This window comes from Meles meles, chromosome 11, assembly GCF_922984935.1.
Source record: "Meles meles chromosome 11, mMelMel3.1 paternal haplotype, whole genome shotgun sequence".
Taxonomy (NCBI): Eukaryota; Metazoa; Chordata; class Mammalia; order Carnivora; family Mustelidae; genus Meles; species Meles meles.
The window spans coordinates 36,225,926-36,298,014 of record NC_060076.1 but is presented as its reverse complement, the minus strand read 5'-3'; the positions used below and the strand labels follow the sequence as shown (position 1 = coordinate 36,298,014).

Below are 72,089 nucleotides of genomic sequence, written 5' to 3'. Positions count from 1 at the left end.
ACTAGATATCAGTCTCTTCAGGTTGTCAATTTTGTCCTGGTTCAATTTTGGGAGTTTATCGTTTTCCAGGAATGCATCCATTTTATCTAAGTTGCTTATTTTATTGGCTAATAACTTTTGATAATAATTTCTGATGATTGTTTCTATTTCCTTGATGTTGGTTGTGATCTCTCCCTTTTCATTCATAATTTTATTAATTTGGGCCTTCTCTCTTTTCTTTTGGATTAGTTTGGCCAATCGTTTATCAATCTTATTGGTTCTTTCAAAAAACCAGCTTCTAGTTTCATTGATTTATTACTGTATCTCTAGTTTCTATCTCATGGATCTCTGCTCTAATCTTGATTATTTACCTTTTTGTGTGTGGAATTGGCTTAATTTGTCATTGATTCTCCAGTTCTTTAAGGTGTAAAGATAGCTGGTGTATTTTGGATTTTTCAATTTTTTTGAGGGAGGCTTGGATGGCTATGTATTTCCCCCCTAAGGACTGCCTTTGCTGTATCCTGTAGGTTTTGGACCAAAGTGTCTTCATTCTCATTGGTTTCCATGAATTGTTTAAGTTCTTCTTTGATTTCCTAGTTGATCCAGGCATTCTTAAGCAAGGTGATCTTTAGCTTCCAGGTGTTTGAATTCCTTCCAAACTTTTTCTTGTGGTTGAGCTCTAGTTTTGAAGTATTGTGATCTGAGAATACGCAGGGAAAAATCTCAGTCTTTTGGTATCAGTTGAGACCTGATATGTAACCCAGTATGTGGTCTATTCTTGAGAAGGTTCCATGTGCACTCAGGAAGAATGAATATTCTGTTGTTTCAGAGTGGAATGTTCTGTATATATCTATGAGGTCCATCTGGTCCAATGTGTCATTCAATGCTCTTGTTTCTTTATTGATTTTCTGCTTGTATGATCTGTCTATTACTGAGAGTGGCATGTTAAGATCTCCTACTATTAATGTATTCATATGAATATGACTCTTTATCTTGATTAACAGTTTTCTTATGTACTTGGCTGCTCCCATATTGGGGGCATAAGTATTTACAATTGATAGATCTTCTTGGTGGATAGTCACTTTAAGAATTTTGTAGTGTCCTTCTGTATCTCTGACTATAGTCTTTAGTTTAAAATCTAATTTATCTGATAGGAGAATCACTACCCCAGTCTTCTTTTGAGGCCCATTGGCATGAAAGATGCTTCTCCATCCCTTCACTTTCAGTCTGGATGTATCCTTAGGTTCAAAATGGGTCTCTTGTAGACAACATATGGATGGGTCCTGTCATTTTATCCAATCTGCAACCCTGTGCCATTTTATGGACACATTTAGGCCATTCACGTTGAGAGTGATTATTGAGAGATACGTTTTTATTGACATTACCTGTGAAGTCTTTGTTTCTATAGATTGTCTCCATATATTTCTGTTCAATGATATTCTTGGGTTTTTCCTCCTTTATAGAACCCCCCTTAATATTTCTTGCAGTGCCGGCTTGGTGGTCACATACTCTTTTAAACCTTGCCAGTATTGGAAGCTCTTTATCTCTCCATCCATTTTGAATGTCAGTCTTGCTGTGTAAAGTATTCTTGGCTGCACGTTCTTCTCATTTAGTGCCCTGAATACATCTTGCCAGCCCTTTCTGGCTTGCCAGGTTTCTGTGGACAGGTCTGATATTCTTCCAATGGGCTTTCCTCTGTATGTAAGGAATCTCTTCCCCCTTTCAAGAGCTCCTGTCTAAAATTATGATTCATTATTTTCATAATCAGGTGTCTCGCGGTCTTTCTAGATTCTATGATCTTGGGGGGAGACCTTTTTGTCTCCAGTACATGAACACTGGTTCCATTCGCCAGACTGGGAAAATTTTCATGGAGAATTTGCTCACCTATATCCTCTAGTCTTCTTTCTTTCTCATTCCCATCAAGGATTCCAGTATTCTGACATTGGAACATTTCATGGAGTAATTTATTTCCCTAATTCTGTTTTCATGGCTTCTAAGCTGTTTGTTTTCTAGGCTTTCTCCTGATCCTTTTTCTCTATCAGTTTGTCCTCCAGATCACTAATTCTATCTTCTGCCTCAGTTACCCTAGCTTTTAGAGAATTTAGATTAGATTGGAAATCATTGAGAGCATTGTTAACATAATTCCTGGTGGCTTTCACTTCTTCCCTAATCAATTCCATTTTGTCATCAAAGGCTTTCCCCAACCTAGCTGTTGCCTGGATAATTGTTAGCCTGAATTCCCTTTCTGACATACTGTTTATGTCCATGTCCAATAGCTCTGATGGAGAGTGCCCAGTCTCTGAATTTTTCCTCTTTCACGCATTCCTCCTTCTAGTCATTTTGGTGAGAGGTGGCCAAACAAATGTGTAGCTGAATGTATCAACCGTGGTGCAGGAAAGGTGCACTCTGGAATGCTTCTGAGCAATTGAGAGTCCCCACCAAAAAGAAAGAAAAAAGAAGAAAGGGGGGGAGAAGGAAAAAATAAAAGAGAAGGCCCAGCACAAATGGGTCCCAAAGGTAAGATTTATAAAGTATACAAACAAAAACAGACAAACAAAAAGACTGACAAAAGTAGATAACATGAAAAAGAAGGGAAGAAAGAACGAAAGAAAGAAAGAACCAGGCAAAAAGAATCCCAAGCATAAGATTTATATACTACCAGAAGAAAAACAAATATACAGAAACACTGACAGAAGAAAAAGATGGGAGGGTGGTTATAAATTCTCAGTGTGGGCAAGGAAGTCTATTTTTTTTAAGATTTTATTTATTTGACAGAGATCACAGGTAGGCAGAGAGGCAGCCAGAGAGAGAGGAAGGGAAGCAGGCTCCCTGGCTGAGCAGAGAGCCAGATGTGGGGCTCGATCCCAGGACCCGGGGATCATGACCTGAGCTGAAAGCAGAGGCTTTAACCCACTGAGCCACCCAGGTGCCCCAAGGAAGGCTATTTTGATTCTTCCTGGATGTATCTTGATATCTTTGTAAAGGACTCAACTTTCCTGAGATAAGGGAGGATTAAAACTGGTTTACATATAGGGGTAGCATTGGTTGGGGAAAGGGGATTACCTTGAAGCTTATCTCTATATCAATATTAAAAAAATAAAATAAATAGAAAAGCAAAAGAAAAACACAGGTATATGTATCAAAAAAAGTTCAGGTTAAAAGGTTATTATGGAATTTGACGTACTGAACATCTCATTGTGATGGTAAATAGGTAAAAAGTTATATTTAAAAAATGAAGTGTTAGGTCCCCCCAAAAGTGGGTCCATGATTAAAGGAGTAAGACTGATATAAAGCAAAGGTCAAGCAAAGCTTTATTCCGCACCAAGCATCAAGAATCAGACTGAACATTCAGGGATGCACCTCTTACAAGAGAGGGCGACCTTTCTCTGTTTCACAGACTAGCTTTTAAGGGCAAAGGCTATGTGGTTGGGCCTGGCCACACACAGATGGCCAATGAGATTGTAACACAGAGAGGAAATCGACAATCATGTTAGGTCACACATAAGTGACCAATTGAATTACAATTTACCCTATAGTAGACATTTGACCTAGCCTATCACTTTGATTAGAACTGGCACCCAAAAGGCTCCCAAAGGGCGGGGCCCATACTCCTTGGTAGCTAGGGAGACAGTATGCATCCCCCCACTGATCAGATGTCTCTACCCGGCCTGACCCACCCTTGTATCTGGGCTTTGTTACCTGGGGCTGGTGTCTGGGACTTGTTTTTAAGTAAGTCCCCTGGGGGAAGGGGAGGAGGGACAGTTTAAGGGTTAAACAACAAGGTTTTTGTTTAAGGGATGGATGGAAGTGCTCCGGCTAAATAGGTCCTTACAAAAAGAACCAGAATAGTGGGAACGAATTAAAAATAGAAGTTGTGGGCACCTGGGTGGCTCAGTGGGTTAAGCCGCTGCCTTCGGCTCAGGTCATGATCTCGGGGTCCTGGGATCAAGTCCCACATAGGGCTCTCTGCTCAGCAGGGAGCCTGCTTCCCTCTCTCTCTCTCTCTGTCTGCCTCTCTATCTACTTGTGATCTGTCTCTGTCAAATAAATGTTTAAAAAAAAAATAAAAATAGAAGTTGTATCTATGAAGTAGTGGTGGTTGTCCTCTTGTTTTTTGTTGTGTTTTGGGTTTTGTTTTGTTTTGTTTTGTTTTGTTTTGGCTGGTTTTCTTGGGGAGGGGTCTGCCAGGGGGTTTTTCAGGGAGTCTTGTTAGAGTTGAGTCCTCCTACCCCCATCAAGGGGCTGGGCTCTGAGGAAACCGGTTTTTCAGGCTTTTGTTCCCTGGAGGTGTTTGTTTGTTTGTTTGTTTGTTTGTTTTTATCCCCTTTGCAGGTTTTGGTAGTTCTTTGGAGATTTAGAGGAAAGCAAACTGCACCCAGACCTCCATCTCAGAGAGGAGCCTCAGTCTGTTTCTCTCTGGGTGCTCCAGAGTACATAAATTCTCTCCCTGCCACTGGCAGATCACGTCCCCAGTCATGGTCTCTGGGGTCACAGGAACTCCCGCTTGTACCCCAAACCACCAGAAATACTAGCTGTGGCTGTCTGGGCAGGTCCAGACTGCCAGAGAGGTCCCAAGCAGGGACAATGCACTGAGATTTTCATGGTGACCCCAGCTGGGAGTGTTCAGAATTTCCCAGTCCTAGAGAACACTCGCTAGCGCCTGCATGGACTTCTCTCAGGGGAGGGTGTAGAGCGCAACTCAGCCCCTGGTCACGCAGCACGTGTGCAGAGTACAAAAGACGGTGGTTCTAGAGAGTGCCGGTTGGCGTCCACACCAGACTCCCTCATGGGCACTGCCATCCAGATGCTGTCAGACACGCCTGCAGCTCAGGTACCAAGACCTGGCTTCTTCGATGCACTCTCTCGTTCCGCTCCAGCAGTGGCCGTCCTGGGTTCATGGGCTTAAGTCCCTGTCCCTAACTGCTCAATTCCACCAATTTCCCCTTAAGATCTTTTGCTCTTTTTGAGTGCTTTCAAGCAGACTCCAAGTTAATGCTGGTCCCCAATCACAGTGCACTCTCGTATTGGGTATTATTTTCCAGTGGGTTGTTTCTGGTGGCTCCCTCCCCCTTTTGTTTATCTTCTCATAACAGTCTGATGTTCCCACTCTGCCTTACCTGTCCACTGGTGTGTTCTGCCCATGTAGAGATCCAGCAATGTATAATTCTAATCTCAGGATGATTTCATGGGTGATCAGAGTTCTTTGGTAGGTAATCAGCTCACTTTAGGGGACCGGATGAAACAGCGCCTCCTACTTCTCTGCTGTCTTGTCTCCCCTCCCTAGAATTTATACTTAAATATCTAAACACACATGCTTATATTTAAATATATAAATATGTACATTTATCTTTCCTCATATGTTTTAAAATATTTCATAACCTGTTCCTGGAATGTAGAAATGCAATAGATTTTTTTTTGTACATTGATTTAGTGTTGAGGAAAACTCTTTTCAATATTTGTAATGTATCTCAAAGGTATTTAGATTTTGTATATAGTAGGCAATAATAACTCCACTGAATAATGACAACTTTCGTCTTCCTTCAAAATTAATAGGCTTGTCTCTTTTCTTGCCCTACTGCCTTGTCTGGGACCTCCAGTTCAATCTGAAAGATTTGTTTTGTTTTGTTTTGTTTTGTTTTGTTTTGTTTTGATCATGACTGGGTCTTGTTTGAAATGCTCTGATTTCACCTATTTGGGTAATTACTTTCATCATCTGTTGTCTGTGACAACAGATGGGATGTTTGATTTGGTCATGTCAGTAAACACGTTCATCGGAGGCTGTAATCTCTTGAAGATTTTAGGGGTCATCCTAACATGAGATAAATGGTTATGAGTCGTAATGAGGTGGAAAGTAATCAGCACATAAGCAGAGCTGTGACCATTTGTCAGTGGTCTGTTCTAGACTCTTTGGTTACCTCCAAAAGCATGGACTGAGTTGAAGGCTGGTTTTCTTTGGTTCTGAGACCTTTAGATCAGGGAGCGTTCATGTTTGCCTCAGGTCTTGGACCGTCCTTCCCACCTAATATTTGGGGCTGCTCTAAGGATGGGAAAGTGGGTGGAGAATGGCTCTTCCCACCTGCTGACAAGAGGGAGAAGTGCTTTGAATGAGGGCACTTGGAAGATAGTTAAATGTCCTGAGGCTTACTTTCTGGACTTTTGCTTCTTCAAAATGAAAATATCTTGTGACTTCTCCTGTTAAAATATGGTCATTGTAAATATATGATATTCACATAGGCCTCTCATATTTCTTTTCTTTTTTTTCCTTAATTTCTCTTTTTAATTAATTAATGTATTTTTTCAGCGTAACAGTATTCATTGTTTTTGCACAACACCCAGTGCTCCATGCAATATGTGCCCTCCATATTACCCACCACCTGGTTCCCCCAACCTCCCACCCCCGCCCTTTCAAAACCCTCAGGTTGTTTTTCAGAGTCCATAGTCTCTTATGGTTCGCCTCCCCTTCCAATTTCCCTCAACTTCCTTCTCCTCTCCATCTCTCAATGTCCTCCATGTCATTTGTTATGCTCCACAAATAAGTGAAACCATATGATACTTGACTCTCTCTGCTTGACTTATTTCCCTCAGCATAATCACTTCCAGTCCCGTCCATGTTGCTACAAAAGTTGGGTATTCATCCTTTCTTTTTTTTTTTTTATAAACATATAATGTATTTTATCCCCAGGGGTACAGGTCTGTGAATCACCAGGTTTACACACTTCACAGCACTCACCATAGCACATATCCTCTCCAATGTCCAGAACCCCACCAACCCCCCTCCCCCCAGCAACTCTCAGTTTGTTTTGTGAGATTGAGTCACTTATGGTTTGTCTCCCTCCCAACCCCATCTTGTTTCATTTATTCTTCTCCTACCCCCTTAACCCCCCCCCCCCATGTTGCATCTCCACTTCCTCATATCAGGGAGATCATATGATAGCTGTCTTTCTCTGATTGACTTATCTTGCTAAGCATGATACCCTCTAGTTCCATCCACGTCGTCGCAAATGGCAAGATTTCATTTCTTTTGATGGCTGCATAGTATTCCATTGTGTATATATACCACATCTTCTTTATCCATTCATCTGTTGATGGACATCTAGGTTCTTTCCATAGTTTGGCTATTGTAGACGTTGCTGCTATAAACATTCAGGTACACGTGCCCCTTCAGATCACTGCTTTTGTATCTTTAGGGTAAATACCCAGTAGTGCAATTGCTGGGTCATAGGGTAGTTCTATTTTCAACATTTTGAGGAACCTCCATGCTGTTTTCCAGAGTGGTTGCACCAGCTTGCATTCCCACCAACAGTGGAGGAGGGTTCCCCTTTCTCCGCATCCTCACCAGCATCTGTCATTTCCTGACTTGTTAATTTTAGCCATTCTGACTGGTGTGAGGTGATATCTCATTGTGGTTTTGATTTATATTTCCCTGATGCCGAGTGACGTGGAGCACTTTTTCTTGTGTCTGTTGGCCATCTGGATGTCTTCTTTGCAGAAATGTCTGTTCATGGCTTCTGCCCATTTCCTGATTGGACTATTTGTTCTTTGGGTGTTGAGTTTGATTAAGTTCTTTATAGATTTTGGACACTAGCCCTTTATCTGATATGTCGTTTGCAAATATCTTCTCCCATTCTGTCAGCTGTCTTTTGGTTTTGTTAACTGTTTCCTTTGCTGTGCAAAAGCTTTTGATCTTGATGAAATCCCAATAGTTCATTTTTGCCCTTGATTCCCTTGCCTTTGGTGATGTTCCTAGGAAGACATTGCTGTGACTGAGGTCGAAGAGGTTGCTGCCTGCGTTCTCCTCAAGGATTTTGATGGATTCCTTTCTCACATTGACGTCCTTCATCGATTTTGAGTCTATTTTCGTGTGTGGTGTAAGGAAATGGTCCAATTTCATTTTTCTGCATGTGGCTGTCCAATTTTCACAGCACCATTTGTTGAAGAGACTGTCTTTTTTCCATTGGACATTCTTTCCTGCTTTGTTGAAGATTAGTTGACCATAGAGTTGAGGGTCTCTTTCTGGGCTCTCTATTCTGTTCCATTGATCTATGTGTCTGTTTTTGTGCCAGTACCATGCTGTCTTGATGATGACAGCTTTGTAATAGAGTTTGAAGTCTGGAATTGTGATGCCACCCACTTTGGCTTTCTTTTTCAATATTCCTTTGGCTATTCGAGGTCTTTTCTGGTTCCATATAATTTTAGGATTATTTGTGCCATTTCTTTGAAAAAAAAGTGGATGTATTTTGATAGGGATTGCATTAAATGTGTCGATTGCTTTAGGTAGTATAGACATTTTCACAATATTTGTTCTTCCAACCCATGGGCATGGAATATTTTTCCATTTCTTTGTGTCTTCCTCAATTTCTTTCATGAGTACTTTATAGTTTTCTACGTATAGATTCTTAGCCCCTTTGGTTAGGTTTATTCTAGGTATCTTATAGTTTTGGGTGTAATTGTAAATGGGATTGACTCCTTAATTTTTCTTTCTTCTGTCTTGTTGTTGGTGTAGAGAAATGCAACTGATTTCTGTGCAATTGATTTTATATTCTGACACTTTACTGAATTCCTGTACAAGTTCTAGCAGTTCTGGAGTGGAGTCTTTTGGGTTTTCCACATATAGTATCATATCATCTGCTAAGAGCAGTAGTTTGACTTCTTCTTTGCCGATTTGGATGCCTTTAATTTCCTTTTTTTTTTAAGATTTTATTTATTTATTTGACAGAGAGAGATCACAAGTAGATAGAGAGGCAGGCAGAGAGAGAAAGAGAGAGAGAGGGAAGCAGGCTCCCTGCTGAGCAGAGAGCCCGACGCGGGACTCGATCCCAGGACCCTGAGATCATGACCTGAGCCGAAGACAGCGGCTTAACCCACTGAGCCACCCAGGCGCCCCTTTAATTTCCTTTTGTTGTCTGATTTCGGAGGCTAGGACTTCTAGTACTATGTTGAATAGCAGTGGTGATAATGCTGTGTTCCTGACCTTAGCGGAAAAGCTTTCCGTTTTTCTCCATTGAGAGTGATATTTGCAGATATTTTCATAGATGGCTTTGATAATATTGAGGCATGTGCCCTCTATCCCTACACTTTGAAGAGTTTTGATCAGGAAGGGATGCTGTACTTTGTCAAATGCTTTTTCAGCATCTATGGAGAGTATCATATGGTTCTTGTTCTTTCTTTTATTAATGTGTTCTATCACATTGATTGATTTGTGGATGTTGAACCAACCCTACAGCCCTGGAATAAATCCCACTTGATTGTGGTGAGTAATCCTTTTAATGTACTGTTGAATCCTATTGGCTAGTATTTTGGTGAGAATTTTTGCCTCTGTGTTCATCAAGGATATTGGTCTGTAGTTCTCTTTTTTGGTGGGATCCTTGTCTGGTTTTGGGATCAAGGTGATGCTGGTCTCATAAAATGAGTTTGGAAGTTTTCCTTCCATTTCTATTTTTTGGAACAGTTTCAGGAAAATAGGAATTAGTTCTTCCTTAAATGTTTGGTAGAATTCCCCAGGGAAGCCGTCTGGCCCTGGGCTTTTGTTTGTTTGGAGATTTTTTAAAAATTATTTGTTTATTTTCAGCATAACAGTGTTCATTATTATTGCACCACACCCGGTGCTCCATGCAGTACGTGCCCTCCCTATTACCCACCACCTGGTTCCTCAACCTCCCACCCCCCCCCCCCACCCCTTCAAAACCCTCTGGTTGTTTTTCAGAGTCCATAGTCTCTCATGGTTCATCTCCCCTTCCAGTTTCCCTCAAGTCCCTCTCCTCTCCATCTCCCCATGTCCTCCGTGTTCTTTGTTATGCTCCACAAATAAGTGAGACCATATGATACTTGACTCTCTCTGCTTGACTTATTTCACTCAGCACAATCTCTTCCAATCCCGTCCATGTTGCTACAAAAGTTGGGTATTCATCCTTTCTGATCGAGGCATATTACTCCATTGTGTATATGGACCACATCTTCCTTATCCATTCATCTGTTGAAGGGCATCTTGGTTCTTTCCACAGTTTGGCGACCATGGCTATTGCTGCAATAAACAGTGGGGTACAGATGGCCCTTCTTTTCACTACATCTGTATCTTTGGGGTAAATACCCAGCAGTGCAATTGCAGGGTCATAGGGAAGCTCTATTCTTAATTTCTTGAGGAATCTCCACACTCTTCTCCAAAGTGGCTGCACTAACTTGCATTCCCACCAACAGTGTAAGAGGGTTCCCCTTTCTCCACAGTCTCTCCAACACACGTTGTTTCCTGTCTTGCTAATTTTGGCCATTCTAACTGGTGTCAGGTGGTATCTCAATGTGGTTTTAATTTGAAACTCCTTCATGGCTAGTGATGATGAACATTTTTTCATGTGTCTGATAGCCATTTGTATGTCTTCATTGGAGAAGTGTCTGTTCATATCTTCTGCCCATTTTTGATATGATTATCTGTTTTGTGGCTGTTGAGTTTGAGGAGTTCTTTATAGATCCTGGATATCAACCTTTTGTCTGTACTGTCATTTGCAAATATCTTCTCCCACTCCGTGGGTTGCTTTTTTGGTTTTGTTTTGTTTTGTTGACTGTTTTGTTTTGTTGACTGTTTCCTTTGCTGTGCAGAAGCTTTTGATCTTTTTTTTTTTAAATTCGTTTATTTGTTTATTTACAGCATAACAGTGTTCATTGTTTTGGCATCACACCCAGTGCTCCATGCAGTATGTGCCCTCCCTATTACCCACCACCTGGTTCCTCAACCTCCCACTCCCCCCCCCCCACCCCTTCAAAACCCTCTGGTTGTTTTTCAGAGTCCATAGTCTCTCATGGTTCATCTCCCTTTCCAGTTTCCCTCAACTACCTCTCCTCTCTATCTCCCCATGTCCTGCATGTTTTGTTATGCTCCACAAATAAGTGAGACCATATGATACTTGACTCTCTCTGCTTGACTTATTTCGCTCAGCATAATCTCTTCCAGTCCCGTCCATGTTGCTACAAAAGTTGGGTATTCATCCTTTCTGATGGAGGCATAATACTCCATTGTGTATATGGACCACATCTTCCTTATCCATTCATCCGTTCAAGGGCATCTTGGTTCTTTCCACAGTTTGGCGACCATAGCCATTGCTGCAATAAACATTGGGGTACAGATGGCCCTTCTTTTCACTACATCTGTATCTTTGGGGTAAATACCCAGCAGTGCAATTGCAGGGTCATAGGGAAGCTCTATTCTTAATTTCTTGAGGAATCTCCACACTCTTCTCCAAAGTGGCTGCACTAACTTGCATTCCCACCAACAGTGTAAGAGGGTTCCCCTTTCTCCACAGTCTCTCCAACACACGTTGTTTCCTGTCTTGCTAATTTTGGCCATTCTAACTGGTGTCAGGTGGTATCTCAATGTGGTTTTAATTTGAAACTCCCTGATGGCTAGTGATGATGAACATTTTTTCATGTGTCTGATAGCCATTTGTATGTCTTCATTGGAGAAGTGTCTGTTCGTATCTTCTGCCCATTTTTTGATATGATTATCTGTTTTGTGGGTGTTGAGTTTGAGGAGTTCTTTATAGATCCTGGATATCAACCTTTTGTCTGTACTGTCATTTGCAAATATCTTCTCCCACTCCGTGGGTTGCTTTTTTTTTGTTTTGTTTTGTCTTGTTGACTGTTTTGTTTTGTTGACTGTTTCCTTTGATGTGCAGAAGCTTTGATCTTGATGACTGTCTGTCTCCTTACTGGTTATGGGCCTGTTCAGGTTTCTATTTCTTCCTGGTTCAGTTGTGGTAGTTTATATGTCTCTAGGAATGCATACATTTCTTCCAGATTGTCAAATTTGTTGGCGTAGAGTTGCTCATAGTATGTTCTTATAATTGTCTGTATTTCTTTGGTGTTAGTTGTGATCTCTCCTCTTTCATTCATGATTTTATTTATTTGGGTGCTTTCTCTTTTCTTTTTGATAAGTCTGGCCAGGGGTTTATCAATCTTATTGATTCTTTCAAAGAACCAGCTCCTAGTTTCATTGATTTTTTCTATTGTTTTTTTGGTTTCTATTTCATTGATTTCTGCTCTGATCTTTATGATTTCTCTTCTCCTGCTGGGTTCAGGGTTTCTTTCTTGTTCTTTCTCCAGCTCCTTTAGGTGTAGGGGTAGGTTGTGTACCTGAGACCTTTCTTGTTTCTTGAGAAAGGCTTGTACTGCTATATATTTTCCTCTCAGGACTGCCTTTGCTGTGTCCCACCGATTTTCAACTGTTGTGTTTTCATTATCATTTGTTTCCATGAATTTTTTCAATTCTTCTTTAATTTCCTGGTTGACCCATTCATTCTTTAGAAGGATGCTGTTTAGTCTCCATGTATTTGGGTTCTTTCCAGCTTTCCTCTTGTGATTGAATTCTAGCTTCAGAGCATTGTGGTCTGAAAATATGCAGGGAATTATCCTAATCTTTTGATACCGGTTGAGACCTGATTTGTGACCCAGGATGTGATCTATTCTGGAGAAGGTTCCATGTGCACTGGAGAAGAATGTGTATTCTGTTGCTTTGGGATGAAATGTTCTGAATATATCTGTGATGTCCGTCTGGTCCAGTGTGTCATTTAAGGCCTTTATTTCCCTGTTGATCTTTTGCTTGGATGATCTGTCCATTTCAGTGAGGGGGTGTTAAAGTCCCCTACTATTATTGTACTATTATTGATGTGTTTCTTTGATTTTGTTATTAATTGGTTTATATATTTGGCTGCTCCCACGTTAGGGGCATAGATATTTAAAATTGTTAGATCTTCTTGTTGGACAGACCCTTTGAGCATGATATAGTGTCCTTCCTCATCTCTTATTATAGTCTTTGGCTTAAAATCTAATTGATCTGATATAAGGATTGCCACCCCAGCTTTCTTCTGATGCCCATTAGCATAGTAAATTGTTTTCCACCCCCTCACTTTAAATCTGGAGGTGTCTTCATGTCTAAAATGAGTTTCTTGTAGGCAACATATTGATGTGTTTTGTTTATTTTTTTATCCATTCTGATACCCTGTGTCTTTTGATAGGGGCATTTAGCCCATTAACATTCAGGGTAACTATTGAGCAATATGAATTTAGTGCCATTATTAGCCTGTAAGGTGACTGTTACTGTATATTGTCTCTTTCTGATCTACTACTTTTAGGCTCTCTCTTTGCTTTCAAATTTCCTTTCAATATTTCCTGTAGAGCTGGTTTGGTGTTTGCAAATTGGCCTCGCATATTTCTTATATATTTTCCATAGGTATTGTAAAATTTTTCTAACTGCAGTGAATTATATACAGCCCCTCTCCTGTACTGTCTTGTTATTTCTTGTAGTTTTGGCATTTGAGTAAATTTTTTTCAGTTAAACAGCATTTGTGGTTCTTCCTTCTTTTCAACATTTATGTTCCTTGTTTTACTCATCTCATATAATTATCTAGACTGCAAAATGATGTAGACATTGAAAGCTGGTGACCTCATCCAAGTCATAGACATGCTGCTTGCTGATGTTCTGATACTTTATTTCATGTCAGGGGGAGTTTCCTCTATTGAAGTGTTGGGAGGAAAATGGAAAAAAAAAAAAGAAAAAAAAAGTTAGAAATCAATGTTAAATTTTATCAAGTGACTCCTCAACATCTGTTGATAAGATTATTTTTCCTCTTAAATCTATTAATAAAATGGTTGCAAGAGATCTCTTAATCTATCCTAATGTTAGAAGCCTTGAAGCTCCTTACAAAACTGGGTACTATGTATCATGAATTTAATATGCCATGATTTAAATCTATTCAGGTTCAGTGTATGACTTTTTCATTTGATCAAGTTTCTTTGCTCATTCATCATCCTCTTATTCTTTCAAACGTCTTCATGCTAATACTTGTCTACTGGTATTTCTCTTAAGACTTCCATGATCATATTTTTTTTCAAGATTTCATTTATCTGAGAGAGAGAGGACATGCATAGGTGGGGAAGAAGGAGGAGAGAAGCAAACTCTAAGTTGAGCTGTTGAGCAAGGAGCCTGAAACTTGGCTCCATCTCAGGACCATGGGGTCATGACCTGAGCCAAAGGCATCAGCTAACTGACTGAACCCCCAGATGCCCCTCAACAAGTACATTAATACTTTTGTTATTTTAGTTTAGTTATTTTATTTTATTTATGTTATTTAGTTTATTTTAGTATCAATGCATTATACTCATATAAGATTCCCTTTCCCACAACATCCTTCATAAGATGAGACCTTCAATGGGATATAACTATACATCTTTTTCTAAAATTCTCAGCTTAATAAAGTCATCTAGAATTATAACTAGAGTTATACCATTGCTTTGTTGTCACTGTTTACCTTGATGCATTTCCTGATTTCTTCATATATTTTCTTTGCACATTTGGTATCAAGTGTTTGTTAGACTTTTTTAAAATTTAATTTAATTTTTTCAGTGTTCCAATATCCACTGTTTATGCACCACAACCAGTGCTCCATGAAATATGTGCCCTCCTTAATACCCCCCATCAGACTCACCCAACACCCCACCACCCACCCCTCCAAGACTTTGTCAATTTTCAGACATTTAACCATCGTCTACTGTGTCTTACATACTGTATAGGTCCCTGTCCTTCCATTATTTATTTTTAACTATTTGTTGGGAGAACTTTATAAACAAAATCTTTTTGAGTAAGGCATTATAGGGGTGTGTGTTGTCTGGGTTTGCACATGCCAATAATGTCTTTTCAAGTGTCTTATAGGTGCAATGGTCAGAGTGTATAGAATTTGGATTCTCAGCCCCTATTCCTCAGTACTCTGTCAGCCTTGTTCCACTGGCATCTACATTTAGGGCAGCAGGGAAGCAGGCCAGGGGCAGCCAGGTTGTTGGTTCTTGTTGGGAAGTATAGTTTTATGCTGTGGAAAACTCTATAGAATCTTTTGGCATATATGAGAATCACAACTTACCTTTGCATTGACTGTTCATAGGCAGGTCTTTTGGTACAATTCTTACCTGGTGGTTGATTTTTGAATCAACATGCAGAATTTCTGTTCAGTGAAAGGTTTTTCTCCTCTTTTGTTATTTGTCTTTCATCTGTTCTGTTTTCTACTCCTGAGTTAATTAATGGATTCCTGTGGTATACATTTTATGTATGTTACCTGTTCTTAAATAACCAACTTCTCTCTTTTGCTCTCTCTCTCTCTTCTTTTTTCCCTCTCTGCCTCAGAGAGAAACGTAAGTTCCTTTTATTTTAAAAATTCAAACACCAAGGAAGTTGAAACAACCATCAGAAGTTATTATCAGCAGTTATATGCCAATAAGTTAAGCAACCTAAATGAAATGGATGCATTCCTGGAAAATGATAAACTCCCAAAATTGAACCAGGACAAAATTGACAACCTGAATAGACCGATATCTAGTAACGAGATTGAAGCAGTGATCAAAAACCTCCCAAAAAACAAGAACCCAGGACCTGACAGATTCCCTGGGGAATTCTACCAAACTTTCAAAGAAGAAATAACACCTATTCTCCTGAAGCTGGTTCAAAAAATTGAAGCAGAAGGAAAACATCCAGACTCTTTTTATGAAGCTAGCATTATCCTGATCCCCAAACCAGGCAAAGACCCCACCAAAAAGGAGAATTTAAGACCAATATCTCTGCTCAATATGGATGCTAAGATTCTCAACAAGATCCTAGAAAACAGGATTCAACAGCACATTAAAAAGATTATCCACCATGACCAGGTAGGATTCATCCCTGGGTTGCAAGGATGGTTCAACACTTGCAAATCAACCAATGTCATAGAGCAAATCAATAAGAGAAGAGAGAAGAACCACATGGTCCTCTCAATTGATGCAGAAAAAGCATTTGACAAAATCCAGCATCCATTCTTGACTAAAACGCTTCAAAGTATAGGGATAGAGGGAACATTCCTGAACTTCACAATATCTACCTATGAAAGACCCACAGAAAATATCATCCTCAATGGGAAAAAGCTCACAGCCTTCCCGTTGAGATCAGGAACACGACAAGGATGCCCACTCTCACCACTCTTGTTCAACATAGTATTAGAAGTCGTAGCAACAGCAATCAGACAACAAAGAGAAATAAAAGGTGTCCAAATTGGCAGTGAAGAAGTCAAACTCTCTCTCTTCACAGATGAAGTGATACTTTATATGGAAAACCCAAAAGACTCCACCCCCAAACTACTAGAACTCATACAGCAATTCAGTAAGGTGGCAGGATACAAAGTCAATGTACAGAAATCAGTGGCTTTCTTATACATCAGCAATGAAAATACAGAAAGGTAAATTAGAGAATCGGTTCCATTTACTATAGCACCAAGAACCATAGGATACCTGGGAATAAACCTAACCAAAGAGGTAAAGGATCTGTACTTGAAGAACTATAGAACACTCATGAAAGAAATTGAAGAAGACACAAAAAGACGGAAGACCATTCCATGCTCTTGGAACCAGAAAAGACCTCGAATAGCCAAAGGAATATTGAAGAACAAAGCCAAAGTTGGTGGCATCACAATTCCGGACTTCAAGCTCTACTACAAAGCTGTCATCATCAAGACAGCATGGTACTGGCACAAAAACAGACACATAGATCAGTGGAACAGAATAGAGAGCCCAGAAATCGACCCTCAACTCTATGGCCAACTCATCTTCGACAAAGCAGGAAAGAATGTCCAATGGAAAAAAGACAGCCTCTTCAATAAATGGTGCTGGGAAAATTGGACAGCCACATGCAGAAAAATGAAATTGGACCACTTCCTTACACCACACACGAAAATAGACTCCAAATGGATGAAGGACCTCAATGTGAGAAAGGAATCCATCAAAATCCTTGAGGAGAATGCAGGCAGCAACCTCTTCGACCTCAGTCACAGCAATGTCTTCCTAGGAACATCACCAAAGGCAAGGGAAGCAAGGGCAAAAATGAACTATTGGGATTTCATCAAGATCAAAAGCTTTTGCACAGCAAAGGAAACAGTTAACAAAACCAAAAGACAGCTGACAGAATGGGAGAAGATATTTGCAAATGACATATCAGATAAAGGGCTAGTATCCAAAATCTATAAGGAACTTAGCAAACTCAACACCCAAAGAACAAACAATCCAATCAAGAAATGGGCAGAGGACATGAACAGACATTTCTGCTCTTGGATCGGAAGAATAAACATTGTTAAAATGTCTATACTGCCTAGAGCAATCTATACTTTCAATCCATTCTGATCAAAATTCCACCGGTATTTTTGAAAGAGCTGGAGCAAATAATCCTAAAATTTGTATGGAATCAGAAGGGACCCCGAATTGCTAAGAAAATGTTGAAAAAACAAAACAAAACAAAACAAAACAGGGGCATCACATTGCCTGATTTCAAGCTTTAGTACAAAGCTGTGATCACCAAGACAGCATGGGTACTGGCATAAATACAGACACATAGACCAGTGGAACAGAGTAGTGAGCCCAGATATGGACCCTCAACTCTATGGTCAAATAATCTTCAACAGAGCAGGAAAAAATATACAGTGGAAAAAAGACAGCCTCTTCAATAAATGGTGCTGGGACAACCGGACAGCTATATGTAGAAGAATGAAACTCGACCATTCTCTTACACTGTACACAAGGATAAACTTGAAATGGATAAAGGACTTCAATGTGAGACAGGAATCCATCAAAATTGTAGAGGAGAACATAGGCAGTAACCTTTTCCATATCAGCCACAGCAGCTTCTTTCAAGATATGTCTCCAAAGGCCAAGGAAACAAAAGCAAAAATGAACTTTTGGGACTTCATCAAGATCAAAAGCTTCTGCACAGCAAAGGAAACAGTCAACAAAACAAAGAGGCAACCCACGGAATGGGAGAAGATATTTGCAAATGACAGTACAGACAAAAGGTTGATATCCAGGATCTATAAAGAACTTCTCAAACTCAACACACACAAAACAGATAATCATATCAAAAAATGGGCAGATGAAAAAGTGCTCCACGTCACTCGGCATCAGGGAAATACAAATCAAAACCACAATGAGATATCACCTCACACCAGTCAGAATGGCTAAAATTAACAAGTCAGGAAATGACAGATGCTGGAGAGGATGTGGAGAAAGGGGAACCCTCCTACACTGTTGGTGGGAATGCAAGCTGGTCCAACCACTCTGGAAAACAGCATGGAGGTTCCTCAAAATGTTGAAAATAGAACTACCCTATGACCCAGCAATTGTACTACTGGGTATTTACCCTAAAGATACAAACATAGTGATCCGAAGGGGCACGTGTACCCGAATGTTTATAGCAGCAATGTCTACAATAGCCAGACTATGGAAAGAACCTAGATGTCCATCAACAGATGAATGGATAAAGAAGATGTGGTATATATACACAATGGAATACTATGCAGCCATCAAAAGAAATGAAATCTTGCCATTTGCGACGACGTGGATGGAACTAGAGCGTATCATGCTTAGTGAAATAAGTCAATTCGGAGAAAGACAACTATCATATGATCTCCCTGATATGAGGACATGGAGAAGCAACATGGGGGGGGGGGTAGGGGGATAGGAGAAGAATAAATGAAACAAGATGGGATTGGGAGGGAGACAAACCATAAATGACTCTTAATCTCACAAAACAAACTGGGGGTTGCTGGGGGGAGGTGGGATTGGGAGAGGGGGAGCGGGCTATGGACATTGGGGAGGGGAGGCGAACCATAAGAGACTATGGACTCTGAAAAACAACCTGAGGGTTTTGAAGGGTCAGGGGTGGGAGGTTGGGGCAACCTGAGGGTTTTGAAGGGTCAGGGGTGGGAGGTTGGGGGAACAGGTGGTGGGTAATGGGGAGGGCACGTTTTGCATGGAGCACTGGGTGTTGTGCAAAAAGAATGAATACTGTTACGCTGAAAAAATAAATAAAATGGAAAAAAAAGTGGAAGAAAAAAAAATGGGCAGAAGATATGAACAGACACTTCTCCAACGAAGACATACAAATGGCTATCAGACACATGAAAAAATGTTCATCATCTTTAAATTGGGTATCTTTTCTCTTGATTGTTGAGTGGTAAGAGTTCTTCTTATATTCTTGATGTAAGGCCCTCATCAGATGTACGATTTGCAAATATCCTCTCCCATTTTGGGAGTCTTCAGTTTTTTGATGATATCATACACTACACAGAAGTTTTCAATTGTGATGGCATGCAACGTATCTATTCTTTTCTTTCTTTGTTTGTGCTTTTAATATCATAGTTAAGGATACATTTCTTTTTTTTAAGGTTTTTATTTATTTATTTGACAGAGAGAGATCACAAGTAGGCAGAGAGGCAGGCCGAGAGAGAGAGGAGGAAGCAGGCTCCCTGCTGAGCAGAAAGCCTGATGTGGGACTCGATCCCAGGACCCTGAGATCATGACCCAAGCCGAAGGCAGAGGCTTTAACACACTGAGCCACCCAGGTGCCTTAAGGATACATTTCTTAACCTAAAATCAAGAAAATTTACCCTGGTGTTTTCTATTAATGTTTATAGCTTTAGCTCATTCATTTAGGTCTATTATCCATTTTGAGTTAATTTTTGGGTGTGGTATTAATGGTCCTACTTTGTTCTTTGAGATGGTAATTTCCAGCTGTCCCAGCATCTATTTGTTGAAAGCAACTGACCACATACATAAGGATTTAATTCCAGATTTTCAGTTATATATTTATGTCTATCCGTACACTGGTATCACTGTCTTGATTACTATTGCTTTGTAATTTTTGAAACAGAAGAGTGTGAGTCCTCTTTGTTTTTTTTCAAAATTGTTTTGACTGTTATTAGTCGCTTGCATTTCTTTTTTTTCCATTTTATTTATTTTTTCAGCGTAACAGTATTCATTCTTTTTGCACAACACCCAGTGCTCCATGCAAAACGTGCCCTCCCCATTACCCACCACCTGTTCCCCCAGCCTCCCACCCCTGACCCTTCAAAACCCTCAGGTTGTTATTCAGAGTCCAAAGTCTCTTATGGTTCGCCTCTCCTCCCCAATGTCCATAGCCCGCTCCCCCTCTCCCAATCCCACCTCCCCCCAGCAACCCCCAGTTTGTTTTGTGAGATTTAAAAATGTGCAAAGGGGGCACCTGGGTGGCTCAGTGGGTTAAAGCCTCTGCCTTCGGCTCAGGTCATGATCCCAGGGTTCTGGAATCGAGCCCCACATCGGGCTCTCTGCTCTGCGGACAGCCTGCTTCCTCCTCTCTCTCTCTGCCTGCCTCTCTGCCCACTTATGATCTCTGTCTGTCAAATACAAAAATAAAATCTTAAAAAAAAATAAAAATAAAAATGTGCAAAGGGTCTGTATAGACATTTCTCCAAAGAAGATGTACAAAGGGCCAACAAGCAAATGAAAAGGTTCTCAACACCATTAGTCATTAGAGAAACACGGATCAAAACCTCAAGGAGATGCCACTTCCTATCGACTAGCAGGGATAACGTTTTCTTCAAAAAAAAAAATTAAAATGACAGGTGTTGATAAGGATGTGAAAATTGGAGCCCTCAGACCCAGCTGGTGGGATTAGAAAATTGGTCAACCACTTTGGAAAGCAGTCCAGCAGTTGCTCAAAGTGTGAAATGAGAGTGGCCCTGGGTCTCGGGGATTCCACTGCTCGGTGCACATCCAAGAGGAACAGGAACATGTCCCCACGGGAGCTGTGCACAGATTCTCGTGGCCCCTCACCCCTAAGAGCCAAAGGGTGAAAACAGAAAAGCCCGTCGGAGGGTGAACGAATAAACCAAATGTGGTACATTCATTGCACTGAAAATCATTCGGTCACAAAAAGGCTTGAAGTTCTGATACACGGTACAACACAGGTAAACCTTAAAAACTTTACAGTACGTGAAAGAAGCCAGACACAAAAGACCACATACCGTAGCCTCTGTTTCTGTGAAAAATCCAGAATAATTAAATCTACGGAGACAGAACATGCTTAGAGCTGCGGGGGCTGGAGGAGGTGGGGTGGGGAGGGACTGCTGGTAAGGAGCTTGTCCTTCCTGGGGCAGGAAGGGCTCCAGGACCCATTAACCACAGCGATGGTCACACAACTCTGTGTCAACACCCAACACCTGGGAATCGTACACTTCAAAACAGTGCATTTATGGACATCAATATGGCTGTTATTAAATAAAAGGGTATTGTCAGGACATTTTCTTTAACTCAAAAAAAAAAATGTTCATCATCACTAGCCATCAGGGAGATTCAAATTAAAACTACATTGAGATACCACCTGACACCAGTTAGAATGGCCAAAATTAGCAAGACAGGAAACAATGTGTGTTGGAGAGGCTGTGGAGAAAGGGGAACCCTCTTACACTGTTGGTGGGAATGCAAGTTGGTGCAGCCACTTTGGAGAACAGTGTGGAGATTCCTCAAGAAATTAAAAATAGAGCTTCCCTCTGACCCTGCAATTGCACTACTGGGTATTTACCCCAAAGATACAGATGTAGTGAAAAGAAGGGTCATCTGTACCCCAATGTTTATAGCAGCAATGGCCACGGTCGCCAAACTGTGGAAAGAACCAAGATGCCCTTCAATGGACGAATGGATAAGGAAGATGTGGTCCATATACACTATGGAGTATTATGCCTCAATCAGAAAGGATGAATACCCAGCTTTTGTAGCAACATGGACGGGACTGGAAGAGATTATGCTGAGTGAAATAAGTCAAGCAGAGAGAATCAATTATCATATGGTTTCACTTATTTGTGGAGCATAACAAATAACATGGGAGCCAATGAGGCTCCTAGCAATGCCAAGTATCAAAAATCAAATCAACCAGTCGGGGCCATCTCTTACAAAGAGGCGACGATGACCAGGACACCGACCCCGATTACTTCCCTTACCTGACGACTCCCGCTACCCGACGACGGCACTCCTGGTGGCACTGCTCCCTGATGAGGCCGCTGTCCGATGATGGCGAGGCCGCTTCCCGATGATGACACTCCGGCAGCGTTGCTCCCTGGCGAGGCCGCTGCCTGGCTGGTGAGGCTGCTGCCCAGCGACACTCATGACGCTCGGGCAGTGCTGCTCCCCAGCGAGGCCACTGCTGATTACGAGGTTGCACCACTGGCTTCTGAGAGGCTGCTCCCGGTGGCGGCGCTGCTGCTCCTGGTGCTACTGCTTGGGGCCAGGAGGCCGCTCGCGGTGGTGCTGCTGCTGCTGCTCAGGGCAGCGAGGCTGATGAGGCTGTTCCCAATGGCTCCCCTACTGGCTACTCTGACTCCTCCTGCTAATCTCTCTGCAGCCTCACAGACCAGCTTTTATAGAGGTGGTTGAGCCCGGCCCACACACAGGTGGCCAATGGGATTGCAATACACAGAGAAAACTGAACAGTCATGCTAGGTCTGCCACACACAGAAAAAAACTGCTAGGTAACACAGAGGTGGCCAATTGAATTTCAATTTACCCTAGTAGATATATGTGCTCCCCACTGATTGGATGTCTTCACCTGGCCTGACCCGCCCTTGTATCTAGGCTTTGCAAGTAAGTTCCTCTGGGAGGGGTGGGATCAATCTAAGTTCGCTACATAAACACAGAATGACTCCCTCTGGCCAACCAGGCCCTTACACCTTCACATACAAGAAGGAGAGAGATTTGGTACATCTCATGTAGAGGCACTAAACCTAATCAGGAGTGAAGGTAGAAGCTACTGGAGGGTATAGTTAAGCATAATTCGAGGAAGAGTTTGCAAGGGCTGAATGAAAAAGCTAGATTCTGGAAGTACTGAATTGTTTATTACTGGAGTTGTCCAAGCAAATGCCATTTGAATGGGATCAGGGACATTGGAGAGGAATAGCATACATCCTGTGCATAGCGTTGAACAAGAAAATCCCCAAAACCTCTTCTAACAATGATATTGTGTGGCTCTATTAAGTGTCTGAAGTTTGCTTAAATGGCCACTAGAAGGCATTTGTGTATTTGCAGGAGCAAGATTATTCCCTACTGGTGCAAAGTAGAAATTAGTAACAGGACTAACATTAGAATCAGAAATTTAATTATACAAACACCAATCCTTAGGCAATTCATTCCTAATAAATATAAGAAAATGTAAATATTACTTGAGTCAAAAACTTCCAAGATCTGTTCTCAAAAAAGGATTCACTTTCTAAATTCTCTTTTTATATAAGTCTGCCATATTCATAGAATTTCATAGAACTTGAGGTAAAAATGCTTCTATTCACCTGCTAACATCTCTGAATCTTTCATTTACCTTGTGTATCTATTGCTCTACATAGGGACATTGTCTTACTCTGTTCTACATGGCACACAGCACTGGGCAACATTCATGATATGACCAAAACTGGTATCTAGTAGTTCCATTGTGCTTATCATTTACAAAGCAGTTATCTATAATAAGTAATTCATGTAAAATCAAGGGGCTATGTGTAAAATATGAAGAAACAGACTGAAATAGGTTAAGCAACCCACCGAAGGTCATACATAAGAAAATGCTTCCCAGTTTTTATCCTGCTGAGCTATGGAGGTTTGAGAAATGCTACCAAGTTTACATCTCTTGGACATTCCCAGTGTACTCTAGCATATTAAAGACTTTGAGAAGTCCTGGAACAAAGAAACGTGTCAAATATTAGCCCCCAAAGTCTTCAAATATATTTAGCCTCTGTCTGTCTGTCTATCTATATCTGTATCATCTTTCTTTTTTCTAGAATGTGAGTTATTATCCAACCAAATACTAGCTTTTCTAGTAGGAATTGTTGTAAGTGATGAGCATCAAATTCAAACTCTATACTCCTTCTTGCCATTAACTTCCTAGTGGTGTTTCATAATGTGAAGTGCATTGAGAAAAAATAGCCTCAATTTTCTCATAGCTAAGAAGAAATGGAGTGTTCCAGATTAGTTTGTTCCCACCCAAAAGCTCTCTATGGGGAGAACATGTCTTTGTCTCTTCTTATACTTAGCCAAACTGATTCTCTTTCAAAAACAGTCCAAAATGAAAATTCCCACTTCCTCCTTGTTCCTGTGACTCTCCTGGGGAATCCAGGAGGGATGGCAACAGTGCTGGGAGCGCCCTCTCTCCTCTGTGCATTGGCTGTGTAGTTCAGACACAGTGAGGCCATTCACCAAGCTCCCTCTGATGGCTGGCTCCTCTCTCTTTGGTTTTATCATGTGTTCAGAATGTCTTTGTATATTCAATTAGAGATCTGTTGTGTGGCATATTTGAAAACTCTCAGCTGGGTGGCTAAAACTCAGAAGATATACTCTGAAAAGTTAAACATTCTCTGAAAATGGACAGAAGGGCAAGAGAGGATTCTGGATCACGTGACTTGGCTTTCAGATGGCGGCTATAATGATCAGAAGTCCTTTATCCCATAGGGTGGGAACACAGAGGAGCCCTCTGTCACTGGGTGAAACATTTCTGAGCCACCAGGTTCCTCACAGCTGCCTTCACGTCCTTGTTCCTGAGGCTGTAGATAATGGGGTTGAGCATGGGGGTCACCACCCCATAGAAGACAGGGATGAGCTTGTCTGAAAGGTCCTCCTTGTCATTACCTAGGGGATCCTTAGATTTAGGCTTCCCATACATGAAAAATAAGGTCCCATAGAAGATGACCACCACTGTGAAGTGGGCAGAGCAGGTGGAGAAGGCCTTTCTCCTCCCTTCAGCTGAGGGGATCCTCAGGATGGTAACAATGATGAACACATAAGAGATGGAGATTAACAGAACTGGGACTCCCAGTAACACAACATTGGTCACCCCCATGCTGATCACATTGATGGAGATGTCAGCACAGGCCAACTTTAGGACAGCCAGTAGCTCACAGGCAAGGTGGTTAATGACGTTGTTTCCACAGAAAGGCAGCTGAATTGTCAAAGATGTGTGTACCACAGAAGCTGTACCACCAATAGCCCAGGAGCTGACAGCCATGGGGACATAGGCAGCCTTGCTCATGACCATGGAATACCTAAGGGGGTTACAGATGGCCACATAGCGATCAAATGCCATCATGCCCAGAAGCACACACTCTGTGGCTCCCATGGCAAAGGAGAGAAACATCTGCACGGCACAGGCTGAGAAGGAGATGGTTTTCCTGGGGGTCAGGAAGCTGTCAAGAATGAGGGGGACTGCAGAAGTTGTGTAGCAGATGTCCAGGAAGGAGAGGTTCCCCAGGAAGAAGTACATGGGTGTGTGTAGGCGAGAGTCAAGGATGGTCAACAGGATGAGGACCCCGTTGCCCAGCAGGATGACCAGGTACATCAGGAGGATGAGCACAAAGAATATTTTCTCCAGCTTTGGGTAGGCTGAGAGCCCCAGGATTATGAACCCTGCCACAGGGGAGGACAAATTGCCCTGTTCCATGTGCTATCCCTTCTGTCATCAGCCAAGGACAAATGCAGCAAAGGAGGCTTTCTTGAGAAACGTCTCAGGCATCTGGTACACCATCACTCTGTGCTACAGAACAGGACAACATATGTGCATAAGAGATAAATGACTGAAAGAGACAGTAGGTAGGATTGTGGTTAGATCTTAGATAGGGGACGGTCAGGGCTGGAAGAGGGCTTACAAATATTGCACTGAGGTGCAGAGAGGGGAAGTGACTTGTCCCAGTCTTCTGAGCAAGGTGGTGATAGAGACAGTACCTGAGCCCAGCAGAGCTAATCCCCAGTCAAGGAGGTCTTTTCCTCTTCTTTTGATGAGCATGGGAAAATGCTGTAAATTATTTATATTTGATGTAAATGAATAGAAATTTCACTTAATCTGGGCTTTTCTAGATTCAGAGAGAGGAGAATCCCCAAGCTGACCCTATTCTTACAACTATCAAAATTTCAAGCCTCATTATACATTGATTATATTTGGAAGAGCCTTTTTAAAAGTGCTAATCCCCACCCAGGCAGAATAAAGCCTAGGTAAAACTTGAACCATATGAGGGATCCTTCCTTAGTCTGCCCACCCTCAGCAACAGACTTGACTATTGTCAGAATTGGGATCTGCCTGTTCTAATACATGTTAAAGTCAATATGTGGTGGAGGTTCCCTCACGGGGAAGAATTCATGAAGGCCACAGAAGGAGTAATTGGAGTGAGTGAACCCACACTATGGGATGACAGCCATGCAGCTTACTGACCAGTTAACTCAGTTCTTAATAATCAGGCAGATTGTAAGTTATCAGACAGCAGGATGTACGGCATTAACATCTAATCCCAGCGCATTAGAGTATTGGTGACATTCTTAGTTAGGGATGACTAAGGAATGTTTTTTTCTTTTTCCCTTTTATGTTTATACAGTATTCTTGTGTAATATTCTGACTCTCTGCCTCCATTCTTGGGTTCCCTACAAACAGCTAGCTTATGGGAAGACTTGCATGCCTTGAGGTAGAGGATTTACAGACTCTCAGCTACAGTTGCTGGACTCTGTATTCAGAATTCTCATTTGTAATATTTCTATAGGTTTTTCTTAACTGCAATGGTGTGTACATGCAGGTATGTTTGTAAGTCATGAATGTGTGTGTTTTGTGTGTGTGTGTGTGGAGGCATGGGCAGAGGATAGATGATGAGTAGTTAATATTAATGAACATCGATTCTGTGCTATATTCTTTGAAAAACATCCACAGAGAAGACACTGTCATTCAGGTGTTATAGGTAAAAGTAAGCTGGGCGCCTGGGTGGCTCAGTGGGTTAAGCCTCAGCCTTCGGCTCAGGTCATGATCTGGGGGTCCTGGGATCGAGCCCCACATTGAGCACTCTGCTCAGTGGGGAGCCTGATTCCCCCTCTCTCTCAGCCTGCCTCTCTGCCTACTTGTGATCTCTCTCTCTCTCTGTGTCAAACAAATAAAATCTTAAAAAAAAAAAAGTAAGCAAAGCTCAGAGGAGCCAAAGATTTGGTTCTTAAGATTGAACGCCATTGCTAGGGTTGGATCCCAGGCCCACATCTGGATTCTTTCCACCGAATAGCTGCCGCACTGTCTTGCACAGATGTTGGAGAGTCTGTCTCTGCAGTACCAGCTCTGTGGGCTCTCTGCTCTGTCTCATTGTCCAGCCTGCTCTTGCTTCAGTCATGGTCAGAGTTTATGTGAGATACACTGTCAGGCAGAGTGACTCCTGCCCTGCACCGACCCCAGACTTTGTCAGCCTTGGCACTAGTGACACTTGGGGCTGGAGATTTCTTTGTTGTGCAGGCCTGTCCTGTGCATTGGAGGATGTTTGGGACCATCCCTGACCTCTGCTCACCTGCTGCCAATAGCACCTGCTCCTTGAGCTGTGACCACCAAATGTGTCTCCAGACACCGCCAAATATTTCCAGGAGGGGAAGGAGGTACAAGTTTTGCCCTGCAGAGGAGCATTGTTCTAAGCTCTAAGCCAGGAGAGGTCTCCCTCATGAGGCAACCATGGGTTTCTGGTATTTTCTGTGCAGGCTTATGGTCCTTCCCCCATCCCTCAACTCAGCATGTGAGGGTGCTCCCGTCTGCTCAGTGCAGGCCCACCCTGGGTGCTCCACCATGAACTTCTGCCCCAACTTATCACCCATGCCTCCCAGTGGCTCTCCAGACCCTTCCTTTTCCCAAGAAAGGCAAAGGAAACACTACAGTCTGTGCCACAAGCAGGATTCAATAGTGATAAAGATATGCTGTGACTGGAGAGGCCAAGGAGAGTGGCTTCTGTTAGAGAAGTCATCCTGTCCACTCCCATGAGCCAGAGCTGTGCACTCACAAGCTTCTTCCCATGAGCAGTGTGCTGTGGGCATGAGTGATGTGCAGGATTTGACCCAGGTGAGAGCTTCCGTCCCGGAAGTCCTTAGTGTCCACTATGTCAATGTTGCTGAATGAAAGCTAGTTCAATGGGAATGAACAGAATGGCTAGGAGGATCTCGCACACTGAGCCCAGAGCTGTGGGACCTGTCCCTGCCTGGGACATAAGTATTCTGTGTAACTTGAGCAAGCTCCAGGCAGGCCTCAGTTTCCCCATGTGCGTCATGAAAATGCTCCCAGGGCAACCCAACTCTGTCATGGAGGGCCCAACGCTGTCCTCACCAGGCAGGGAGCAGTCTTTGGTGAAGGTGACAGCTTCTTCCTTTGTGTGTGTGTGTGTGCGTGCACATGTGTGTGTGTGTGTGTGTATGTGTGTGTGAGTGAAGAGGTGATCTGAATCCATGTTTTCCCATCAAGATATGGCCAGCAGGAAAGAGTGCTGTGTCAGGTTATGGAGGAGACTCAGGATGGAAGAAAACAGAGAGCTCTGACACCTATACAGCCCCAGGTGGACTGGAGTCAGCCTGTGAGAGCCAGGAAAGGGAGGGAAGCTCTTACCTTCCTGGCTGCATCCTACAGGTGTGACAACTGGGTCTTGTCACTAATTATCTCTGGAGCCATCAGGCATCTGAGAAAATGAAGGGAACATTGGGTGGCTCAGTTGGGTAAGCAGCTACCTTCAGCTCAGGTCATATCTCAGGTCCTGGGAGAGGACATCATCAGGCTCCGTGTGTGGTGTGGAGTCGGCCTGTCTCCCTATTCCTCTTCCACCTCCCCAGCACTCATGCTCTCTCTCTCTCTCTGTCAAATCAATAAATAAAATATATATTAAAAAAAAAGAAAAGAAGGGCACACAATGCTGTCCAGAGCCTCATGCATTGTCAAACAGCCTCCCTGGAGAGCAATTTGCATAGAAGAACAGAAACTTAAAAAACCTATATAACTCAGCAATTCCACCTCTAAGCTTTTAGAAAAAATTCTAAAGGAACAATGAGAATGGAGGGCCAGTGTCTCTCAATAAAGACATTCATCAAAGCCATATTATGAATAAATACAGGAAACAAAATAACTGTCTACCAATAAATACCTAACGGGGCACTTCATATAATGGAATTTTAGACATTAAAGTTATATTTATAATTTTTACACAGCTGCATATTTACACTTCTGTAATAAATTAGAGAATACAAAATTGTACACACTGGTTTGATCTCAATTAGGTAAATAATATATTTGATTAGGAGTGACTGAAAAGAGGGGCACCTGGGTGGCCCAGTGGTTTCAGCCACTGCCTTTGGCTCAGGTGATGATCTCAGGGTCCTGGGATCAAGCCCTGCATTGGGTTCTCTGCTTAGTGGGCGCCTGCTTCCCCCTTTCTCTCTGCCTGCCTCTCTGCCTACTTGTGGTATGACTCTCTGCCAAATAAATAAAATCTTTTAAAAAAAGTGACTGAAAAGAAGTTATAGCAAAATCAATAGGGATTCCTCTTTGTACCTCTTCAATATTACCAGATTTTCTTTTTCTTTTTTAACTTTTTGATAATTTGAGAGAGAAAGAGAGAGCAGTTGTGGGATTGGGTTGAGGAACAGAGGGGCAGGTGGATTTCAAGCAGACTCCTTACTGAGCTCAGAACCCGAACAGGCTCGCCATACAATCATGAGATCATAAGCTAAGCTAATATCAAGAGCAGGAAGGTTAACCACCGGAGTCACCCAGGTACCCCAATAATATCAAATTTCCTAATACAATGGGTAGAACTTACTTTGTATTCAGGGGAAAACATTCTCGATATCATAACATCTCTCCCTCACATTTTATTTTCCAAAGCTTCAGTTCCCGCCCTGCCATCACCTCTATCTGTGGTTTGGAGCAGAAGATAGAATTTATGATCTGTGGCCACAAGCTCAAGAGTAGCCTTATGTTGCATCTCACTGTCTAGGTCACTTACCTCACTGTGGCTCACCATGTGCCCATTATTCATCTTGCATTGTCACAGGAAGAAAGGGAGTCCAGTATAATAAGATACTGTGAGAGAGATACCACATTCACATAACTTTATTATGGGATGGTGTTATGTTATATATTTTATTATTGGTTATTGTTAACCTCTCACTGTGTCAGATTTGTAAATTAAACTATATCACAGGTACGTGTATATAGGAAGAAACAGGATACATAGAGTTCAGTACTATCTGTGGTTTCAGGCATCCACTGGGGGTCCTGGGAGGTATCCCCATGAATAAGGGGTAGAAAAAAAGTGAGGAGAACAAAACTAGCCACAGACTGGGCATCACAGACAGGATGGGTCCCAGCTTGCCTGTCTGCTCACCCTCTGACCCCTGTGAAACTCTCAGTCTTCTGGGAAATCTCAGCAGGATGGGGTGGAAATCAGGCTGTCTTCTTCCCAGAACTCTGGGCTCCTCCTGGGAAGGATGGAACAGCAGTGTCAGGGCAGGGCTTGGTCAGTGGTGAGCTCTGCAGAGCAGGAGGGACTGCCTGGGCTTAGCCTCAGCTGTTCCTCCCTGCTCCAGCATCAGCTGCTCCCAGCTGGTTGCAGCTGGAAGGTGTTTGGAGCAGAGGCAGAGGGAGGAGGAAAGTCCATCTTTGGAAAATGCTCTGCGAAAGTCATGCCCACCAGCCCTGTCCCCACCACAGCCCAGCGCTTCTCACCTGCATCCTGCTTGCAGCCACTTCTCCGAGTCTCCGGATTTGAGACCCAATTCTCAGCTCCTCACTGTGCCCTCGCCAGACCCTGGATGCCAGATGCCAGACACTCCTGTGGTGGACTTCTTTCACCTCTGAGACCCTGTGCCGTCTTCTACCCCTACATCCCTGTGGAAACTTGAGCCTCTGGTGGGGTTTCTCTCACATCCCTCCTCCTAGCTGTGCAGGCTAACTGGGTGTCTCAGCTACAGACTCTTCATGGAGAGGACCTGTCATCCTGGTCTGAAGCCCAGAAATCCCACAGGTACATCTTCTCCAGCAGTGAAAGGAGTCCTCAAGAAGCAGCTGTGAACTCCTACAGGGACCCTGTTAGTCCCAGAAGCAATTTAAAGTTTGGAATGTCAAATGTGCACAGGGTACAGGTCCTATATATATATCTGGGTCCTCCAGGGACCATCTCCCTGTCCCAATTATAAATAACGACTGGGACATGGACATCTGGAGATGAAGAATAGTGTATAGCAGATGCAGGTTTCTTCCTGAGCTTTCCCTGGGCTCCCAGAGAAGACGGTGCTCCATTCAGAATCAGAGTATGTTGTCCCCCTGCTGAGTCCTGGACATCCAGAATGGGGAGGCAGGACACATGTCCCACCACAACAGCAATAGAACTGACTACATTGAGTGAGGTGCTCCCATGTGCCAGGCACTGTGACAGACACTTCAAAAATCTTCATTTTAACATTTCCTCCACTTCCTCACCAGCACATGTTATTTCTTGCCGTGTTGATTCTCGGCATTCTGACTTGTGTGAGGTGGTATCTCATTTTGTGTTTAATTTGCATTTCCCTGATGATAGTGATGTTGAGCATCATTTTGTGTTTCTTTTAGCCTTCTGTAGGTCATCTTTGGAGAAATGTCTATTCAGATCCTCTGCCCATTTTTTTTATCAGATTATTTGTCTTCTTGGTGTTGAGTTGTATGCGTTATTTATATATTTTGTATAGTATGCAAATATGTTGTTTGAAAGTATCTTCTCTCATTCAGTAGATTGCCTTTTCGTTTAGCTGATGATTTTCTTCACTTTGAAAAGCTTTTTAGTTCAATACAGTCTAGGAGTTTATTTTTGCCTTTGTTTTTCTTGTCTGAGGAGACATATCCTGAAAAATGTTGTTGAAATTGATGGGCAAGTGATTGTTGCCTATGTTTTCTTTTAGGAGTTTTATGGTCAAGTCTTACTTTTTGGTCTCTACTCCACTTTTATTTCACATTTGTGTAAGATATAAGAAAGTAGTCCAGTTTTTATTCTTTTACATGTAGTTCTCCAGTTTTTTTAACACCATTTATTGAAGAGACTAGCCATTGTGTATTCTTGCCTCCTTTGTTGTAAAGTGATGAGATAAGCCCAGGTTTATTTCTGGGTGTGTTATCCTGTTTCTCTGATCTATGTGTCCTTTTTTGTGTCAGCATCACACTGTTTTGATTACTATAGCTTTGGGCACCTGGGTGGCTCAGTGGGTTAAAGCCTCTGCCTTCGGCTCAGGTCATGGTCCCAGGGTCCTGGGATCGAGCCCCACGTTGGGCTCTCTGCTCAGCAGAGAGCCTGCTTCTACCTCTCTCTCTCTCTGCCTGCCTCTCTGCCTACTTGTGATCTCTGCCTGTCAAATGAATAAATAAAATCTTTTTTAAAAAAATTCATCATGATTACTATAGCTTTGTAGTATAGCTTGAAATGTTCTATTATGTCCCTAGTTTCTTATTCCAGGGAACAGACTTTAAAATGTAAACAATTTACCAAGGACCCCATCTTTTGTGAATGGCAGAGCTGGATTTCAGTCTCAATACATCTGATTCTGTTTATCACCATTGATTTCATCCTCCTCCTCGATTCATCATCATGATTATCACCCCATTAGGAGGTGTTCTTTGTACCTGAATCAAAATTTAAACAATATAAATGAATATAGAGTAAAAATTAAGCTCATATCTTGTCACATTCCATTGTTCCCTCAAGGTAACAAATGTTAGCTTATGATTTTTTTATGCTTATGCTTTTTTTCCCCAGAGATATTCTATGGATATTGCTGAGTGAGAAAAGCAAGATGTTAAGACAGTGACAAACATTGCACAACTATGCTCTTTTTAAATATCTTGATTTTCTCACCAAACAAAATATCTTGGGTATATGTATCTGAAAAAAAATATGTAATTCTGCCTCTTTAAAAATATTTTATTTAATCATTTGAGAGAGAGAGGGAGAGAGAGACACACATAGACCTTGAGTGGGGAGATGGGCAGAGGGAGAGAGAGAAGCACACTCCCCCTGAACAGGGAGCTCCATTCAGGGCTTGTTCCCAGGACCCTGAGCTCATGATTTGAGCCCAAGTCATATGCTGCCTTGTTCTTCTAAATGACTGAAGCAGACAATATACTACCTTGTTCTTTTGGATGGCTGCATATGTTCCATTTAAGTTTGTGCCAACATTTAATTAACCAGTCTAATAGTGATAGACATTAAGATCTTCCAAACTTTTGCAATCTTATGCTATTACAATGCTACCACAGATTTCCTTGTGAATTCATAATTTGGCACTTAGTAAAAACACACCTGTTCCTGTACATTTGCAATTTTGATAGGTATTGACGAATTCACACATTCATGTCACTAGCATATGAACATGTCTGTTTTCCAGACTGTGCTAACATAGTATTTTAGTCTGTCAAGAAATCTTTTTGTTCTTTGCCAATCTGAAAGATGAGAAGTGATATTGTGTTGTAGTATTTAATACTTTAGGAATTTAACACATGAAAAGTAACACAGATATGCAAATGTGTATGAAAGTACATTAAACTCATAGATTTAATTGAAAGACTAATAAAGCAATAATCTCCTAGTTTAAGGAGAACATTGCCAGTACCTTGGAGGCTCCCTGGGTATTTCTTCCCAATCTATCCTCTCCCTCTCCTCCCAGAGATAACAACATTTCTGATGAGTTTTAATCATTTCCTTGTTGTTGTTTTTTTAAATTTTATGGCCTAGTATACATCCTTAAACAGTACAGTTTAGGCTTTCCTCTTTCTAAACTCATGTAGGGACACCTGGGTGGCTCAGTTGGTTAAGCACCTGCTTTTGGCTCAGGTCATGATCCCAGGGTCCTGGAATTGAGTCCCACATTGGTCTCCTTGCTCAGAAGGGAGCCTGCTTCTCCCTGTGCCCGAAGCTCCCCCTGCTTGTGTTCCTGCTCTCTCTGACAAATAAATAAATAAAATCTTTAAAACTGGGAGTTTTGGAGGGGAGCGGGATGGGAGGTTGGGTGAGCCTCGTGGTGGGTATTATGGAGGACACGTGTTACATGGAGCACTGGGTGTGGTGCATAAACAATGAATTCTGTTACACTGAAAAGAAACTTAAAAATATATATTATTAAAAAAGAATTTAAAAAAAAATCTTTAAAAAATAAAAAACAAATAAATAAAAAGCCCTCAATATAAATTCAATCTTCGTAGGTTTTCTTTTTGACTTCTTTAGTCAATATTATTTTTTTTTGCTAGACTCATTAATGTTTAGGAGTATGGCTAAATTCATTAATTTGTGTTGCTAAATTCCATTATATGAATGTAGCATGGTTTATTTATACATTCCACATTGATGGATGATTGGGTTGCCTCCTAATTGAATGCTGCTATAAATACTTGATACATTTCTCCTTGGTACATGTATTTCCAACTGTCCTGTTTGCATTTATGACCCATCCTCTCTCCAGTGATGTGCAATACATCACGTGTGTTATATATCAAATCTCCAAATATGCATGTGCCCATTTCTGGGAACTCTCTTCTTTTATTTGTTATATTTCATTTAAATTCAATTAATAACAGATAGTATATTATTAGCTTCATAGGTAGAGTTCAGGGATTCATCAGTTGCATATAACCCCCAGCACTCATTACATCAGGTGCCCTCCTTAATGCCCATCACCCGGTTACTCCATCCCTCCACACACCTCCTCTCCTATAACCCTCAGTTTGATTCCTGTAGTTAAGAGTCTCTTATAGTTTGTCTCCCTATCTGATTTTGTCATATTTTACCCATTCTTTCTTCTATGTGCCTCTGTTTTGTTTCTTAAAATCCACATGTGGTGAAGTCATAGGATAATTGTCTTTCTCCAATTGACTTATTTTGTTTAGCACAATACCATCTAGTTCCATCCATGTTATTGCAAATGGCAAGATTTCATTTCTTTTGTTGGCTGCATAATATTCCATTGTATATATACATACCACATTGTCTTTATCTATTAATCTCTTGATGGATATCTAGGTTCTTTCCATAGTTTGGCTATTTTGGACATTGCTACTATAAACATTCAGGTGCACATGCCCCTTTGGATTACTACATTTGTATCTTTAGAGTAAATACCCAGTAGTGAGATTGCTGGGTCCTAGGGTAGCTCTATTTTCAACTTTTTGAGGAACCTCCATGCTGTTTTCCAGAGTGGCTGCACCAGCTTGCATTCCTACCAACAGTGTAGGAGGGTTCCCCTTTCTCTGCAACCTCACAAACATCTATCATTTCCTGACTTGTTAATTTCAGCCATTCTGACTGGTGTGAGGTAGCATGTCACTGTCATTTTGATCTGTATTTCTCTGATGCCAAGTGATGTTGAGCAGTTTTTCTTGTATCTGTTGGCCATTTGGTTGTCTTCTTTGCAGAAATGTCTATTCATGTCTTCTGCCCATTTCTTGACTAGACTATTTGTTCTTTGGGTGTTGAATTTGATAAGTTCTTTATAGATCTTGGATACTAGCCCTTTATCTGAAAAGACATTTGCAAATACCTTCTCCCATTCTGTAGGTCGTCTGTTGGTTTGTCAACTGTTTCCTTTGCTGTGCAAAAGCTTTTAATCTTGATGAAGTCTCAGTACTTCACTTTTGCTTTTGTTTCCCTTGCCTTAGGAGAATGTCTAGCAAGAAGTTGCTGCACCCAAGGTCAAAGAGGTTGCTGGGTGTGTTCTCCTCTAGGATTTTTTTTAATTAATTAATTTATTTTTATTTGCTTATTTACAGCATAACAGTGTTCATTGTTTTGGCATCACACCCAGTGCTCCATGCAGTACCGTGCCCTCCCTATTACCCACCACCTGGTTCCTCAACCTCCCCCCCCCCCCCCCCGCCGCCCCTTCATAACCCTCTGGTTGTTTTTCAGAGTCCATAGTCTCTCATGGTTCATCTCCCCTTCTAGGATTTTGATGTATTCTTGTCTTACATTCAGGTTTTTCATTCATTTTGAGTTTATTTTGTATATGGTATAAGAAAATGGTCCAGTTTCATTCTTCTCCATGTGGCTGCCCAGTTTCCCCAACACCATTTGTTGAACAGACTGTCTTTATTTCCACTGGATGTTCCTCCCTGCTTTATCGAAGATTAGTTGATGGTAGAATTGAGGGTCCATTTATGGGTTCTCTATTCTGCTCCACTGATTTATGTGTCTGTTTTTGTGCCAGTAGCATACTGTCTTAAGGATTACTGCTTTGTAAGAGAGCTTGAAGTCCAGAATTGAGGGGCTACCAGCTTTAGTTTTCTTTTTCAACATTCCTCTGGCTATTCAAGGTCTTTCCATACAAATTTTAGGATAATTTGTTCCAGCTCTGTGGAAAATGGTGATGGCATTTTGATTGGGATTGCACTGTATGTGTAAATTGCTCTGGGTAGCATGGACATTTTAACAATATTTCTTTTTCCTATTTATGAACATGGAATGTTTTTCCATTTCTTTGTGTCTTTCTCCATTTCTTTCTTGAGTGTTCTATAGTTTTCAGAGTATAGATCCTTTGCCTCTTTGGTTAGGTTTATTCCTAGGTTTCTTAAGATTTTGGGGGGCAATTGTAAATGGGATTGATTCCTTGATTTCTCTTTCCTCTGTCTCATCATTACTGTATAGAAAAGCAACTGATTTCTGTGCACTGATTTTTATACCCTCCACTTTGCTGAATTCCTATATGAGACTTAGCAACTTGTGGGTAGAGTTTTTTGGGTTTTCGACATTGAGTGTCAAGTCATATGTGAAGAGTGAGAGTTTGACTTCTTTGACTGTTTGGAAGCCTTTATTCCTTTTTGTTGTCTGATTGCTGAAGCTAAGAGTTCTAGCACTGTGTTGAACAGAAGTGGTGAGAGTGGTCATCCCTGTCCTGTTCCTGACCTTAGGGGGGAAAGCTCTCAGTTTTTTCCCATTGAGAATGATATTCTCTGTGGGCTCTTCGTATATGGCTTTTATGAGAATCATGTTCCCTCTATTCCTACACTGTGGAGAGTTTTTTTTTTTTTAATTCATTTTTTCAGTGTAACAGTATTCATTGTTTTTGCACAACACCCAGTGTTCCATGCAATACGTGCCCTCCCTATTACCCACCACCTGGTTCCCCCAACCTCCCACCCCGCCCCTTCAAAACCCTCAGGTTGTCTTTCAGAGTCCATAGTCTCTTATGGTTTGCCTCCCCTTCCAATTTCCCTCAACTTCCTTCTCCTCTCCATCTCCCAATGTCCTCCATGTCATTTGTTATGCTCACTGTGGAGAGTTTTAATCAAGAAAGGATGCTGTATTTTTTCAACTGTTTTTTTTTTTTTGTGTATCAGTTGAGAAGATCATATGGTTCTTGTCCTTTCTGTTCTTAGTGTGGTATATGGGATCTCTGTTCTTTTCCATTGGTTTATTTGTCTGTTGCCATGTTGATGTTATGCTGCCCCAACCAATATTGCTTTATAGTATACTTTGATATCTTGTAGGGTATGTCCCTTTATCCCCACCCAATACATCTTCAAATGTGTCTGGGCTGTTTTTAGTCCTTTGTTCTTCTCTATACATTGTGGAGCCAACTTCTTAAATTGTAGAATCATTATTTTGGGGGTTTAAAATTGGCATTTCATTGAATCTATAGATGAATTTAAGGAGAACTAATATCTCCATAGTGAATTTCCTGGCCCATGAATAGGAAACATTCCTCTATATTAGTATCATTCAAAACATGTTATAATTAACAATTCTATGCCTAAACATCTTGGAGATCTTTTGCAAGATATATCCCTGCGTGATGATATTTTATTTTAATACAAAGCTGTGATTACCAAGACAGCAGGGTACTGGCACAAAAACAGACACATAGACCAATGGAACTGAGTAGAGAGCCCAGATATGGACCGTCAACTCTGTGGTCAAATAATCTTCGACAAAGCAGGTAAAAATATGTAGTGGAAAAAAGATTTTAATCTTTTTAATCTCTTTTAATCTCTTTAATAAATGGTGCTGGAAAAATTGGACAGCTATGTACAGAAGAATGAAACTTGACCGTTTTCTTACACCATACACTAAGATAAACTCAAAATGGATGAAAGACCTTAATGTGAGATAGGAATCCATCAACATCCTAGAAGAGAACATAGGCAGTAACTCTTTGACATCGGCCACAGCCACTTCTTCCAAGACATGTCTCCAAATGCAAAGGAAACAAAAGTGAAAATGAACTTTTGGGACTTCATGAAGATGAAAGCTTCTGCACAGCAAAGGAAATAGTCAACAAAACAAAGAGGCAACCCACGGAATGGGAGAAGACATTCACAAATGACACTACAGACAAAGGGCTGATATCCAAGATCTATAAAGAACTTCTCAAACTCAACACCAAATAACAGATAATCAAGTCAAAAAATGGGCAGAAGAAATGAACAGACACTTGTCCAATGAAGACACACAAATGGCTAACAGACATATGAAAAATGTTCATCATCATTAGCTTTCAGGGAAATCCAAATCAAAACCACATTGAGATACAGTCTTAGCAGATAGAATGGCAAAAGTTGACAAGGCAAGAAACAACCAATGTTGGAAAGGGTGTGGAGAAAGGGGAACCCTCTTACACTGTTGGGGGGAATGCAAGTTGGTGCAGCCACTTTGGAGAACAGTGTGGCGGTTCCTCAAAAAATTAAAAATAGAGCTACCTTATGACCTGGCAATTGCACTCCTGGGTATTTATCTCAAAGATACAGAGGTAGTGAAAAGAAGGGCCATCTGTACCCCAATGTTCAGAGTAGCAATGTCCACATAGCCAAACTGTGGAAAGAGACGAGATGTCCTCAACAGATGAATGGCTAAAGAAGATGTGGTCCATATACACAATGGAATATTACTCAGCCACCAGAAAGGATGAATACCCAACTTTTGTGTCAACATGGATGGGGCTGGAGGAGATTATGCTGAGTGAAATAAGCAAAGCTGAGAAAATCAATTAACATATGGTTTCACTTACTTGTAGAACATAAGGAATAACAATAACATGGAGGACATTAGGAAAAGGAAAGAAAAAGTGAAGGAGAGAAAATCAGATAGGGAGACTCGCTGAGAAACAGAATTTTAGAGGGACTCCCTGAAAAACAGGATTTTAGAGGGGAGGGGACCAGGGGGATGGGTGACCCTGGTGGTGGGTATTAAGGAGGACAAGTATTGCATGGAGAACTGGGTGTTACATGTAAACAATTAATCTTGGAACACTACATCAAAGCTATGTATGGTGACTAACATAACGCACACACAAAAACATATATTTTAAAATTTATAGTTATGTATATAAGTATGCATGTGCATATTTAAATACACAAATATGTACATTTACATTTCTTGGTGTGTCTTAGATTATTTCATAATCTGTTGCTGGAATGTGGAAATGCAATAGATTTTTTTTGTACATTGATTTAGTGTTGAGGAACACTCTTTTCAATATCTGTAATATATCTCAAAGGCATTTAGATTTTGTATATAGTAGGCAATGATAATGCCAGTGAATAATGACAACTTTTGTTTTCCTTCAAAATTGGTAGGCTTGTCTCTTTTCTTGCCCAGCAGCCCTATCTGGAATCTCCAGTTCAATGCTGAAAGTTTTGTTTTGTTTTTGTTTTTGTTTTGTTTTGATCATGACTGGGTCTTGTTTGAAATGCTCTGATTTGGGCGCCTGAGTGGTTCAGTGGGTTAAGCCTCTGCCTTCGCCTCAGGTCATGATCTCAGGGTCCTCAGATATAGGCCCATATCGGGCTCCCTACTCAGTGGGGAGCCTACTTCCGCCTCTCTCTGCCTGCCTCTCCGCCTACTTGTGATCTCTCTTTCTCTGTCAAATAAATAAAATCTTTTAAAAAATTAAAAAGAAATGCTCTGATTTCATCTATTTGGGTAATTACTTTCATCATCTGTTGTCTGTGACCATCTGGAATGTTTGATTTGGTCATGTCAGTAAACACTTTCATTGGAGGTTGTAATCTCTTAAAGATTTTAGGGAAGATCCTAACCTAAGATAAATGGTTATGAGCCATAATGTGGAAAATAATCAGCACACAAGCAGAGCTGTGAAAGCTTCCATTTGGCAGTGGTCCGTTCTACACTCTTTGATTAACTCCAAAAGCAAGGACTGAGTTGAAGGCTGGTTTTCTTTGCTTCTGAGATGGTTAGATCAGGGAACATTCAGGTTTGCCTCAGGGATTGGACCATCCTCCCAACTAAGAAGATGGACTTGCTGTAGGGATGGGAAAGTGGGTAGGGAATGTCTCTTCTCAACCTGCTGGCAAGAGGGAGAAGGGCTTGGAATGAGGGCACTTGGAGGATAACTAATGTCCTGAGGCTTACATTCAGTGCTTTCCCTTCTTCAAAATGAAAATACCTTATTACTTCTCCTGTTAATATATGATCACTGTATCACTATATGATATTCATATAGGCCTCTCATACTTCTTTTTTAAATTATTTCGTTTCAGTGTAACAGAATTCATTGTTTATGCACCACACCCAGTGCTCCATGCAATACGTGCCCTCCTTAATACCCACCACCTGGCTCCCCCAACCTCCCACCCCCTGCCCCTTCAAAACCCTCAGGTTGTCTTTCAGAGCCCATAGTCTCTCATGGCTCACCTCCCCTTCCAATTTCCCTCAACTCCCTTCTCCTCTCCATCTCCCCATGTCTTCTGTGTTATTTGTTATGCTCCACAAATAAGTGGATATGGATATAATAAGTGGATATAATAAGTGGATAAATATGATAATTGACTCTCTCTGCTTGACTTATTTCACTCAGCATAATCTCTTCCAGTCCCGTCCATGTTGCTACAAAAGTTGGGTATTCATCCTTTCTGATGGAGGCATAATACTCCATAGTGTATATGGACCACATCTTCCTTATCCATTCGTCCATTGAAGGGCATCTTGGTTCTTTCCACAGTTTGGCGACCGTGGCCATTGCTTCTATGAACATTGGGGTACAGATGGCCCTTCTTTTCATTACATCTGTATCTTTGGGTAAATACCCAGTAGTGCAATTGCAGGGTCACAGGGAAGCTCGATTTTTAATTTCTTGAGGAATCTCCACACTGCTCTCCAAAGTGGCTGCACCAACTTGCATTCCCCTCAACAGTGTAAGAGGCTTCCCCTTTCTCCACAGCCTCTCCAACACACGTTGTTTCCTGTCTTGCTAATTTTGGCCATTCTAACTGGTGTCAGGTGGTATCTCAATGTGGTTTGTTTGTTGTTGTTTTTTTTTTTTATAGAAACCAACACTTTCATTTATTTATTTATTTTTTCAGCGTGACAGTATTCATTGTTTTTGCACAACACCCAGTGTTCCATGCAATACGTGCCCTCCCTATTACCCACCACCTGGTTCCCCCAACCTCCCACCCCCGCCCTTTCAAAACCCTCAGGTTGTTTTTCAGAGTTCATAGTCTCTTATGGTTCGCCTCCCCTTCCAATTTCCCTCAACTTCCTTCTCCTCTCCATCTCTCAATATCCTCCATGTCATTTGTTATGCTCCACAAATAAGTGAAACCATATGATACTTGACTCTCTCTGCTTGACTTATTTCACTCAACATAATCACTTCCAGTCCCGTCCATGTTGCTACAAAAGTTGGGTATTCAATGTGGTTTTAATTTGAATCTCCCTGATGACTAGTGATGATGAACATTTTTTCATGTGTTCATTGGAGAAGTGTCTGTTCATATCTTCTGCCCATTTTTTGATATGATTATCTGTTTTGTGTGTGTTGAGTTTGAGAAGTTCTTTATAGGCCTCTCATACTTCTTATATATTTTCCTTAGGTATTGTAAAATTTTTCTAACTGTGGTGAATTATATACAACTGCTCTTGTGTACTGTCTTAATATTGCTTGTAGTTTTGGCATTTAGTAAATTTTCTTTAGCTAAACAAGATTTGGGGATAGTATTCTTTTTCTTCCTTCTTTTCAATATTTATGTTCCTTGTTTTCCTCATCTCATCTAATTATCTAGACTGCAAAGTGATGTGGACATTGAAAGCTGGTGACCTCATCCAAGTCATAGACATACTGCTTGCTGATGTTCTGATACTTCTTTCATGTTAGGGGTAGTTTCTTCTGTTGAAGTGTGCAACTTTTAAAAAGTCAGAAATCAATGTTAAGTTTTATCAAGTGACTTCTCAACATCTGTTGGTCAGATCATTTTTCTTCTTGAATCTATTAATAAAATGGTTGCAATGGATCTCCTAATCTATCCTAATGTTAGAAACCTTGAAGCCCCTTAAAAAACTGGGTCCTATGTGTGATGTGTTTAATATGCAATGATTTAAAACTACTGAGGTTCAGTAAATGATATTTTTTCATTTGATCAAGTTTCTTTGCTCATTCATCATCATCTTATTCTTTCAAATGTATTTATGCTAATACTTGTCTACTGTTATTTTCTCTTAAAATTTTCACAAGCATCAAAGATGAACTTAAACAATTCATGGAAACCAATGAGAATGAAGACACTTCGGTCCAAAACCTATGGGATACAGCAAAGGCGGTTCTAAGGGGGAAATACATAGCCATCCAAGCATCCCTCAAAAACACTGAAAAATCCAGAAAACACCAGCTGTCTCTACACCTTAAAGAACTGGAGAATCAACAACAAATCAAACCAACTCCACATGCAAGAAGGGAAATAATCAAGATTAGAGCAGAGATCAATGAGGTAGAAATGAGAGATACAGTAGAACGTATCAATGAAACTAGAAGCTGGTTTTTTGAAAGAATCAATAAGATCGATAAACCATTGGCCACACTAATCCAAAAGAAAAGAGAGAAAGCCCAAATTAATAAAATTATGAATGAAAAGGGAGAGATCACAACTAACACCAAGGAAATAGAAACAATCATCAGAAATTATTACCAACAGGTATATGCCAATAAGCTAAGCAACCTAGATGAAATGAATGCATTCCTGGAAAGTTACAAACTCCCAAAATTGAACCAGGAAGAAATTGACAACCTGAATAGACTGATATCTAGTAACGAGATTGAAGCAGTGATCAAAAACCTCCCAAAAAACAAGAGCCCAGGACCTGACAGATTCCCTGGGGAATTCTACCAAACTTTCAAAGAAGAAATAACACCAATTCTCCTGAAGCTGTTCCAAAAAATTGAAGCAGAAGGAAAACTTCCAGACTCTTTTTATGAAGCCAGCATTACCCTGATCCCCAAACCAGGCAAAGACCCTACCAAAAAGGAGAATTTCAGACCAATATCACTGATGAATATGGGTGCAAAGATTCTCAACAAGATCCTAGCAAACAGGATCCAGCAGCACATTAACAAGATTATCCACCATGACCAGGTGGGATTCATCCCTGGGTTGCAAGGTTGGTTCAACATTCGCAAATCAATCAATGTGATAGAACAAATCAATAAGAGAAGAGAGAAGAACCACATGGTCCTCTCAATTGATGCAGAAAAAGCATTTGACAAAATCCAGCCATCCGTTCCTGATGAAAACGCTTCAAAGTATAGGGATAGAGGGAACATTCCTGAACTTCATAAAATCTATCTATGAAAGACCCACAGCAAATATCATCCTCAATGGGAAAACTTGCAGCCTTCCCGTTGAGATCAGGAACACAACAAGGATGCCCACTCTCACCACTCTTGTTCAACATAGTATTAGAAGTTCTAGCAACGGCAATCAGACAACAAAGAGGAATAAAAGGTATCCAAATTGGCAAGGAAGAAGTCAAACTCTCTCTCTTCGCAGATGACATGATTCTTCATATGGAAAACCCCAAAGACTCCACCCCCAAACTACTAGAACTCATACAGCAATTCAGTAACATGGCAGGATACAAAGTCAATGTACAGAAATCAGTGGCTTTCTTATACACTAACAATGAAAATACAGAAAGGGAAATTAGAGAATTGATTCCATTTACTATAGCACCAAGAACCATAAGATACCTGGGAATAAACCTAACCAAAGAGGTAAAAGACCTGTACTCGAGGAACTACAGAACACTCATGAAAGAAATTGAAGAAGACACAAAAAGATGGAAGACTGTTCCATGCTCTTGGATTGGAAGAATAAACATTGTTAAAATGTCTATACTGCCTAGAGCAATCTATACTTTTAATGCCATTCCGATCAAAATTCCACCGATATTTTTCAAAGAGCTGGAGCAAATAATCCTAAAATTTGTATGGAGCCAGAAGAGACCCCGAATTGCTAAGGAAATGTTGAAAAACAAAAACAAAACTGGCGGCATCACGTTACCCGATTTCAAGCTTTACTACAAAGCTGTGATCACCAAGACAGCGTGGTACTGGCATAAAAACAGACACATAGACCAGTGGAACAGAGTAGAGAGCCCAGATATGGACCCTCAACTCTATGGTCAAATAATCTTCGACAAAACAGGAAAAAATATTCAATGGAAAAAAGACAGTCTCTTCAATAAATGGTGCTGGGAAAACTGGACAGCGATATGTAGAAGAATGAAACTCGACCATTCTCTTACACCATTCACAAAGATAAACTCGAAATGGATAAAAGACCTCAACGTGAGACAGGAATCTATCAGAATCCTAGAGGAGAACATAGGCAGTAACCTCTTCGATATCAGCCACAGCAACTTCTTTCAAGATATGTCTCCAAAGGCCAAGGAAACAAAAGCAAAAATGAACTTTTGGGACTTCATCAAGATCAAAAGCTTCTGCACAGCAAAGGAAACAGTCAACAAAACAAAGAAAAACAAAAACAAAACTGGTGGCATCACGTTACCCGATTTCAAGCTTTACTACAAAGCTGTGATCACCAAGACAGCGTGGTACTGGCATAAAAACAGACACATAGACCAGTGGAACAGAGTGGAGAGCCCAGATATGGACCCTCAACTCTATGGTCAAATAATCTTCGACAAAACAGGAAAAAATATTCAATGGAAAAAAGACAGTCTCTTCAGTAAATGGTGCTGGGAAAACTGGACAGCGATATGTAGAAAAATGAAACTCGACCATTCTCTTACACCGTACACAAAGATAAACTCGAAATGGATAAAAGACCTCAACGTGAGACAGGAATCTATCAGAATCCTAGAGGAGAACATAGGCAGTAACCTCTTCGATATCAGCCACAGCAACTTCTTTCAAGATATGTCTCCAAAGGCCAAGGAAACAAAAGCAAAAATGAACTTTTGGGACTTCATCAAGATCAAAAGCTTCTGCACAGCAAAGGAAACAGTCAACAAAACAAAAAGGCAACCCACGGAATGGGAGAAGATATTTGCAAATGACAGTACAGACAAAAGGTTGATATCCAGGATCTATAAAGAACTTCTCAAACTCAACACACACAAAACAGATAATCATATCAAAAAATGGGCAGAAGACATGAACAGACACTTCTCCAATGAAGACATACAAATGGCTATCAGACACATGAAAAAATGTTCATCATCACTAGCCATCAGTGAGATTCAAATTAAAACCACATTGAGATACCACCTGACACCAGTTAGAATGGCCAAAATTAGCAAGACAGGAAACAACGTGTGTTGGAGAGACTGTGGAGAAAGGGGAACCCTCTTACACTGTTGGTGGGAATATAAGTTGGTGCAGCCACTTTGGAGAACAGTGTGGAGATTCCTGAAGAAATTAAGAATAGAGCTTCCCTATGACCCTGCAATTGCACTGCTGGGTATTTACCCCAAAGATACAGATGTAGTGAAAAGAAGAGCCATCTGTACCCCACTGTTTATTGCAGCAATGGCTACGGTCACCAAACTGTGGAAAGAACCAAGATGCCCTTCAATGGACGAATGGATAAGGAAGATGTGGTCCATATACACAATGGAGTATTATGCCTCGATCAGAAAGGATGAATACCCAACTTTTGTAGCAACATGGATGGGACTGGAAGAAATTATGCTGAGCGAAATAACTCAAGCAGAGAGAGTCAAGTATCATATGGTCTCACTTATTTGTGGAGCATAGCAAATAACATGGAGGACATGGGGAGATGGAGAGGAGAGGGAATTGAGGGAAACTGGAAGGGGAGATGAACCATGAGAGACTATGGACTCTGAAAAACAACCAGAAGGTTTTGAAGGGGCAGGGGGATGGGAGGTTGAGGAACAAGGTGGTGGGTAATAGGGAGGGCACGTACTGCATGGAGCACTGGGTGTGATGCCAAAACATTAAACACTGTTATGCTGTAAATAAACAAATAAAAAAAAATTTTCAGAAGTATATATATATGTATATATATGTATATATGTATATACGTATGTATATACGTATGTATATACGTATGTATATATGTATATGTATATATGTATATACATATGTATATACGTATGTATATGTATATATACATACGTATTTATACATATATATGCTTGTGAAAATTTTAAGAGAAATATATAATATAATAAATTTATAATATATAATTATATAATATATAAATATATAATATAGTATAGTTATAATAAAATTAATATATATTTACATATATATTAAAGATTCTATTTATCTAAGAGAAAGAGACAGGGAGAGAGAGAAAACAAGTGGGGGAGGGCAGAAGGAGAGGGAAACGACTCCACACTGAGTAGCTGAGCAGAGTCTGACCTGGCTCCATCCAAGGACCCTGGGATCATGACCTGAGCCAAAGGCAGCTACTAACTGACTGAGGCACCCAAAAGCCCCTTACAAGCATATGAATACTTTTGTTATTTCAGTATCAATACAGTGAATTATATTCACATGATTCCCCTTCCTTCCATATCCTTCATAAGATGAGACCTTCAATGTATTGTAACTATACTTCTTTTTCTAAATTTCTCAGTTTAATTAAGTCATCTAGAATTGTAACTGGAGTTATACCATTGCTTTGTTGTCACTGTTTACCCTGATGCGTTTCCTAATAATTCCTTCATATATTTGTCTTTGCACATTTGGTATTGAGCGTTTATTAGACTTTATCAGTCTTCAGACATTTGACCATTCCCCACTGTGTCTTATATACCGTATCTGTCCCAGTCCTTCCATTATGTATTTTTAGCTGTTTTTTGGGGAAAACTTTATAAGTAAAATTTCTTTTTGAGAAAGGAATTATAGGGGTGTGTGCTCTCTGTGTTTGCATGTGACAACATTTCAACTCTCATATTGGTACAATGGTCAGGGTAGGAGAATTCCGGATTTGCAGCCCCCATGTACTAGAGCTATTTGAAAGTCAAAACTCGAAGTGTTATCTTTCCTGGACATCAAGTAGTTCAGTATGCACCTGAGAGATAGATAACTCTAAGGCTTGACCAATAGTATGTACTTTTGTCCAAGTGCTTCTAGAATGGGGCAGAAATATCCCATTAAATGTTTCCTGTTCACTTAAAGCCTTCTGTGTAATCAGATTTGCCTATGCACCTTTGATGAAATTGGCCCTTTATCTTATCCTCAGAGACCCTCCTGAGAGAAACTAGGGAATAGAGATCTATCAGGAACCACCGCCCCGCCCCCCGCCCACTATCACTGGATGACATGTTTGCATAGGACCAGGTTCTTCACAGAGGATTTCACGTCCTTGTTCCTGAGGCTGTATATGGTGGGGTTGAGCATAGGGGTCACCACCCCATAGAAGAGGGAGGTGAGCTTGTCTGAAATTCCTGCTTGTCTGCTCCTAGGGGGTCCTTGGATTTGGGCTTCCCATACATGAAGAGGATGGTCCCATAGAAGATGACAATGACTGTGAAGTGGGCAGAAAATGTGAAGAAGACCTTTTTCCTCCCCTCAGTTGATGGGATCCTCAGGATGGTAGCAATGATAAACACATTGGAGACAAAAATGAATAGAACTGGAATGCCCAGAAAGATCACACTGGGCACTGCCATATTGATTGCTTTGATGGAGATGTCAGGCCAACCTCAGAATAGCCAGGATCTCAGAGACAAAGTGGTTGATGACATTGTCCCCACGGAAGGGTAGTCGCATCCCTAAGGATATTTGCATGATGGCAGTCATGCTTCTAGCTGCCCAGGAGCCATGGGCACAAGGGCAGCCTTGCTCATGACCTCAGGGTATCTAAGGGGGATACGGATGGCCACATAGTAATCAAATGCCATCAAGCCCAGAAGCACATACTCTGCCCACCATGGCAAAAGAGAGAAGCATCTGCTTATCACAGGCTGAAAAGGAGATGGTTTTCCTGGGTCTTAGGAAGATGTCAAGAATCTGGGGGACTGAGAAGGTTGTGTAGCAGATGTCTAGGATTGAGGGTTTCTCCAGGAAGAAGGACATGAGCATGTGCTAGTAGGTGGTAGGCACAGTCACCATGATGATGACCCCATTGCCCAGCAGGATCACTACATACATCGAGAGAATGAGCACAAAGAACATTTGGCATAGGTGGAAATACTGGGTCTGTTGGCCAGAAGGGACTCAGGGACCAGAACTATTTTCATATACCAGAAGGAGGAGATTTGGAGCATCTTTTGGTGAGGCACTAAGCTGATTTAGGAGTGAAGGTAGACACTATTGGAAGGTAGAGTTAAGCATAATTCGAGGAAGAATTTGCTAGGACTAAGTGAAAAATCTAGAATCTGATGTATTGAATTGTCTGTCACTGGAGATGTCCAAGCAAATGTGCACTGCCTAGGGTCAGGGACATTGGAGAGGAACAGCATGCATCTTGTGCATAGGATTGAACAAGGAAACCTCCTGAATCCTCCTCTAACAATGATATTGCAAGGCTTCACTAAGTGTCAGAAGTTTGCTTAAATGGCTGCTAGATACCAATTGCGTATTTGCAATAGCAAGATTGTTTCCCTACCAGTACAAAGTAGAAGTTAGGAATAGGACTAACATAAGGATGTGAAATTTTATTAACCAAATAGGCATCCTTAGGCAATTCATTCTTTCTTGTTTTATGATTTTATTAATTTATTTCAGAGAGAGAGAGAGAGAACAGCAGGGGGAGCAGCAGGCAGAGGTACAGGGAGAAGCAGGCTCACCTGAGCAGGGAGCCCAACACATGCTCTATCCCAGGACTCTGGGATCCTGACCTGAGTTGAAGGTAGCTGCTTAACTGATGGAACCACCCAGGCACTCCCTTAGGCAATGCATTCCTAATAAACATATGAAAATGTAAATATCACTTGAAGTAAAACCTTCCAACTTCCAAGATCTAGTCTCAAAATTGGACTCACTTTCTAAATTCTCTTTAGAAAAAAGTCTGCCATATTCAAAGAACTTCATAAAACTTGCCATAAAAACGTGCTTCTATTCATCTGCTAACACCTCTGAATCTCTCATTTACCTTGTGTGTCTATTACTCTATATAGGGACGGTGTCTTACTCTGTTCCACATGGCACACAGCACTGGGCAGCATTCATGATACGACCAGTACTGGTATCTAATAGTTCCATTGTGCTTACCATTTACAAAACACTTGTTTATAATAAGTAATTCATGTGAAATCAAGTGGTTAGATGTTAAAATATGACAAAATAGACTGAAAATGGTTAGGCAACCAACCAAAGCTCATAGGTAAGAAAAACCTTCCCTATTTTTATCCTGCTGAGCTATGGAGGCTCAGGAAATGTTACTGAGTTTACATCTCTTGGACGTTCAATGTATACTGTAGCATATTAAAGACTTCATGAAGTCCTGAAACAAAGAAACATGTCAAATATTAGCCTCCAAAGTCTTCAAATATATTTAGCCTATGTCTATCTATCTGTCAATATCTCTATCATCTTTCTTTTTTCTAGAATGTGGGTTACCCTCCAACCAAATACCAGCTTTTCTAGTGGGAATTGTTGTAAGTGATGAGCATCAAATTCAAACTCTATACTCTTTCTTGCCATTAACTTCCTAAAGGTGTTTCATAATGTGAAGTGCATTGAGAAAAAATAGCCTCAATTTTCTCATAGCTAAGAAGAAATGGGGTGTTCCAGAATAGCTTGTTCCCACCCAAAAGGTCTCTAGGTGGAGAACTTGTCTTTGTCTCTTCTTATACTTCAGCCAAACTGAATCTATTTCAAAAATGTCCAAAATGAAAATTCCCACTTCTTCCTTGTTCCTGTGACTCTCCTGGGGAATCCAGGAGGGATGGCAACAGTGCTGGGAGTGCCCTCTCTCCTCTGTGCACTGACTGACTGTGTAGCTCAGACAAAGTGCAGGCCTTTAACCAAGCTCACTCTGATAGTTCCTCTCTCCTTGGTTTTATCATGTGTTCAGAATGTCTTTGTGTATTCAATTAGAGATCCATTGTGTTACATCTGTTAAAACTCAGCTCTATGGCTAAAACTCAGAAGATACACTCCAAAACATTAAACATTCTTTGAAAATGGACAGAAGGGCAAGAGAGGATTCTGGATTATATGACTTGTCTTTTGGAAGGCAGCTATAATGATCAGAGGTCCTTTATCCCATAGAGTGGTAGCACAGAGGAGCCCTCTGTCACTGGGTGAAACATTTCTGAGCCACCAGGTTCTTCACAGCAGCCTTCACGTCCTTGTTCCTGAGGCTGTAGATGATGGGGTTGAGCATGGGGGTTACCACCCCATAGAAAAGGGGGATGAGCTTGTCTGAAAGGTCTTCTTTGTCATTCCCTAGGGTATCCTTAGACTTGGGCTTTGTATACATGAAAAATAAGGTCCCATAGAAGATGACCACCACAGTGAAGTGGGCAGAACAGGTGGAGAAGGCCTTTCTCCTCCCCTCAGCTGAGGGGATCCTCAGGATGGTAGCAATGATGAACACATAGGAGACAAAAATGAACAGAACTGGGACCACCAGGAAGATCACGTTGGCCACCCCCATGCTGATCACATTGATGGAGATGTCAGCACAGGCCAACTTTAGGACAGCCAGTAGCTCACAGGCAAGGTGGTTAATGACGTTGTTTCCACAAAAAGGCAGCTGAATTGTCAGAGATGTGTGTACCACAGAAGCTGTACCACCAATAGCCCAGGAGCTGACAGCCATGGGGACATAAGCAGCCTTGCTCATGACCACAGGATACCTAAGGGGGTTACAGATGGCCACATAGCGATCAAATGCCATCATGCCCAGAAGCACACACTCTGTGGCTCCCATGGCAAAGGAGAGAAACATCTGCACGGCACAGGCTGAGAAGGAGATGGTTTTCCTGGGGGTCAGGAAGCTGTCAAGAATGAGGGGGACTGCAGAAGTTGTGTAGCAGATGTCCAGGAAGGAGAGGTTCCCCAGGAAGAAGTACATGGGTGTGTGTAGGCGAGAGTCAAGGATGGTCAACAGGATGAGGACCCCGTTGCCCAGCAGGATGACCAGGTACATCAGGAGGATGAGCACAAAGAATATTTTCTCCAGCTTTGGGTAGGCTGAGAGCCCCAGGATTATGAACCCTGCCACAGGGGAGGACAAATTGCCCTGTTCCATGTGCTATCCCTTCTGTCATCAGCCAAGGACAAATGCAGCAAAGGAGGCTTTCTTGAGAAACGTCTCAGGCATCTGGTACACCATCACTCTGTGCTACAGAACAGGACAACATATGTGCATAAGAGATAAATGACTGAAAGAGACAGTAGGTAGGATTGTGGTTAGCTCTTAGATGGGGGACGGTCAGGGCTGGAAGAGAGCTTACAAATATTGCACTGAGGTGCAGAGAGGGGAAGTGACTTGTCCCAGTCTTCTGAGCAAGGTGGTGATAGAGACAGTACCTGAGCCCAGCAGAGCTAATCCCCAGTCAAGGAGGTCTTTTCCTCTTCTTTTGATGAGCATGGGAAAATGCTGTAAATTATTTATATTTGATGTAAATGAATAGAAATTTCACTTAATCTGGGCTTTTCTAGATTCAGAGAGAGGAGAATCCCCAAGCTGACCCTATTCTTACAACTACCAAAATTTCAAGCCTCGTTATACATTGATTATATTTGGAAGAGCCTTTTTAAAAGTGCTAATCCCCACCCAGGCAGAATAAAGCCTAGGTAAAACTTCAACCATATGAGGGATCCTTCCTTAGTCTGCCCACCCTCAGCAACAGACTTGACTATTGTCAGAATTGGGATCTGCCTGTTCTAATACATATTAAAGGCAATATGTGGTGGAGGTTCCCTCACGAGAATTTATGAAGGCCACAGAAGGAGTAATTGGAGTGAGTGAACCCACACTATGGGATGACAGCCAGGCAGCTTACTGACCAGTTAACTCAGTTCTTAATAATCAGGCAGATTGTAAGTTATCAGACAGCAGGATGTACGGCATTAACATCTAATACATCTAATCCCAGTGCATTCGAATTCTTAGTCAGGGATGGCTAAGGAATGTTTTCTTCTTTTTCCCTTTTATGTTTATACTGTATTCTTGTGTAATATTCTGGCTCTCTGCCTCCATTCTTGGTTTCCCTGCAAGCAGCTAGCTTATGGGAAAACTTATATGCCTTTGGGTAGAGGATTTACAGACTCAGCTACAATTGCCAGACTCCGTATTCAGAATTCTCATTTGTAATATTTCTATAGGTTTTTCTTAATTGCAGTGGTGTGTACACACGTGTATGTGTGTGTGTCAATATGTGTGTGTAGATGTGCACAGAGGGTAGATGACGAGTGGTTAATATTAGTATCAATCGATTAATAATTAATCCAATATTAAATTAAATCAATAATCTATTAATCTATTAGATAATTAATAATAATATTATATTAATTAATATCAATGAACATCTATTTGAGACATTATCATTCAGGTGTCATAGGTAAGTACGCAAAACTCAGAGGAGCCAAATATTTGGTTCTTAAGATTGACCACCAGAGCCGGGGTTGGATCACAGGCCCCACATCTGGGTTCTTCCCACCAAATAGCTGCTACACTGTCTTGCACAGATGTTGGAGAGTCTGTCTCTGCAGTACCAGCTCTCTGTGCTCTCTGTCTGTCTCATTGTCCAACCTGCTCTTGATTTAGTCATGGTTGGAGTTTATGTGAGATACACTCAGACAGAGTGACTCCTGCCCTGCACTGACCCCAGACTTTGTCAGCCTTGGCACTAGTGACACTTGGGGCTGGAGAATTTTTTGTTGTGCGGGGCTGTCCTGTGCATCGGAGGATGTTTAGGACCATCCCTGACCTCTGCCCACCTGCTACCAATAGCACCTGCTCCTTGAGCTGTGACCACCAAACGTGTCTCCAGACACTGCCAAATGTTTCCGGGAGGAAAAGGAGGTACAATTTCTGTCCTGCAGAGGAGCATTGCTCTAAGCTCTAAGCCAGGAGAGGTCTCCCTCATGATACAACCATGGGTTTCATGGTATTTTCTGTGCAGGCTTAGGGCCCTTCCCCCATCCCTCAATTCAGCATGTGAGGGTGTTCCCGTCTGCTCATGCCGTCAGCCATCCAGAGTGGGTGCTCCGCCATGAACTTCTGCCCCAACTTATCTCCCATGCCTCCCAGTGGCTCTCCCAGCCCCTTTCTTTTCCCAGAAAAGACAAAAAAAACACTACAGTCCTTGCCACAAGCAGGATTCAATAGTGATAAAGATATGCTGTGGCTGGAGAGGCCAAGGAGAGTGGCTTCTGTTAGAGAAGCCATCCTGTCCATTCCCGTGAGCCAGAGCTGTGCACACAGAAGCTTTTTCCCATGAGCAGTGTGCTGTGGGCATGAGTGATGCACAGATTTCACCCAAGTGAGAGCTTCCATCCTGGAAGTTCTTAGTGCCTGTCATGTCAAAGTTGCTGAACAAATGGTAGTTCAATTGAAATGAACGGAATCACTAGGAGGATCTTGCACACTGAACTCAGAGCTATGGGACCTGTCCCTGACTGGGACATAGATATTCCATGTAACTTGAACAAGTTCCAGGCCTCGATTTTCCTGTGTGGCATCACAAAAATGTTCCCAGGTCATCCCAACTCTGTCATGGAGTGCCCAGTACTGTCCTCACCAGGCAGGGAGCAGTCTTGGATAAAGGTTACAGCCCTTCCTTTGGCTTAGTGTGTGTGTGTGTGTGTGTGTGTGTGTGTGTGTGTGTGTGTGTATGCGAGTGTGTGAGTGAAGAGGTGATCTGAATGCTTGTTTTCCCATCAAGATATGGCCAGCAGGAAATAGTGCCATGTCAGGATTTGAAGGAGACTCAGTATGGTGGGAAACAGAGAGCTGTGACACCTATAGCCCCAGGTGGACTGGAGTCAGCCTGTGAGAGTAGGAAAGGAAGGGAAACTCTTACCTTTGTGGCTGCATCCTACAGGTGTGACACCTGGGTCTGGTTACTACTCATCTCTGGACCTATCGGGCATCTGAGAAAAGAAAGGGAACAGAGGCTCCTGGGTGACACAGTTGGATAAGCAGCTACCTTCAATTCAGGTCATGGTCTCGGGATCCTGGGATCAAGTCCCACATTGGGTTCCCTACTTGGTGGGGAATCAGCTTGTCTCCCTCTCCCACTTCCCCTCTCCACCACTCATTCTCTCTCTCTCAAATCAGTAAATAAAATATTAAAAAAGAAAAGAAAAGAAGGGAACACAATGCTGTCCAGAACTCCATGCATTATTAAACAGCTTTTCTGGAGAATAGTTTGCACAGAAGAACAGAAACGTAAAAAACCCATATAACTCAGCAATTCCACCTCTGGGAAAAAATTCTAAAGGAATAATGAGAATGGAGGGCCAGTGTCTCTCAATAAAGACATTCATCACAGCCATATTGTGAATGAATACAGGAAACAAAATAACTGTCTACCAATAAATACCAAATGGTGCACTTCATATAATGGAATATTAGACAAAGTTATATTTATAATTTTTACACAGCTGCATCATTACACTTCAGTAATAAATGAGAGAATACAAAATTGTACACACTGGTTTGATATCAATCAGGTAAGCAATATATTTGATTAAGAGTGACTAAAAAGAGGGGTGCCTGGGTGGCTCAGTGGGTTAAAGCCTCTGCCTTTGGCTCAGGTCATCATCCCGGGATTCTGGGATGTCCTGGGATGGAGCCCCTCATGAGTCTCCCTACTCAGCAGGGAGCCTGCTTCCCCTTCTCTCTCTGCCTGCTTGTGATCTCTGTCAAATAAATAAATAAAATCTTTTTAAAAAATTGTTTAAAAAAGTGACTGAAAAGAACTTATAGCAAAATCAATAGGGATTCCTCTTTGTACCTCTTCGATGTTACCAGATTTTCTTTTTTTTTTTTTTTAACTTTTTAATTATTTTGGGAGAGAGAGCTGTTGTGGGAGCCGGTTGGGGAATGAAAGGCAGGTGGGTTTCAAGCAGACGCCTTACTGAGCTCAGAACCCGAAGCAGGCTCAGTCACACAACCATGAGATCATGAGCTAAGCTAATATCAATATCAGGAAGCTTAACCACTGCAGTCACAGGTGCCCCAATATTATCAAATTTTCTAATACAATGTGTGGAAATTTGTATTCAGGGAAAACCATTCTCATTATGATAATGTTCCTCACTCACATTTTGCTTTCCAAAGCCTTGGTTCCTGCCCTGCCACCACCTCTAACTATGGTTTGGAGCAGAAGATAGTGTTTCTGACCTGTGGTCACAATGTCAAGAGTAACCTTATGTTGCATCTAAATGTCTAGGTCACTTACCTCACTATGGCTCATCATGTGGCCATTTTATCATCTTGCATTGTCACGGGATGAAAGGGAGTCCAGTATAATAAGATACTGTGAGGGAGAGACCACATTCATATAACTTTATTATGGGATGTTGTTATAATTATTGTATGTTATTATTGGTTATTGTTAACCTCTCACTGTGTCAGATTTGTAAATTAAACTGTATCATAGGTTTATGTATGTAGGAAGAGAAGGGATACATAGAGTTCAGTACTAACTGTGGTTTGAGGCATCCACTGGGGGTCTTGGGAGGTATCCCCATGAATAAGGGGTAGAAAGAAAGTGAGGAGAACAGAACTAGCCACAGACTGGGCATCACAGACAGGATGGGTCCCAGCTTGCCTGTCTGCTCACCCTCTGACCCCATGAAAGGCTCAGTCTTCTGGGAAATCTCAGCAGGATGGGTGGAAATCAGGCTGCCTTCTTCCCAGGACTCTGGGCTCCTCCCAGAGAGGATGGAACAGCAGTGTCAGGGCAGGGCTTGGTCAGTGGTGAGCTCTGCAGAGCAGGAGGGACTGCCTGGGCTTAGCCTCAGCTGTTCCTCCCTGCTCCAGCATCAGCTGCTCCCAGCTGGTTGCAGCTGGAAGGTACTTGGAGCAGAGGCAGGGGGAGGAGGAAAGTCCATCTTCAGTAAATTCTCTGCAAAAGTCATGGCCACCAAGCTTGTCCCTACCACAGCTAGTGCTCCCCACCTGCATCCTGCTTGTAGCCATTTCTCGAGTCTCCTGATCCCAGAGTCAATTCTCAGCATCTCACTGTGCCCTGGGCTAGACCCTGGATGCCAGAGAAGGACCCCAGACACTCCCATGCTGGGCTTCTTTCACCTCTGAGACCCTGTGTCTTCTTTTTCCCCATACAGCCCTTTGGAAACTTTAGCCTCTGGTGGGGTTTCTCTCACATCCTTCCTCCTAGATGTGCAGGCTAACCGGGTGTCTCAGCTACAGACTCTTCATGGAGAGGACCTGTCATCCTGGTCTGAAGCCCAGAAATCCCACAGGCACATCTTCTCCAGCAGTGAAAGGAGTCCTCAAGAAGCAGCTGTGAACTCCTACAGGGACCCTGTTAGTCCCAGAAGCAATTTAAAGTTTGGAATGTCAAATGTACACAGGCTACAGGCCCTATACATACCTGGAGTCTCCAGGGGCTATCTCCCTGTCCCAATTATAGATAACGACTGGGACACGGTCACCTGGAGATGGAGAAGAGTGTATAGCAGATGCTGGTTTCTTCCTGAGCTTTCCCTGGGCTCCTAGAGAAGCCAGTGCTCAATTCAGGCCCAGAGTTATGTTATCCCCCTGCTGAGTCCTTGACATCCAGAATGGGGAGGCAGGACACATGTCTCACAACAGCAGCGGCAGAACTGGCTACACTGAGTGAGGTGTTCCCATGTGCCAGACACTGTGACAGACACTTCACAAACCTTCATTTCAACATTTCCTCCACTTCCTCACCAGCACATGTTACTTCTTGCCATATTGATTCTCGGCATTCTGACTTGTGTGAGGTGGTATCTCACTGTTGGTTTAATTTGCATTTCCCTGATGATAGTAATGTTGAGCATCATTTCATGTTTCATTTAGCCCTCTGTAGGTCATCTTTGGAAACATATCTATTCAGATCCTCTGCCCATTTTTTTCAGATTATTTTCTTGGTCTTGAGTTGTATTTTATATATATATATTTTGGGTAGTATCCAAATATATTGTTTGCAAGTATCTTCTCCCATTGAGAAGGTTGCCTTTTCACTTAGCTGATGATTTCCTTCACTGTGCAAAAGCTTTTTAGTTCGATAAAGTCCAAGAGGGTTTTTTTGCCTTTGTTTTCCTTTTCTGAGGAAGCATATCCTGAAAAATGTTGTTGCAAGAGATTGTTGTGCAAGAATGTGTGCAAGAGATTGTTGTTGCCTAGGTTTTCCTTTAGGAGTTTTATGGTCAGGTCTTGTCATTAATCAATTTTTATTTCACATTTGTATGATATAAGAAAATAGTACAGTTTCATTCTTTTGCATGTAGTTCTCCAGTTTTCTCAACAGCATTTATTGAAGAGACTGTCTTTTCCCCATTTTGTGTTTTTGTGTCCTTTGTTGTAGATTAATTGATGAGATCAGCACCAGTTCATTTCTGGGTGTGTTATGCTATTCCTCCGATCACTGTGTCTATTTTTGTATCAGCATCAAACTCTTTTTATTACTATAGCTTTGTAGTATAGCTTGAAATGTGGTATTATGCCCCTAGTTTCTTATTCCAGGGAATAGACTTTAAAAGGTTAAAAAATTTACCAAAGACCACATCTTCTGTGAATGGCAGAGCTGGATTTCAGTCTCAATACATCTGATTCTGTTTATCACCATTGATTTTGTCCTCGTTCTTGACCTCATCATCATGATTGTCACCCCATTAGTAGGTTTTACGTGTACCTGAAAGAAAATTTAAAAAGTATAGAAGGACATAGAATCAGAATTATGCCTTTTTCTTGTCACCTAGTTAAGTACCCTTGAGGCAACCAATGTTAGCAATGTCCTAATGGTTTTTTCTCCCAGAGATATTCTATGCATATTGTTCAGTTAGAAAAGCAAGATAGTAAGACAAATTTTGCACAACAATGCACTGCTTTAATACCTTGATTTTCTTTTTTTCAAATAAATTTTAGAATTAGTTTGTCTGTATTTCTTTTAATTTTTATTTAAGATTTTATTTATTTTTTTATTTATTTATTTTCAGCATAACAGTATTCATTGTTTTTGCAGCACACCCAGTGCTCCATGCAATACGTGCCTTCTCTATTACCCACCACCTGGTTCCCCAACCTCCCACCCCAAGCCCCTTCAAAATCCTCAGGTTGGTTTTCAGAGTCCATAGTCTCTAATGGTTCATCTCCCCTTCCAATTTCCCTCAACTCCCTTCTCCTCTCCATCTCCCCATGTCTCCATGTTCTTTGTTATGCTCCACAAATAAGTGAAACCATATGATACTTGACTCTCTCTGCTTGACTTATTTCACTCAGCACAATCTCTTCCAATCCCGTCCATGTTGCTACAAAAGTTGGGTATTCATCCTTTCTGATGGAGGCATAATACTCCATAGTGTATATGGACCACATCTTCCTTATCCATTCGTCCATTGAAGGGCATCTTGGCTCTTTCCACAGTTTGGTGACCATGGCCATTGCTGCTATAAACATTGGGGTACAGATGGCTCTTCTTTTTACTACATCTGTATCTTTGGGGTAAATAACCAGCAGTGCAATTGCAGGGTCATAGGGAAGCTCTATTTTTAATTTCTTGAGGAATCTCCACACTGTTCCAATTTGCACCAATTTGCATCCCCACCAACAGTGTAAGAGGGTTCCCCTTTCTCCACAACCTCTCCAACACATGGTGTTTCCTGTCTTGCTAATTTTGGCTTTTCTAACTGGTGTAAGGTGATATCTCAATGTGGTTTTAATTTGAATCTCCCTGATGGTTAGTGATGATGAGCATTTTTTCATGTGTCTGATAGCCATTTGTATGTCTTTATTGGAGAAGTGTCTGTTCATGTCTTCTGCCCATTTTTTTATATGATTATCTGTTTTGTGTGTGTTGAGTTTGAGGAGTTCTTTATAGATCCTGGATATCAACCTTTTGTCTGTACTGTCATTTGCAAATATCTTCTCCCATTCTGTGGGTTGCCTTTTTGTTTTGTTGACTGTTTCCTTTGCTGTGCAGAAGCTTTTGATCTTGAAGAAGTCCCAAAAGTTCATTTTTGCTTTTGTTTCCTTTGCCTTTGGAGACATATCTTGAAAGATTTTATTTATTTATTTCAGAGAGAGAGAGAGAGAGAACATGAGAAGGAGGAGGGTCAGAGGGAGAAGCACACTCCCTGTCGAGCAGGGAGCCCAATGCGGGACTCGATCCTGGTACTCTGGGACCATGACCTGAGCCAAAGGCAGTCGCCCAACCAAATGAGCCACCCAGGTGCCCAATACCTTGATTTTTCTCACTGAACAACATACCTTGGGTGTATCTGGAAAAAAAATGTGTAATACTGCCTCTTTCTTTGAAATCTCTGAATTTATTCCATTGTAAGAATGTACCATCATTTAATTAACCAGTCAAATTTTTTTTTAGATTTTATTTATTTATTTGACAGAGAGAGAGGTCACAAGTAGGCAGAGAGGCAGGCAGAGAGAGAGGAGGAAGCAGGCTCCCCGCGGAGCAGAGAGCCCGATGCAGGGCTCGATCCCAGGACCCTGAGATCATGACCTAGCCGAAGGCAGCGACTTAATCCACTGAGCCACCCAGGCGCCCCAACCAGTCAAATATTAATGGATATTTAGATCTTCTAACTTTTCCAACCTTATTCCGTTATAATCAATGGTACAACATGTGGTAAAAATGTACCTGTTTATACACATTTGTAATTTTGAGAAATATTGCCAAATTTAGACATTCCTATATCAGCGTATAAGCATAGGTGTTTTCCACACTGATAACATACTATTTTAGTCTCTCAAGAGCTCTTTTTGGTATTTTTCAATCTGAAAGATGAGAGATGGCATCACATTGTAGTATTTAATACTTTAGGAATTTAAAATAATTTAAAATGTGGAAATAGCACACATATGTAAATGCATGTGAAAGCTCATTAAACACATATTGTTAATTTAAAGACTAATTAAGTAATAATCTTCTAATTTAAAGGCTAAAACACTACTAATACCTTGAAAGCTCCCTAGCTACTTCCTCATCCATCCTTTCCTTCTCTTCCCAGAGATAACCACATTCCTGATTTAATTTGTTTTCCTGAATTTTATTACTTTGTACACATTCTTAAACACTAAAGTTTAGGCTTTCATCTTTCTAAACTCAATATACATGGTGCCTGGGAAGCTCACTCAGTTGTCTCTATGGCTTAGGGCTCCTTGGGTGATCCCCGGGTCCTGGGATCCAGGGACTTGTTGGGCTCCTTGCTTGGTGGGAGTCTGCTTCTCCCTCTCTCTCTTCTCTCCCCACCCTCTCTCTCCCTCTTTCCTTCTCCCTCTCCCTCTCTCTCTCTCTCTCTCAGATAAAGAAAAAATTTAAACTCAATGTAAATTGAACCCTTATAGGTATTCTTTTTAATTTGTTTCTTCAGACAATATTGTTTGTGAGGTTTACTCATGTTTATGAGTATAGCTAAATTCATTAATTTGTATTGATAAATTCCATTATATGAATATAACACAGCTTATTTATACATTCTACTTTGATGGATCATTGGGTTGCCTCCTAGTTGAATGCTGCTATAAATATTTTACACATTTCTCCTTGGTACACGTATTTTCAATTGTCCTGTTTGCATTTATGACCCATCCTCTCTCCAGTGATGTGTAATATATCACGTGTGTTATATATCAAATCTCCAAACATGCCTGTGCCCATTTCTGGGATCTCTATTCTTTTTCATTCATTTATTTGTCTGTTCATGTATCAATGCTAAGCTGCTCTAATCACTATTGTTTTATAGTATACTTTGATATCTTGTAGGGTAAATCCTTTTATCCTACTCCAGTACATCTTCAAATGTGTCATGGCAGTTTTTAGTCCTTTGTTCTGTAAAATTATGGAACCAACTTCTTAAATTGTATAATTGTTATTTTGGAGATTTAAAAATTGATATTACATTGAATCTATACGTCAGTTAGTGGAGAACTAATATCTCCATAACAAATTTTCTGACCCATGAATGGGAATTTTTCTCTATTTTACTATCATTCAAAACATGTTATAATTAAAAATTTTATGCGTGAAGGTCATGGAGATCTTTTGCCAGATTTACCCCGTATGATGATATTTATATTTTAAGACAAATGTATTAAGATTTTATATTTAAATATATAAATATGCATACTTATATTTAAATATATAAATATATATGCTTATGTTTCTTGGTATTTTAAAAATATTTCATAACCTGTTGCTGGAATATAAAAATACAATAGATTTTTTTGTACATTGATTTAGTGTTGAGGAACACTCTTTTAAATATTTACACCTCTAAGTTATTTTAGATTTTGTTTGTAGTGGGCAATAATAACACCAGTAAACAATGACAGCTTTCACCTTCCTTCAAAATTGATAGACTTTTCTCTTTTCTTGCCCTACTGCACTGGCTGGGACCTCCAGTTTAACGCTGAAAGTTTTTTTTGTTTTGTTTTGTTTTGTTTTAATCATGAATGGGTGTTGTTTTTTTCAAATGCTTTTCCTGCTTCACTTGATACACTCACATAGTTTTCCTTACTTAGCCTCTTAATATGATAGATTGCATTGACAGATCTTCGACTATTGAAACAGCCTGTCATTCTTGGGTGAAGGAGACCCTCCTTGCTGCTAGAGAGCAGGAGATTCAGCTCACCACTAGGGCTCTGCTGATTCCATCCTGGCTGGCAAGGGCAGGGGTACATTTTTACTATTTCCAGGTCCTCAGCTGACATCATGGGAAGAGTGACCTCACTGCAATAGGCACAAGTCCCAACTCTCCTTTACACCCTCTCTGATACCACCCAGGGGGGACCAAGAAGGGACACCTCATTACACACGGTAGAGGATGAAAATCCAGGCTTCCAACATGGTCTCCACCAACACCTGCAGTGGGGATTTGTTACTGTCCAGTGGAGACAAAAGTCCCACTGCTCTGCTCAGCCTCCTCTGATGCCACATTAGATTTAGGATTTTTTGCATCAGTGTTCATAGACAGTATATGCCTGAAGAGAGTTTATTGCTTTTTTTGTTGTTGTTTCAAAAAGAGCCAGGGATTTGACCAAGACTGGTTCGCACTTTCTTGTATGTCAACTGAGAATGATCTACTATGTAAGATAAATGTAGGATTGCAGATGGAAAATGCAGTGGTCAGCAGGAGAGGGAGACTAGACAAAGATTATTTTACTTTGGGCTTTGTTATTGTCAGGATTCCCTAGGCTTCTAGCTAGAGAACTTACTCCAACCAGCTTATTCTCACAATGAACTGTAATGTTCATGCAACTGAGAAGTTCAAAGGCAGATTCAGTCCCAGGCCCAGCCGGATTTAGGGACTTGGCGTGTCATTAGGACCTTGAGTCCCTTCATCTGTTTCTTATCTCTATTTGTCATTTCCTGGCTATATTTTACACTCTAGTGGACAGACTTCCTCGCATGGGAGGGAAGAGAGTTGTCAGCAGCCTGATTCAGTTTCTTCTATTGGAGTCTCCAGATGCGAACTGAGCCCTGGCCAACACCTTGACTGCAGCGTTGTGCAGGACTTAGTTGAACTCTTGACTTACAGAAACTGCAAGATTATAAGTGTGTGCTGTTTGAAGCTCATAAGTTGGTGGTGATCTGCTAGGCAGCATAGAAAACTAATATGGGACCTTTTCTCTGATTGCTCCAATTACAAATGTCCTAGGGAATGGCTCCGCTTAGTTTGACTTAGGTTACATGCCTTCCATTAGACTGATTGCTATGCCAAGAGTTGGTGTACTATGATTGGTAGCTGCATTAAGTGACATATGAGTGAGAGAGAGCAGTTTTGCCCCCAAAACAATAGGTGTACTGTGCAGGATACAGCTGACTTCTGTGATGGCATTCTTAGGGAGTCCAGTTGTGACTTTTGACTACTTATCGCAGACGTTGCAAATTGGCAACCTCTAGCCAAATCTGACTATGGAACAAATTTTTGTTTGGCCCTTATAATACTTATCTTGATACCAGAGGTAAACATGGAACCTGCAGCTGGGACAGATGCTCTGTATCCCTTCCCCTACTCCTGCATCCCTTCCTGGCAGCAGCTGACTGGGATCCAGGAGGGTTATCTCCTGGAAGAGGCAGTCAGCTCCTGCTTCACACCTGGTCCTTTTCTACAGTCCAGCATCTGAAATGCTCCCATTTCACCTATTTAGGTGATTACATTCTTGACTTTCTGTCTGAGACCATCTGGGATGTTTGATTTGGTCATGCCAGTAAACAGGTTGCACTTGAAGGTTTTAGGTGTGATCCTAACCTGAGATAAATGGTTATGAGTTGTAGTGAGGTGGAAAGTAATCAGCACATAAGCAGAGCTGTGAAAGCCTCCATTTGTCAGTGGTCTGTTCTAGACTCTTTGGTTACCTCCAAAAGCATGGACTGAGTTGAAGGCTGGTTTTCTTTGCTTCTGATACCTTTTAGATCAGGGAGCGTTCATGTTTGCCTCAGGGCTTAGAACTTCCCTCCCAACTAATAGTTGGGGCTGCTCTAAGGATGGGAAAGTGGGTGGAGAATGGCTCTTCCCACCTGCTGGCAAGAGGGAGAAGGGCTTTGAATGAGGGCACTTGGAGGATAGTTAAATGTCCTGAGGCTTACTTTCTGGACTTTTGCTTCTTCAAAATGAAAATATCTTGTGACTTCTCCTGTTAAAATATGGTCATTGTAAATATATGATATTCACATAGGCCTCTCATACTTCTTATATATTTTCCATAGGTATGGTAAAATTTTTCTACCTGCAGTGAATTATATACAACCCCTCTTGTGCACTGTCTTATTATTTCCTGTAGTTTTAACATCTGAGTAAAATTTTCATTAGTAAAACAACATTTGTTGTTTTTCCTTCTTTCCAATATTTATGTTCCTTGTTTTCCTCATCTCATCTAATTATCTAGATTGCAAAGTGATGTAGACATTGAAAGCTGGTGACCTCATCCAAGTCGTAGACATGCTGCTTGCTGATGTTCTGATACTTCCTTTCATGTTAGGGGTAGTTTCCTCTAATGAAGTGTGCTACTTTCAAAAAGTCAGAAATCAATGTTAAGTTTTATCAAGTGACTTCTCAACATCTGTTGATGAGCTCACTTTTTCCTCTTGAATCTATTAATAAAATGGTTGCAATAGATCTCCTAATCTATCCTAATGTTAGAAACCTTGAAGCCCCCTTACAAAACTGGATACTATGTACCATGTATTTTTTTTCAGTATTTAAATTTATTTATTTTTTCAGCGTAACAGTGTTCATTGTTTTTGCACAACACCCAGTGCTCCATGTAATACGTGCCCTCCCTATGTACCATGTATTTTTTAAAAAGATTTTATTTCTTTATTTGACAGAGAGAGAGAGATCACAAGTAGGCAGAGAAGCAAGCAGAGGGGGAGGGGGAAGCAGGCTCCCTGCTGAGCAGAGAGCCTTATGCAGGGCTTGATCCCAGGACTCTGAGATCATGACCTGAGCTGAAGGCAGAGGCTTAACCCACTGAGCCACCCAGATGCCCTATGTACCATGTATTTAATATGCAATGACTTAAATCTATTCAGGTTCAGTGTATGACTTTTTCACTTGATCAAGTTTCTTTGCTCATTCATCGTCCTCTTATTCTTTCAAACGTCTTCATGTTAATACTTGTCTACTGGTATTTCTCTTAAGATTTCCACAAGCATGTATTTTTTTCAAGATTTCATTTATCTGAGAGAGAAAGAATGAGAGAGAGAGGACAAGCAGAGGTGGGGCAGAGGGAAGAGCAAACTCTGTGTTGAGCTGTTGAGTGGGGAGCCAAAAACTTGGCTCCATCTCAGGACCATGGGATCATGACCTGAGCCAAAGGCATCTGCTAACTGACTGAGCCACCCAGTCACCTTTTTAAACAAGCATATTAATACTTTTTTTATTTCAGTATCAACGCATTATACTCATATATTATACTTGTAAGATTCCCTTTCCTGCCACATCCTTCATAAGATGAGATTTTCAATGGGATATAACTATACACCTTTTTCTAAATTTCTGAGCTTAATAAATTCATCTAGAATTGTACCTAGAGTTACATCATTGCTTTGTTGTCACTGTTTACCTTGATGCACTTCCTAATAATTTCTTCATATATTTGTCTTTGCACATTTGGTATCAAGTGTTCATTAGACTTTATCAGTCTTCAGACATTTGACCATTCTCCACTGTGTCTTACATACCATATCTGTCCCAGTCCTTCCATTATTTATTTATAACTATTTGTTGGGAGAACATTATAAACAAAATTTCTTTTTGAGAAGGGGATTATAGGGGTGTGTGTTGTCTGGGTTTGCACATGCCAACAATGTCTTTTCAAGTGTCATATTGGTGCAATTGTCAGGGTGTGTAGAATTCGGATTCTCAGCCCCTTTCCCTCAGCACTCTGTCAGTCTTGTTCCACTGGCATCTACATTTAGGGTGGCAGGGAAGCAGGCCAGCGGCAGCCAGATTCTTGATCCTTGTTGGGAAGTATGGTTTTAAGCTGTGGAAAAGTCTATAGAATTCTTTTGGCATATAAGAGAATCACAACTTATCCTTGGATCGACTGTACATAAGTTGGTCTTTTGCTACAATTCTTACCTGGTGATTGATGAACATTTTATGAATAATTATACAGAATTTCTGTTCAGTGAAATGTTTTTCTCCTCCTTTATTATTTGTCTGTCATCTGTTCTGTTTTCTCCTCCTGAATTACATAATGGATCCCTGTGGTCTACCTTTTATGTCTCTCACCTGTTCTTGAATAACCAACTGCTCTCTCTCTTCTTTTTTCCCTCTCAGACTTGGAGAGAAACATAAGTTCTTTTTTATTTAAAAATTCATTTTTAAGCATTGTTTTATCTACTTTTAAATGCTTTCTACATGAAGCACTGGGTGGTGCATAAAAATGAATCTTGGAACACTGAAAAAATAAAATAAAATTTAAAGAAAATATAAAGTATAAAACAAAAAAAATACTTTCTACTGGGTTTTATTTGATCAACAATGTCAGTTCTGTCCCATAAGAAAAATTTTTATCTCCTAGTCACCTTTTCTCCTCCTAGCTTCTCTTTCATAGACTGCTTTTGCTTTATTGATGAGATAGCCTCCAGAATTCCACACAGGATACCATTGAGGTTTTTCTTTAGTGTCTCACCATCTTTCTGCAATCACTTTTTTCCAGGAAAGACTGTTTTGATGATTAGTTTATTTCCTCCCTATTGGTTTAAAAGTCCATGTCAGCTCTTGGAGGCTTTCTATTCCACTCATTCTTTTAACTGGACTTCTAGATTGCTCACTACTGGGAAATGGCTTGGAATTCCTCACCAGTCATGGGGATGATTCTTAGATGTCTGCTGCTGAACATCACCTTCCTCTCCCTCTGACTGCCATGTAGGGTTGGGTATTCTTGGGCAGAAAAGCAATTGATGGTCACCAGTTGGCTGCATGCATGGTCAAGCCAGGTCAGGAAGTTAAAAGAATTCATTTGATTCTCCTAAATACATCTCGGTTTCCACATCACTCTGATGAGCTCTGGGAGACCTCAGCTATCCAGGGACAGAAGCAAGGGGTGAATAACATCTTCAACAAGGGGAAAGGAAAAAGGCCTGGGCCCTTGACCCTTACATCAGTTTTGCCACCACCTACGTACTCTCTTCTGTGCTCCCAAGGTGTGAATGGTTTTCTGGTGGGGACCATGACTGAGGACAAGAAAAGAGGTCAATTTTGGAGATGCAGGAAGAGAACAATTCAAGAAACAGTTTTAGGAATTAATATGAAAATAGGGAGAAAGAAACAATGAGCACAGAGATAAAATATTACTCTTGTTTAATATGGAATAGGATATGTTGAAAGGTATATGAATCAAGGACCCATCCAAACATGTTCAAAGAAAGAGGCCAGGGAGCGATTGAATTACAGATATATGCCTAGAGCTTTTTGTAAGTTAAAAATAAAACTTGAACAGGTGGTGGGTAATAGGGAGGGCACGTTTTGCATGGAGCACTGGGTGTTGTGCAAAAACAATGAATACTGTTATGCTGAAAAAAATAAATAAAATGGGAAAAAAATAAAATAAAAAAAAATAAAATAAAACTTGAAGGGTACCTGGATGGCTCAGTGGGTTAGAGCCTCTACTTTTGGCTCAGGTCATGATCCCAGGATCCTGGGATCGAGCCCTTCATCGGGCTTTCTGCTCAGCAGGGGACCTGCTTCCCCGCCCCCACCCACCGCCTGCCTCTCTGCCTACTTGTGATCTCTGTCAAATAAATAAACAAAATCTTTTAAAAAAACTTGAAGAGTTATTTTTCCTGTACATCAATTCATTCAGTATGCATCCCAAAGATAGATGACTATAAGGTTTGAGCAATGTGGTATATACTTCTGTGGAAGTGCTTCTAGAATGGGACAGAAACATCCCACTAAATGCTTCCTATTCACACAAAGTGTTCTGTGTAATCAGATTTGCCTATGCATCTTTGATGAAATTGGCCTGTTAACTTATCCTCTGAGCCCCTCAGGTGAGAGAAACTAGGGAATAGAGATCTATCAGGACCCCTCTACCATCACTGGATGACGTGTTTGCGTAGGACCAGATTCTTCACAGCGGCCTTCACGTCCTTATTCCTGAGGCTGTAGATGATGGGGTTGAGCATAGGGGTCACCACCCCATAGAAGAGGGAGGTGAGCTTGTCTGAAATATCCTGCTTGTCTGCCCCTAAGGGATCCTTGGATTTGGGCTTCCCATACATGAAGAGGATGGTCCCATAGAAGATGACCACAACTGTGAAGTGGGCAGAACAGGTGGAGAAGGCCTTTTTCCTCCCCTCAGTTGATGGGATCCTCAGGATGGTAGCAATGATAAACACATAGGAGACAAAAATGAACAGAACTGGAATGCCCAGAAAGATCACATTGGCCACTGTCATACTGATCACATTGATGGAGATGTCAGCACAGGCCAACTTCAGGACAGCCAGGATCTCACAGGTAAAATGGTTGATGACATTGTCCCCACAGAAGGGCAGTTGCATCACTAAGGATGTTTGCACCATGGCAGTCATGCTTCCAGCTGTCCAGCAGCCAACAGCCATGGGCACATAGGCAGCCTTGCTCATGACCACGGGGTACCTGAGGGGGTTACAGATGGCCACATAGCGATCAAATGCCATCATGCCCAAAAGCACACACTCTGTGGCTCCCATGGCAAAGGAGAGAAACATCTGCACGACACAGGCTGAGAAGGAGATGGTTTTCCTGGGGGTCAGGAAGCTGTCAAGAATGAGGGGGACTGAGGAGGTCGTGTAGCAGATGTCCAGAAAGGAGAGATTCCCCAGGAAGAAGTACATGGGCATGTGCAGGCGGGAGTCAAGGGCAGTCACCAGGATGAGGATCCCATTGCCCAGCAGGATGACCAGATACATCAGGAGGATGAGCACAAAGAACATTTTCTCCAGCTTGGGGTGGGCTGAGAGCCCCAGGAGGATAAACTCCACCACAGGAGATGTCCAATTGGACCTCTCCATGGTATATCTTCCCTGTAATCTGCCGGAACTCAGAAAGCAACTTCAGGATTCTCTGATAGGTAAAATGGTCAGAAAGCCATTGAGGATATTTTCCTTGCTAAGCAGCTGGAGAATGGCCCTGGCAATGCTGGGGGCTCTTTACATTGTCCTATTTAAATGCAGAGAAACTGGTCAAAATCTTCTTTGTGATATTGGCCACCAATAGAAGTGTTTGACATTTCACAAAATTAGATTTAATCTTCCTAATCACATTTAAGATTAATATCACAATTTTACCTCAGCTTATACCATGTGTGGCTGATTCATTTTAAACAATGTTGTAGGAATTGTTATACACCATTTGTATGAATTTTTTTCTTTTGAGGCATAAGACTGGTGAAAGTAACTGATCTTTATTCTCAATTCCTGATCATTCCCTTCTCTTTGTAACTTTGGATATGACTTCCCTCCTTTTTTACAGTTCTCTCTCACTGTCCACATACCCTTGGGATATTCATTCATTCATTCCTTCACTCACCTTCCAAACTCCTTGGAGTACTTACAAAAAGAACTTTCACCAATCTTCCAATGTATGGGGATTGTCAAGTCCCTTTTCCTCTCTGGGCTCTGTTTCCCTAATACTCACTTTGGAATGGATTGTATTTAGAGATATTCTATCCAGGGACTAAATGATCTTAAGAATTTCTCATTCTTGGACTTTCTGTTCTGTCACTGAAATATCCTTCTCTCTTTTCTTCCTGTTCACCCCATGCCACATAGTCAAAAGGAATGAAGCCAGGAACTGGACTGGGCTCACAGAGTTTACATATTCTTTTACAAGTTCTCTCTTACCTTTTCTATAAATAGAGTAATGAAGAAAACAACTTGTCTGAGGTCCAGCCAATCTGATCTGAAACTATCAGCCAGAGGAGTTAGTCCCTAAAATGGATGAGAGCTATATTTTCTGGTCTTTGCTCTGTGTTTGGGTAAAATCCACAAAGGACATGCATTGCCTATATGAAGCCAGTTAAATTCCACCCTGCTGTTGGGACTATTCCAGTCCCTGAAGTGATTTAAAGTTTTGAAAGTGAAGTGACAAATTTTAGAAACTTTATACATCTGGGATTATGTCCCTAAGATCCAATTATTTTGAAGTCCTTCCAGAAATACTTTCTTCCCCCTTCCTCCCTTTATACCCATCCTGTAGCGCTATTGGAAAGCATTAGAGAGGAAGGGTCATTGTGGTTCTGCCAGGATTAACATAAATCCCCAGTCAATGAGAAGGCTCAGTAGAGTCCATGGCAAGTCTAGGAGAATGTGAAACTCACTGCACAGGACAAATTCTTATAGCTCAGTATCCCCAGAATGTCCAAATTCAGGATGTTGGGCTTGGAAAGAGGCAAGTGACCTAGAAATTTTCTTCTTGTCTGTGTTCCTCCATAGAAATCCTGAGTTCCTATCATATGCCAGGCCTTTATAAGGCACTGGGAGAGTCATAAATGAATCTGGTTATAGCTCTTGCCATGAGAGTTTCAAGGTATAGTAGCTGTGGGCTTGAAAAAAGGCCAGTTGATTACAGAAGTGATGTCCTGTCGTTTGAAGTCTTTCTTATGCTCATTTGTTTTATCCTTTCCAGAGAATAAACTTTTTGTTGGGATGGTTAAGGACACTTGGCCAATGTCATGGGTTGAGTGAGGGGCTGTGGGGACTGTTTCTTTTACATTTTTGCCTAATCCTCCTGGTTTTAGCAGTACCCCTTCACCCCGGGACCTAGAGGGACCTGGTGCAGTGGCTGCTCAGTGCTTGAGATCTGTTTGTAGCACAGTACTCTTCCCATTTCTGGCTCAGGATTTGGCTCTGTGAGATCTGCCTTAGAAATGACCACTTATCCATCCACTTTCCAGCCTTCAAATTGTTATCACTCTAATGTCCCCCCTCTTCTTAACCTTGTGGTTTTTCATTAAAAAAAAAAAAGAAAGAAACAAAACAAAACCAAAAAAAAACTATAATTTTTCTGTCTCAGGAGGGAGCAAAATTAGGTACATGTGTTCAGTCCTCCTGTATGCTTCAGTCCTGATTCTGTGCAGTTACTAACATCCTCTGTTATTTTCTTATATGTGTTAGTCATTGTTTCTTGCCTGTTTCTATCCACTAGAATGGAAGTTTTGTAGAGGCAAAGACTTTTTCCTACATTGTTTATAAATGTATCCTAAGTATAAAAACTGGACCTGGTTTATGGTAGGCACTCAATGAAGAGTTGCTGAATAAATTAATAAATTAATTTGTGACCTATTCCTGGTTTCTTCTTTGCTCCATAGTAGCTCTCCTTTTTATATTTTTACTTTTATCCCATCTTTTTACATTTTTATTTTGTAAACATTTTATAATGTATGTAACATATTGGTCGAGTAGAATATTTATGCATTTTATAAATAAATAAGAGAGAGTGTATTAAGAGACAGTGTAGGGGCGTCTGGGTGGCTCAGTGGGTTAAGCCGCTGCTTTCGGCTCGGGTCATGATCTCAGGGTCCTGGGATGGAGTCCCGCATCAGGCTCTCTGCTCAGTAGGGAGCCTGCTTCCCTCTCTCTCTGCCTACCTCTCTGCCTACTTGTGATCTCTCTCTCTGTCAAATAAATAAATAAGAATCTTAAAAAAAAAGAGAGAGACAGTGTAATAAGAGACAGTGAGATAGTGTAAACTGTTAGAAAGCATGGCTTTAAACCTAGGGGACCATTGATCCTAGATACCTAGCTTCTGGTTATGGCTGCAGCCTTTCAGTTATGTAGCAAACCTCTTTTTTCTAAGTGGCTCTTAAATACTGGAAACATCTATCTTTAGAAAAAATAAGCTCACAAAAGACCTCAACGTGAGGCAGGAATCCATCAGAATCATAGAGGAAAACGTAGAAGAGGTCAATGTCGAACCTCTTTGACATTGGCTACAGCAACTTCTTTCAAGACATGTCCACAAAGGCAAAGGAAACAAAAGAGAAAATAAACTTTTGGGACTTCATCAAGATCAAAATCTTCTGCACAGGAGAGGAAACAGTCAACAAAACAAAGAAGAAACCCACAGAATGGGAGAAGATACTCGCAAATGACAGTACAGACAAAGGGCTGATATCCAAAATCTATAAAGAACTCCTCAAACTCAAAACACACAGGACAAATAATCACGTCAAAAAATGGACAGAAGACATTAACAGACACTTCTCCAAAGAAGACATACAAATGGCTAACAGACACATGAAAAAATGTTCATCATCATTAGCCATCAGGGAGATTCAAATCAAAACCACATTGAGATACCACCTGACACCAGTTAGAATGGCCAAAATTAACAAGACAGTAAATAATACGTGTTGGAGAGGATGTGGAAAAAGAGGAACTCTCTTATATTGTTGGTGGGAATGCAAGTTGGTGCAGTCACTTTGGAAAACAGTGTGGAGATTGCTTAAGAAATTAAAAATAGAGCTTCCCTATGACCCTGCAATTGCACTATTGGGTATTTACCCCAAAGATGCACATGTAGTGAAAGGAAGGGCCATCTGTACCCCAATGTTCATAGCAGCAAAGGCCACAGTTGCCAAACTGTGGAAAGAACCAAGATGCCCTTCAATGGACAAATGGGTAAAGAAGATA

The 72,089-nt window shown here is 41.2% G+C and overlaps 3 protein-coding genes and 1 pseudogene across 4 annotated transcripts; all 4 read right to left on the bottom strand.

Moving 5' to 3' along the window:
* Positions 1-24,298: 24,298 nt before the first annotated feature.
* Positions 24,299-25,258, bottom strand: LOC123953185 (olfactory receptor 2S2-like). Its single transcript, XM_046023199.1, has one exon. The coding sequence runs from the start codon at positions 25,256-25,258 to the stop codon at positions 24,299-24,301; it is 960 nt and encodes a 319-aa protein (XP_045879155.1).
* A 21,878-nt stretch (positions 25,259-47,136) lies between these two features.
* Positions 47,137-48,003, bottom strand: LOC123952565 (annotated as a pseudogene).
* A 1,311-nt stretch (positions 48,004-49,314) lies between these two features.
* LOC123953153 (olfactory receptor 2S2-like) lies at positions 49,315-51,028 on the bottom strand. Of its 2 annotated transcripts, XM_046023127.1 has the most exons (2): positions 50,093-51,028; positions 49,315-49,329 (listed from the first exon to the last, which is right to left on the bottom strand). In XM_046023127.1, the coding sequence occupies exons 1-2, from the start codon at positions 51,026-51,028 to the stop codon at positions 49,315-49,317; spliced, it is 951 nt and encodes a 316-aa protein (XP_045879083.1). The 2 variants fall into 2 exon arrangements, with proteins under 2 accessions (XP_045879083.1, XP_045879082.1); XM_046023126.1 differs by lacking the exon at positions 49,315-49,329 and having other exon boundaries at positions 50,069-51,028.
* Positions 51,029-67,508: 16,480 nt separating this feature from the next.
* Positions 67,509-68,468, bottom strand: LOC123953148 (olfactory receptor 13C7-like). Its single transcript, XM_046023120.1, has one exon. It carries the CDS (start codon positions 68,466-68,468, stop codon positions 67,509-67,511), a length of 960 nt encoding a protein of 319 aa, XP_045879076.1.
* Positions 68,469-72,089: the final 3,621 nt, after the last annotated feature.

Bases quoted from the DNA above. Each gene is read 5' to 3' on its own strand.
- LOC123953185 (XM_046023199.1), bottom strand. From the start codon at position 25,258: ATGGAACAGGGCAATTTGTCCTCCCCTGTGGCAGGGTTCATAATCCTG.
- LOC123953153 (XM_046023126.1), bottom strand. From the start codon at position 51,028: ATGGAACAGGGCAATTTGTCCTCCCCTGTGGCAGGGTTCATAATCCTG.
- LOC123953148 (XM_046023120.1), bottom strand. From the start codon at position 68,468: ATGGAGAGGTCCAATTGGACATCTCCTGTGGTGGAGTTTATCCTCCTG.